The following is a 70,667-nucleotide window of genomic DNA, read 5'->3' as shown; positions in this document are numbered from 1 at the left end:
CTCCCTACATACTGGTTTATGGTACAGAGGCGGTCATCCCCGCCGAGGTAGAAATCCCCTCCTTAAGGATCATATAAGAAGTAGAATTGGATGATGCAGAATGGGTAAAAGGTCGCTACGAGCAGTTATCCCTTATAGATGGGAAAAGGATGAATATGGTTTGCTACGGTCAGTTGTATCAGAACAGAATGTCCAGAGCCTTCAACAAAAGGGTTAAGCCAAGGAAGTTTACACCGGGGCAGCTGGTGTTGAAGAAAATATTCCCACATCAAGATGAAGCCAAGGGGAAGTTCTCTCACAATTGGCAGGGTCCGTACATGGTCCACCGGGTTCTAAATGGAGGAGCCCTTATTCTTGCAGAGATAGACGAGAAGTCTGGCCAAAGCCAATCAATTCAGATGCAGTGAAACAATATTATGTGTAACCACTTATGATTCCCTTAACGATGTAATTTGAACTACGCCTGACCTGATTCCCGTTTAAGAGGGGATACGTAGGCAGCCCTATAGGTTCGATCATAATTTGATAAAAATTCCATTTTCCCCCGCTATTGAAACCGGGGCAGAATTTTGAGGAGGGCCCTCAAAATTCCGAAGTTAATTTTAGTTCATACATCGCCAGAAGCGCCAGCCTAGCAAACTGGGGCAGAATTTTGAGGAGGACCCTCAAAATTCCAAAGATGTTTTTTTAGTCATTTAGCACAGCCGTCAGAAATGTCCGCTCAACAAACTGGGGCAGAATTTTGAGGAGGACCCTCAAAATTCTGGAGAAAAGAGGTTGCAATGTCCTGAACCACGTCGCAGTCGTTGGATCATCTAAAGAAAACTATTTTCGATTATATACTTACGTTATATTTACTAAATCATGCATAACTATTATCCGGATTGCTGTTGTTTAGTGACGCTATCCCAATGACACACAACATCAAGAGCCTAGGGAAGACGAACTAAATTTTCCCCTCACAGAACTCACGATTTTCTTTGGATGCAGACACTCGACTCGCAATATCGTCAGGTATATTTATGTACGCATACTTTACCAAGAATGCAACTTCTCAGAATCATCACTTGCCCGCAATTGCTATCTATACACAATCTCCCCAACAGTTATATTGTCGTAATCGGCTATCAGCTAAGAGATCTTACTACTGATCATCCTTTTACATTCTTGCACTGTATAAGGCTACTTATCTGCCTTCCGAGGTTAAGCTCTACCTCCAACTGCATTTCTCTGTATTGCATAAGGCTACCTTTCTGCCTTCCGAGGTTAAGCTCTACCTCCATCTGCATTTTTTGCATAAGGCTACCTTTCTACCTTCCGAGGTTAAGCTCTACCTCCATCTGCATTTCTCTACATTACATAAGGCTACCTTTCTGCCTTCCGAGGTTAAGCTCTACCTCCATCTGCATTTTTTGCATAAGGCTACCTTTCTGCCTTCCGAGGTAAAGCTCTACCTCCACCTGCATTTTTTGCCTAAGGCTACCTTTCTGCCTTCTGAGGTTAAGCTCTACCTCCATCTACATTTTGCATAAGGCTACCTTTCTGCCTTTCGAGACTAAGCTCTGTCTCCATCTGCATTCCGCATAAGTCTACCTTTCTGCCTTCCGAGACTAAGCTCTGTCTCCATCTGCATTTTGCATAAGGCTACTTTTCTGCCTTCCGAGGTTAAGCTCTACCTCCATCATCATCTGCATAAGGCTGCCTTTCGAGACTAAGCTCTGTCTCCATCTGCATTTCCTGCATTGCATAAGGCTACCTTTCTGCCTTCCGAGACTAAGCTCTGTCTCCGTCTGCATTTCCTGCATTGCATAAGGCTACCTCTCCGCCTTCCGAGACTAAGCTCTGTCTCCATCCTGCATAGCTGAAATATCGCCACTTTATTTTCTTGCATGACTGAAATATCGCCACTTTATTTTCTTGCATCGGCTGAAATATCGCCACCTTATTTTTCTTGCATGGCTGAAATATCGCCACCTTTTACATCTCATATCAGCTGAAAGATCGCCACCTTCTGCATTTTATGGGCTGAAAGATCGCCAAATTGTCCAAAGGCGTCATTGTTCGGAGGTACCATTTGCATAACCCGAGAACGCCATGTCATGGCCTGAAGACCCCTATTTTACCTTTTGCATATCATTATTCAAAGGCATCATGGTTTGGAGGCATCATTCTCATAGCCCGAGAACACCCTTTCATAGCCTGCGAATCCTTTATTATACGCTTCCTGGCCCAGGACGTCATGGTCTGAGGACGTCATCCTAACCGTCCAAAGACAACATTCATGGTCCGATGGGAACTTGCATCACGTTTAAATTTATGCACAATGTATGTTGGTATTATTCATTTGTAGGTACACCGACTATCAACAACCGCCTCAGCAGGAGCGATCCCGCTCCAGTTCCCGCAGCCTATCAGACTTCAACCACCTCTCGCAATCTAAACATCGCGTTCGTCCATCGGCATATTCCGTCAATGGTTCCGAAACTACATATGGCCTAATTCCTGTAAGACCAGGGATATGTAGGCATTTCAAGAGCCAGAGCTCGTTCAGAATTCCTTTCAAATCGCCACTTCCGGTTAAAATTAGCCATCTTATCTTTACCCGACAATTCTTTCATCCTTTCCGAGTAAAGAGGGGCATCTGTTGATACCCAATTTTTTCCTATATATTTTTTATACTCAAAATACTTTCAAAATAGCATGTGTATGCATATATAAGCATGCCCAAGTATTTTTGTATTTTTCCAAATTTTTAAAGATTTTCAAAACCAATTTATTGTCTATTTTAGCAGTACAAAATCCAATAATTATTCCCAAAATCATCAATATTGGTGAATAATTTATTTTATTCCCATATTTATACCAAAATATAGTTAAGATAATTTTTTGTATATTTTTACAAATTTATTGGGTATTTTAAAAGCTAAATTGCATATAATTGCAATTATAGCCTACTTTAAGACTAATAGCATTTTATAATTGTAAAATTGGTTCCAATATTTTTAAATTAATATTTATATATTATTAATTGGTTCAGTACTTTAAATTTACTTTTAAAATTATTTTTTATAAAATAAATAGGGAAAAAATGGCTATTTAATATATAGCCAAATTGGCTTTCAATTGTAGGCTCAATTGGCCCAATTTCCAGCCCCATTTCGATTGGAACCCGACCCGTACCCAATTCAATTACCCGGTCCAGCTCTGATCTAATCTGAGCCATTGATCAAACGAGATCAACGACCCAGATTTTATTTCCTAAAATTAAATCCCAACAACCCCCAGACCCCTCATTTCCAAGACGGTCTCTCTCTCTCTATATATATATACTGACTCTTGCTCTCCCTTCCCTCTAGAACCTTCTGGTTCTCTCCGATGAATCCACCGCGTCCCTGGCCATCTTCGGCCACCTCCCTTCAACCCCAAGGCTCCGATGGACCTCTCATCGTCCTGTTCAACACCTCGAGGACCTTCGAGGCTTATGGACCATGGAGATTTGAGACCTAGGGTTCCTGGTTCTTCTATATGAGAGTTCTCCGGTGTGATTTCAGACGAAATCACACCCTATATGTCACGATCTATGAGGTTACGACAGGTTTTTCCCACTTCTATTAGGTTTCTTTTTTGAAACCCTAACTCTCTCCTGAATCTCTCAAAAACGGTGTCATTTCATGCTATTCTCTTGTTTTCCTCTGTCCTCTGTTTATTCTCGAGTTTATTCTGAGAGATCCTTTGCTTTGAACCATTTTTTTACTTTCTTCGAAATTAGGATTTCTGGGATTTCTTTTTATGCATGCTTCGATTGATTTTCTTTATGATTAAAACATTTTCGTTGTTTATTCTAACCGATTTCTATGCTTTTACTGTTTTTTAGTTTGACTCTGCTAAAAACCCTAATTTCTAGAAAATGTTTCTTCATTCGATTATGCGTGTTAGCATGTTTCTTTGCTTCGATTACCTGTGTTAGCCTAATTTCCTTTGTCTTGTCTCTATGTGTTAGCATGTTTCCTTGTTTGATTGTGTGTATTAGCCTGATCTTCCTTGCTTTGGTTCTGCCTGCTGGCCTATTTTCTTGATTCTTGTTGATATTTCATAGTCACCATGCTTCGAATATGTCTTGCTGAATCTTAACTTGTTTTCACTATCTCTGAGTGGTTATGTTTGTTCATCCCTTGCTCCTTCCTAGTTAACTTTGCTCGCTACTTTTGTTCATTTACCTCTATTTATATGTTAAAAATGCAGAATCATGACTTCACATGATTGATTCTGATTTTCCTTGATTGATTGGTAATTCAAAAACTTTCTTAAAAAAAACCTAACATTCTACCCGCCCGTTTGAATTAATTGGTTTTGTTACCTCATTTGTTATAGTACTCTATTCTTTTAAGCCTTTCCTTAATTGGAATTTTCCTGAATTTGGTCTTACTCGACTACTATATGCAATACTGAACCTTGACTCTTTCCTTATTTAATCCTATGCTGATTTTTCCTATTTGCCTTATATGGTGCTGAATCTTTTCGTTTGATTTTGATTCCCTTAACTAATGGGAGTACTTCCTTGATTCGTTGATTAATTGATTCTGAGTTCTTCAATTAACATATTTCCATGATTTTTACCTTATTTTACCACCTACTTTTGACTATAAATACCCTAAGTCTTTACAAAAAACAGACAACGGTCTTCTGACTTACACACACCACTGAATACTTTCAAAATCTGCATTCTATTTTGCTCCTTTGCTCTACTGTTGTTCTTTGCTCCTTCTTATTAGCTGGCTAAAAGCCAAGGCTAATATACTATTACTGCTTTGTCTTTGCATCCTACTCTTGCTCTTTTACTGGTATGTCTTAACTCAGTTCCCAGCAATCATCCTAATGTGTTTACTTATAGTCTTTATATCTATGCCTATTACCTGCAGAGTTTGACATGTTCATATGCTACTGTACGCTTTACTTTCCTGCAAATGCTTGATCCCTAATCCCTTACCCTCTATGTGTTTATAAATGGAGATTCAGGGCATGGCAACATGAATTTTTGTCCATGAACTAAATTTTGACCCCAAGTAAAGAGTGTGTCAGTATGTTTCATTGCTGATCATGCCCTTTGCCCCCCTCTTCCTTTGTTTACTGTTTCTAGTATGAATTCCCTATCATTACCCCCTATGTATGTTGAGTTAAAGTTTATGGTCTGGTAGCCTTTAAATGGCTATCCAGTCCTGAACCTGGCTTTCAATAAGTCATAACTCCTCAATTTGAAAATGACAAATTGGTCAGGGGTGTGCCAGCACTTCAAATTGCTTGGCATGACCACCAGCTTATCATTTCCCCTCCCCTGCACTTGCACTTACTCTTAGACTTTAAGTTCTGCCCCTCTTATATGAGCCTTGCCTTGGGACCTTGAGTTCCCTCTGAACTTGGACATTTGAGGCCTGGCTTTTCCACACTGCACTTTACTGTAATTCTGGAATGATGTTTGGGGTGTAAACACTGCCTGGAGCTCTTGAAGCTCCTTGGAACTTTGACACATCCCAAATAAGAGAAGGCTTTGGAACCTGGATCCTTGGAAGTTGGTTTACTACATATGTCAGACTGGGAGTCTGAATTAGGCCCTCCTTGGTTGGAATTCTGATTTCGAATGTATTTTATTTATTTTTTGATTAATTCTGGTCTGTAATAATCTTGTAATAAACATTTGGGGTCGGTTAGTGGAAAAGGGCAGGGAACTATGCATGTAAGGGGTAGATATCATGCCTATAGGGGTTATCATTTCTGAAATTCTGTATCCCATCTAGAGATCATGCTTGTAGGAATTACTGTCTCTAAAAGTTCTGCATTTTACAAATCACTGAAACTCTGCATTTTTATATAGATGCCATGTCCATAGAAACTCTGCATTCTCATACTATGCCTATAGGGTTTTCTGCACTTTCATATAGATACCATGTCTATAGGATTTTCTGCAATTTTGCATGTGCATCCATCATTAGGCAAACTTGCTATAGGATTTAAACAACTAACCAATTGCATATAGATGACCTGCCTATAGGATTTTTGTATAATAATAACAGTGTTTAAAAAACAGTGTTTAAAATCAGTGACACTTAGAAAGCATGCCTATAGGAGCTATTAACTAACTTGAATCGCCAATTCATCTAAAATCAGTAGCAATAACGCGTAAGCACCTGCAGAACTTATGTTTTTGTAACTGACAATTCTTTTCTGCAATCAGTCTACTTCTTTGTTTCTGAAACTTATAGATATCATGCCTATAAGTTCTGTTTAACGCCTAGGCAAGCCTTAGGGTAAAAGTTTATAATTGCATCAGTTTTGATAATTACAACCAGCAGGCAGGCCTAATTTGGACCTCTTATCTGAAAATATGTGATAAGTTAACCACCCTTCCTACGTTAAGTTTAATACAGACCAAACCAACATTTGTAAGTCATGCTAAATAATCTGCTGTTTTGAATAAGGAGGCCGATTTGAGCCTTAACTGCTATTTGTATCCCTTTTAACTGCTATCTGTTATTGCTTGTCGCCTAGATTTTTATCCTTTTGAAACTCTGCAAAAGCCCCAACTCCCTCCCCTTTAGGATTAGTAGCCCCATATGCCTCCAGGACTAATAGGATTGGGACGGGTAAAAGCATGCAATAAGTAACGATACCATTTCACGCTTTAACACCTTAACGGGGTGGGAAGGGTAGATATGGATATGATGACCGATGCGCTAATATCACGTGCGACCCCTCTTCCGAGGAGTGATCGCTGGGTATTGCATTAAAGTGATCCATATTAATTATAAACTTAGGACCCCCTCCCTTTATTTGCTTTCATCTCTTCTTGTAAGACTGTTCAAATCTCTTTCATGAATTTCTGCCCTCTCTACTTACCTTCGAAAGTTTTTAACCTAATAGCAATGTTATATGCGAGTCCTTATTTGAGCTTTGATTGTTTACTTGTAAAGTCACAATTGTAACATGGTCGGGAACCACACTAGTGGATTTTGAGGGGTGCCTAACACCTTCCCCTCGGGATAATTTCTAGCCCTTACCCTAATCTCTGGTCTCTTCATCTCAAGCCCTTCTTAAAGTGTCCTAATGCACTATAATCATTAGGTGGCGACTCTTCAACTTTTAAACCCAATTCTCGTAAGGGAATAGAGTTGTCCTCCCAATGTCGTATACCCGATTTCTGACCCTACGGTTAGAGAAAAACGGGGCGTCGACACTACATTACTTCGAGTTCGAGCAAATCCTCACTCGACTACAAAGCTGAAGGGCTACCTTACTTCGAGTTCGAGCAAATCCTCACTCGACTATAAAAGCCGAAGGGCTACCTTATTTTGAGTTCGAGCATATCCTCACTCGACTACAAAGCCTAAGGGCTACCTTACTTCGAGCTTGAGCAAATCCTCATCCGACTACAAAGACCAAGGGCTACCTTACTTCGATTTTGAGTAAATTCTCACTCGACTACAAAAGCCTAAGGGGCACCTTACTTCGAGTTCGAGCAAATCCTCACTCGACTATAAAGCCCAAGGGCTACCTTACTTCAATTTCGAACAAATCCTCGCTCGACTACAAAGCATAAGGGCTACCTTACTTCAAGTTCGAGCAAATCCTCACTCGACTACAAAGCCCAAAGGCTACCTTACTTCGAGTTCGAGCAAATCCTCACTCGACTACAAAGCCCCTTACTTCGAGTTCGAGCAAATCCTCACTCGACTACAAAGCCCAAAGGCTATATTACTTCGAGTTCGAGCAAATCCTCATTCGACTACAAAGCCTAAGGGCTACCTTAATTCGAGTTTGAGATATCATTTCCACTCGACTACAAAGCCCAAGGGATACCTTGATTCAAGTTCAAACTATTACCCTGAATGGGGGACTACGTATAAAGCCCAAGGGCTACCTTAATTCAAGTTCGAATAAATCATCTCACTTGGCGTCTATTTATCGAGCCTAAGAGCCGGCCCCGTTTGAGTTCAAACATTCACCTGGGGACTACCGATTAGCAACGGCCGAGGGCAGTACTTACTATATATCCTTACCATCTCAATCTTGGACCTTCAAATACAACCGCGTTGTTTTATGCTAAGGCGTTTTGACCTTTGTATAAATTAACAAAAAGAAAACAGATTTAGAAGACATAGAAAGGAAAAAGGTTTTATATATACATCAAAATCTTTTACAAGGGCAACACGGCCCGATGGAAGTTCTTTACAAAGGCCGACAGAAATACAAAACCTATTTAAAAGCCTAAGTGGCCTGGTCTTCTTCGGGAACAACATCTTCGCCCTCAGGGCCTTCTCCACTTTTGGATTCACTCAAGCTCTCAGGGTCATCATTATCCTTGAAATAAGCTAACCTCATAGCTTCAGATTCAAGACCCCTAGCGTCCTCGATCTCGATTGTGAGGTCGAAACCCCGAGCATGGATTTCCTCAAGGGTCTCCCTTCGAGATTGACATTTGACATGCTCGGCGATCTCCTTTGATCGAACCTGAGTAGCCTCGGCATCGGCTCGGTAAACAGCCACCACTGCATCAACATTGGCCTTGGTTGCTTTGACCTCCGATTTGGCTGCTTCGAGCTCCGTGACCAGTTTCTCCCTGATCGAAAATTGTTGAACCCAACTGGGACTAGAGCTCTTCAATTTTCTTGGCTTGCACCAAGGTTTTCTCTTTTATACTTCAGAGCTGAATTTTAGCCGAGGCCAGCTCGGCCCGAAAAGTCTCCTTCTCTAAGGCCAGATGATCCATGTTTTTTTTCCATTCCCCGGCCTCAATTTTTAGTGCACCTACTTCGTCACGAAGTCGCCCGATCACGTCGCGTTTTTGTTGGACCTACGGGTTTGGACCATTAGTCACCATGCTCGATTCACCATCACTAACTTCAAAGATTCTTCTTACCTGCTCGGCCAGGTCGACGTACTTTTTTTGAGCCATTTCTAGCTCAGACCGGAGGCCTTTAACTTCCCCTTCTCTTTGCTCACTGAGAGGTTTGTAAGCATCCTTCTTCTAGGTGAGCCCTCGGACCTCGGCCTCATATTGGCTCAGCTCCTCTCGGGATTAGATGAAGGCCTCATGATGAAGCACCAAAGCCTGCAAACACAAAAAGGGAAATTATATAAAAAAGCATAAGTGTAGAACCTGAAATTATCAAAAGAGATCTAAAAGTACCTGATTTAACGTTTGTTAAGCTTCATTGAATAGGCATGGCATTTCCACCTCGTCCATCTTAGCCTGGTCCTCTTCGGTTACCAAACACCGAAGGTAGCTAGGTACCCCTACAGGGGCAGAAAGGACCTTAGCATCCTACAAGGCCGAGATGATAATCGACCGCTTTCGCTCGGGATCGACACTTGGAGCTGGAAACCGACTGGTTAGCTTAAGGCTCGAAGAAGCTTCACACAAGCTCTTCCTTGGTACTTCCAAGTCACCCGGACCAGTGACATCCTCCACTCCGATAAAATAGCCACGAAAAAGGTCCTCCGCCCCATGGTCATCCGTTTCATGGACCCCTTCGGTATGACAAATCTCCACTACCTGAGCCTCTTTAATTGTTGAATCATAGAGCAAACGGGAATCACTGATGTTTATTACACCGAGTGAATCTTTCGTGACGTTGCCCTCATCCCGAGAGGCCTCGAGCCCGGTCTCCACACCAACACCTGACACGACTCCCTCATCAGCCACTCTTTCTCAAGGCAGAGCATCATTAACCCTTTATGGTTCGGGGACTTTGACTAAGGCTCCCCTTCGAGCTCATCGAGTCGAGGCAATGCAGTTTCAGCTCCCATCGACTCGAGGATTCTTTGAATCTCGACACTAGCCCGCATACGGGCCACCATCCCGGGTCTCTCTTATTCTTCTTTTTCTGACTCATCTCTTAGCCGACGGGATGAGTTCGAGGATAGAGCTCCGGTAATTGCCTTAGGTTTGCGGGCTTGCCTCTTTTTAGGCTTTTGCCCCTCTAAATTTGTGGAATTTGAAGCCCCTTTCCTTTTATTCTCTCTCACCTACTTTGGAATAGATGGTTGGGGAAGGATTTCTTCATCACCAGACAGGGGCCTCATTGCCACATCCTTCCCGAGACCTATAAAAAAAAGAGTAAGCTCGTGAGAAGTTTGAACAATGACCAATTAGTACACCGAAAAGGAAAATTTACCATGATTGTGGGTCTCCCATCAACCCTTCGACAAATCGCGCCATACACGCTCAAAATATGTCTTCTGCGAAACTAGGCCCCTGACCCAGTACTCGAGTCAAGGAATCACATCCAGCATCCAGGCAACCGTTGCATCGAAAAACACTGATAATGAGGGGAGGAAAAATGAAGAAACAGTAGGCAAAATTTAATGGCAAAATTATACTTACGCTTTATATTCCATTTCTCAGAATATGCATATTTTCGGCCGGGATCAAGTTCGAGGTCTTCACTTGAACAAATCGACCCATCCAGACCTGATCTCGATCCTCATCTAGGCTCGAAAACGGGGTCCTATGGGCTCGGCGAGCAAGTTTTATTAACCTCTCTAGATAGAATTGGGGACTATACATACGTATAAGATGATCGAGGGTGAAGGGGAACCCATCGATTTTGCTTATGAAGAAGCGAAGTAATATCACTATCCTCTAGAAAGAGAGTGAATTTGACTGAGGGTCACTTTGTACTTCTTGCAGAAATCAATAATAATCGGGTCCAAGGGACCCAACGTGAAGGGTTAAGTGTAAACACTTAAGAAACCCTCCACGTGCGTGGTGATTGCTTCCTCGAGCATAGACACCACCACATATTTACCATCCCATTTGCAATCCTTTTTAACCTGGGAGAGGAGATTATCGAGGATCGAACATATATATCTCGACATCGGCTCGCACCGACCCGCTACTGAGGAATTCTTTTCAACTTTGAAATCGAAATCGATGACACACCCTCTGGAAAAAGGCTCTTTAGAGCGTGGCTCCACCGTTCGTTCCTCGTCGGCTGGCCATGATGAGGAAGCAGTTTCCTTTTGTGGAGCGGTTTTGGAGGTCTTAGCCATTTTTCTTTTATGGGTGAAGAAGAACAGATGGAAACTACTTGGTATTTTGAGATAAAACAAGCGAAGAAGCAGATATATCAGAAAGTACAAGCTCCGAGGAATGCAAAGAATTTGGAAGATGAGAAAAGAGGAGATTTGAAGATAAAGATTGAACAAATGAAGAAGAGTGATATTTATAGTTTTACAAATGACGGTTCGTTGCCGGTAGTGGCCGACCGTCGACTGACGCGCATTTAATTCCTTGAAAACTATACCGACGAGACATTTTGATGACCTTTTATTGATTACGCCGTGACTTATCAAAGTAAAGATCGAGGTCTCATATCGTTTCTTGTTATTTACTCTCCAAAAATGAGGGGACTATCTGTATATGGGTAAAATTGAACCCGATGCTCGATCGGGCACCTGATGCAATAGACTGGAGTCACACATCTGTATCTAGGTAGAAATCGAAGTCATGGGTGATACAGGTTTCGATATTGAAGTTCGGGGTTTGATCTAATGTCCAACATAGTCAGCCGAATCGGGATATGATAAATATCCGGCTCGAAAGCAATATCGAAGCCGGCCATCGAAATCATCAGACTTGCCCTCGAGTTTGTCGAGGACGTAACCGTTCCTATTCTCAACGGCCTCGAAGATAAGACATGCCAGCTCAATCGACAGAGATACGTGATTCTCGCCATTTAACTAATCATTATGGCATAAATCATGGGATTGGTGAAAAAGAGAGCCAACGGTCCACTAAATCAAGATTGTTGTTTCTTATAATATATTACCTAAAAGGGTATATTCTCCCCCAATAAATAAGAGGGGACTAAGTTATTCAGTGACACATTGTAATAGATATAAAAGCAATATACTGTTAGTTTTGGCTCCAACTCATTTTTGCTCTGTCTTTTATAATCTCATTATCATGGGCTAAATGGAAATCAATCTCATAAGTCTAAGGTTTGCTCAATTTGTGAAGGTTGTATCTATCTTTCTACTGTTTATTTCCACGTTAATCTAATTTCTCGCCCTTGTATCAATTCATATCATGTATCCTTAGAACCGTGTATAAATTCAATTATTATCCGATTTTAAGTGTATATAATTCTATAGGCAAATTGAGTCTTATTCAACGCAAGTTACATCAGGGATGTTCAATTAAGGCAGAATACATCGGCAGACCATTAAACTTGTCCTCACTTTTCACTATGACACTTAATCTTGAGTCTGTTCTATTTGAACCCCACAACAAGGTTATTACTATGTCACTTAGACACAAAAAATACATGGGCCACCTTGCGTGGGAATCACAAATGTTTAGCGTGTGAGGGCTATAGAAAAACTGACATGGACTATTCTAATGGTAATAAACCAAGCCACGCTATTTTCCTTAATTTAACCCCTTTCTCCATTGTTATCTTCTCCCAAACCCTAATTTCTCTCCATGTCAACTTAGCTAAATTCTTCATCAAGAAGTGAAGATCAAAGCTTTTTTTCTCAATTTGAAAGAACTCTATCCTCCTTGGTCGAATTTTTGACGTAATCTTTCCTGCTACTTCTCTTAATTTCTGTTAGAATAATGTCCCAAAATACCGAAAGTATTAATTGGTGTCAATGTGGTCATATGTGTGAAATGAAAATTTCATGGAGTGTTGCTAACCCAGGAAGAAGGTACCATCCTATTCATAAATGTCAACCACTAAACACCAACAAGACGTGTTTCAAAATACAGTGCCAACAAATTGAATAAAGAACTTACTGTTGCTCCTTATATGAGAATCTGAAAAATTCAAGAACTAGTTAGAGAGAGGTTGGGATTATATATTGGCAAAACAATAGCTTATAGAGCCAAACAGATTGTTCTGAGAAACTTTATGGGGGATTGGAAGCTGGAGTTTGCCAGATTGTGTGACTATGCTGACAGTATTAAGGAAACCAATCCTGGCAGCTCCTGTTTTGTTAAAATTGACAAAGAATCTATGCCTGGTAAGAACTTATTTCAGTACTTCTATGTCTGTTTTGATGCACCCAAGAAAGGTTGGTTAGAAGGATGTAGGAACATCACTGGGTTAGATGGTTATTTCCTAAAGGGAAGCTGTAAGGGTGAATTAACGGTGGTTGTGGGATGAAACGAGAACCAACATATATTTCCTATTGCTTGGGCTGTTTTACACCATGAAACTAAATATTCATGGAGTTGGTTCCTCAATCACTTGATAGAATATTTACAACTAGGTGAGTCTTCGTGTTCTATTGATCAGAAGCATCCAGCAGCGCCTCGCCGGTTTCGAATTCTAACACAAAATGGCCAAAGAATCAATTAGTAATATGCCTTATATTGCCAAAAGACCTTATCTTCTCCTCTTGATAAAGAGAGCCTCCATTTCGAGTTCGACAAAGTGAAAGAATCGATTCGATCATTCAAGTCGGATAACATTTATCTAGATCATGGTTTAATAGTAATGTCAGATATGCAAAAGGTAAACAATTTATTTCTGTTTGGTAGTTGTTGGTATTCTGTCTTCTAGTTTAATTTCTAATATTGTTTGTATATATTGTTTTGTAGGGGCTTTTGGCATCAATTAAGTAGTTATTACCTATGGCATAACAAAGAATATGTGCAAGACACATATGGTCTAACTGGTCTAAGAAATGGAGGGGAGGAGAAAGGAGGAAACAATTCTAGCGGGTTACAAAGGCCATATATCTGTTTAAGTACAACAAGAAAGTTGCAAACATGAGGAAACTTGGCTCTACTATGTGTGAAGATATGATGAAGTACCCAAGATAGTCATGGTGCAGGGCATTCTTCCAAGAACATTCCAGGTGTGACATAGTAGAGAATAACATATGTGGGACTTTTAACTCATGAATATTGGCTGCTAGGCACAAAAGTATTGTTACCATGTTAGAGGAGATTAGGCATAAGATCATGTCTAGACAGGTTGATATGATGAAGTTTGTTGAAACTTGGATTTCAGATATATCACCTATGGCTAGGCTAACATTAGAAGCAAACAAGGATTTGGCTAGACAGTTCCAAGTTATAGGGAATAAGTAGGATGGATTTGAAATCAAACAAATGAGATTTGGCGTTTATAGTTGACACTATGATGAAGACTTGTAGTTGTAGACTTTGGAGGTTGAGAGGCATCCCATGTGGATATGTTGTGTATGCATACTATCATATACAAGATGGTCCAGATCAATACGTAAAGCATTGGTACACAAAGGAAATACTTCTGAAGGCTTATAAATATTTCATTCAACCAATTCCTAACCTGAATATGTGGCCTGAGAGTAATAATCCTACAATTGAACCACCAACCCCAAAGCCAATGTCAGGCATCCCCCAAAAAAACAGAAGGAAGAACATGAATGAACCTAAGAAGAAATGGGGAAAGCTGTCCAAAAAAGGAGTCAAGATGACATGTTCACAATGTCATCAAGTAGGCCACAACAAAAAAGCATGTAGAGGAAGGGTATGATATGTTTTTATCTAACTTTCTATAAATCATTTAAGCTAAAATTAACGGTATGTATGTATTCATTTTAGAGTGCACCTGGAGGGTCATCAAGTAGACAAGAAGTACAAGGAAGTCAATCAAGTCAACCAACTCAAAGGAGTTCAATCTGTGATGAAGCAACAACAACTGTTAATAGAGGAAGGGGCATTGGAAAAGGAAAGGCACCTAGTGCAGCTATAAGACCTAAAAAGGTGCATTTCCAGATGTACTTCCTCATATTGCTCCTAGGGGAAGAGCCCCAAAACCAAAGGCAACAAGAGGATCTTCATCTGTTAGAAAAAGGGGAAGGGAAAATAGATCTGCAACTGCAGAATCATCTGTTGCTTCTGGGGAAAAAAGGGTAAGAACTGTTGGCTTTGGATGCTACACTAACACAAAGACTAGAAGGACAATACTTAATGTAAGAACTCTTGATTTCTGGGTTTGGCTTTGGATGCTGCACTAACACAACCGCCTGGTTATTTTTACTTACTTAGGTTTATGATTTTATACAATTGTAGTCTGGTTTGTCAAGTGAAAGGGTTGTCAACCATGAGACTATAGTAAGGAGCAACACTAATGTGAATCTGGATGATGGAATTAGGCTCCCAGGACTTAGATGGAATGGAAAAGATACTATTACTACTTTGCAACTGCAGCAAATGAGTGCAAGTAAAAGAAACAAAGTTGGAACAAAAGCACCATCTCAGTCTTCAACTCAAGTAATCATGGATAAACTAGCCAAAAAAATTAGTGACCAGACAAGATTATGTAATATGCAACACTTGTTTTTGTTAAAAACTTGCTTCTTTTGTTGAATGTAGTTTGCTGCACTCACTTGTATATTTCGGAACTGAAATATGTAACATGCCAATAGTTCTTTAATTTTCAATGAACTAAGTTCCATTCATTTTCACTAATGTAATATGCACTTCTGTAATTTGCAGCACTTCTTTTAGTAGCTTTTGCAATGAAGTAACTTCCATTCCATTCATACAATTAACTACGTTAACTAGCATAAAGTCTAAAGAATTGCAGTGAATGTCACACCTCTCATTTACACAACATCCCGGAGGAGGGTTAAGTGTAAAGAGAGTTTTTCCGATTAAAGGACAATCGAAACGGGATTCTTTATTAATTTCAGAGTCGCCACCTGGGAATTTTATGGCGTCCCAAGTCACCGGTTTTAATCCTGAATCGAGGAAAATATGACTCTGTTTACCATTATGCAAACCAGAAATCTGAGTAAGGAATTCTGTTAATCCGGGAGAAGGTGTTAGGCATTCCCGAATTCCGTGGTTCTAGCACGGTCGCTTAACCATTTTATACTTGGCCTAATTATCTTGATTTACTAAATACATTTTTTTAATTTGTTGCATTACCGCTTTTGGTTAGATTGTTTACAATTATAGACCTACCTTGAAACGAATCACGCGTATGTATATTCGTATTTTTTTTATATATATAAATGTAAAGAATCGTGTCACGCATACGTCTATACAATAAGATTGATAGCATATTTTTATTTTTATTTTTTACTATAAAAATGAATTTATGGCCGAAATTGTGCGTGATTAAAATAAAATTATGAACACTCGTCACTCTTGTATGATTAAATGGTGAACTGCTCATCTCGGGTTATATGGAATAAATTAATTTAATAACCTCCGAAAAAGAAAAAAAAAACCTTTTCTATTAAGAAGATTTGCTCGAAGTTACGCGAACGCATAATCTGAATTGTCTTTAGATATGTAATCATGTCACCCGAACGTGTCCACAACTACACAATAATATTCTTAATGGCGCTATAAACTTTTCAACAAATGTTTATTATGTCCGTCTATATTAAATGAAAACCATGGAAATTACTGAGTTGAGTGCCTTGAGATTTTCAAAAAATTAAAATTTATTATGTGTTGGCCACGGGTTATATGATTTAAATATGTGAATTATATGCCTCAAAAAACTATTCAAACTAAAGGAGTTAATGAGATAAAAATAATGTGCAACTAAAATTACAATTTTATCGTGAACGCAACATCCGTAATCTGTTTATATGCCCTAGAGCTTGATAATTATATGCATAAGTTATTTATTATTTTCCTAGGCTTAGGACTAAGTGTATGTGTTTAAAAACTTACCAAGCGAATTACGTGTAAAACTAGGAAAAATTTAATTGATAAGCAAACTAGTAGTTTTCGAAGAATTTCCATTATTCTACTCGGAGCGAACTCTACTTTGTATATCTTTGACTTAAAATGTTGCAATCAGTATTCATAAATCCGACCTTCTTCTACACAACTTGTTATTAGTCCAAAGTTTTAATTATTTGGTTAATTTGCTTACGATGATTGAGTTTGGGATAGATAAAATAAAACCAATTTTTATCTCGGCTTATGCAAGATATTTACAAATACTAAATCTATACTTTGTAAAAATCATTGACATTATTTTTATATACTATTTTTATAAGAAAATGGGTTAATCGCATTCCTAAAATAAATGGGCCATTTGTTGTTAAGAAAGAGAACTAATCTACAAATTGATTTAATAAAATGACATTACATATACCGCAAATACACATCTGAACCTTCCGGACTATTCCAATATCTTAATCGTAACGAATTATATCAATTCACCTCTCACTTATAGTTATCCCCATTATTAGACCATATTTTGTATAAACGAGAATACTTATATCAACTAGAATTAAACTATATCAGGCTTGACGAAGTTTACTAGCGTGGTTCCCCGATATTTCCATGTCACCAAGCGCTTAGTTAACATGGTCTAAATACAACGTTTAAAGAATAGTCAACTTTCTACCAAGTCCCCTGTCTCGACAATTCGAATATAACTATACTTAATGAGATTCCGAAATAAATAGAATTATTGCAAATCTTATACTAACTTCAAAAGAGGTCTGATGGACTAATAGATCCCATGCCGAGCATAAGCTATATTAGTTAACTAAAAAAAATTGAAACTCAACTAATTAATTTAAATGGATAGCGGACATATTTAGAATTCCAGATTTCATTTCTCTGCAACATTGAAACTTTGCAATAACACGAGTCTAAATATATATACCTGGAAATGAGGGTAAAAGAGGTAAAATTCAGCAGTAGCAGCAGCAAAAACCCAACAACAGAGAAATATGAAGGTCAGCGAAATTAACAGCAGCACACACACAGTAGTTCAGTAGATTGAACAGCCCAAAAAAAATCCGCGAAAAACCAAACAGAGCAGTAACCTCAAGAAACTCCAGATTCAAACCAAACAATATCACCAAACAAACCCGGACAGATACGCGGAAACAGTATTTCTGATTTTTAAAACTTAGGAAATGTAACCTGAAACTCTTAATCTTGAAAATCAACCTTAACACTCTAACTTATAATGTAAGGTTCTTTTTCTTTTTTTTTTCTTCTGACTTTTCTCTCTTTCTTTTCTATTTTTCTTTCTGTTCTTCCAAAATCAATCCCAAGTTCTCTCTCTCTCTCTCTAATTGTTCGCCGCCCTGAAATCAGTCCCAACACCCCCTCTTTATACAATTGACTCCCTTTTTCCTCTAGCCTACTGCCCGAACCCCTTTCTGTTATTCAAAATAGATTTTTCCACTAAATCTGCCACTAAGACTGCTTTTCCAATTAATCAGCCACTAAGGAAAACTTTTTCCTTAATTTCAGCCCCTCCATTCCCTTTGGTTCCCCATTAGGATTAATTAATACCCCATTGACAAAGCACTAACAATAAAGTATCATACTAACTGTTTTATTCCCTAAATCACCCCTGAAAATCACTTACTATTACTGCCCTAAACCAAACTGCCTAAACTGAACAATTATCTACTAATCTGTCTAACAGCTAACAACCAGTTCCTAAAGTCTTACAGCATAAAAATACAAAGATCTCCAATTTAGGACACTATTCACAGAATTTCAACTAATCGGGCAATTATCAATCAGAACTAAAACCAAACAGAATGTTGAATGATTCAATCTATACAAACAAACTAATCAATGAAGCTTAATCAAATGATTACGTATTATAACTGACATTGATCAGCAAATAATGAAAACATGCAATTCAAATAATTTCAGTATTATTGCCAGAATCAAGGATTAAATGGAAACTAATTAATCGACGCAACTTATTAATCGATTACACACATAACAATCATAGCATACATAAACATATGACAGAATTGGACAAAATAAAAAGTCCATTGAAGATGAGCAGAATTAATTGCTAGGAAAATGGAAAAAATTAATAAAACTAAATTAATCAGATACATAGATAGAAAATCATGAATACAAAAATGAAGTAAAATACCTCGGAAATATTCTGACCCCAGCTCGAATCCAAATTTGGACACTTTGAGGTCGAACAGACTTTAATCGAAGTATTCTCGATTGAGAATACCTCGATTAAGGTCTATTAGACCCCAATCTTTTATTTAATTTGGACAGATTCCATGGTTTGGATTTTTAGGGTTTTGTTTTTCTTCGGATTTAGGGTTCGAACATTTTTGGGCAGATTCGAAGGGAACCAATGACGACTTATGGGTGAGGGAGGCCTAGGGGTCATTTGGTATGAATTTGGGACGGATCTGAGTGAGTTCATGTTTGGCTCGAATCTTCAAATGAAGATTCGAGAAGCTCTGGGATGATTCGAGCCAAACGGTTTGAAGATCCGTGTTGGGGGTGGCTGGAAGGTTACTGGGTGTTAGTTTGGTGGTCATCAGAGACGGTCGTGTCCTCAGGCCCACCTTCGATTTAAGATTCGAAGAGCTGGGGCCTGATTCGAGGGGAGTTATGGTGATGGTTAGAAAAAGGAGGTCGAGGGGTTCAGGGGTGTTAAGGTGGTGACCGGTGGCGGCGTTGCCGCCGGGTTTCTGGTGAAAGGGAATTAGGGCGGCTAGGGTTTTGGGGGAGGTCATCTCAGAAACGACGATGAACAGGAAGGTGAGAGGGGGTGTTTGGTTAGGGGGCTGGGGTATGAATTTAGCTTATATAGTGGAGGGGTGGTCTGATCTCGTCCGTTCGATCAGGTGAGATCTACGGTCTGGATCAATTCATTTAACTAAACAGTGCCGTTTTGGTTTAGTGGGGATTGGGTCGGTCTCAGATGCAGGTGGGTCGGGTCATGGGGAAAGGCCTGGAACCATCAGATCAAAAATCAATGAACGGTCCCGATTAATTACAATCATGCGACGTCGTTTGTTTTAATGAAAGAACTGAACTAGACCGTCAGATCTATTGGATCAACGGTCCAGATGGAAAATGCCAATGCGACGTCGTTTGGTTGTCTTGAGATTACCCAGACGGCACCATCAAAATGACGTAGCTCCTGCCCTATACTACGTCGTTTGATGGCTTTTGGGTTGACAGATCTGGGCTGGGTAGGAAGTGCAATTCTCGGGCCTAAAACAGGCCCAGTCCGAATCTTTTCTTCATTTTTTGAATTCTTTTCCTTTTTCTTCTTCAATTTTCTGATTTAAATACAATTCCTAATTAATTGTAAAATCTAAATACAACTACAAATATTAATTAATACTTACAATAATTAACACGCAAAAAAAAGGAAAAAGAAATCACACAAGGGCACATTTAAATGACAAAATTATAACAATTACATATTTTTTATGATTTTCCTTTTTTGTAAAACAAACCTGTTAATTCTTAAATTGAAAAACTAAATCCTAAATGCATATGCAACACATATTACATTATATTATTTTTTGTATTTTTAAATGCATTAATAAAATTACACACGCACATATACCTATGCAAACAAACAGGAAAACCGTACAATATTTCCTAAAATAACACATAATTAAAGAAAAGACCTAATTTCGGGAGTTATTTTGGAGTAATTCGTATGAGGCAAAAATCACGTGCTCACAGTGAACACTAAAGAGTTGCAGTAAACACTAAATAATTGTAATTTTTTTTAACAAAAACAAAAATACATTGCATTGATAAGGCAATATCAATTACACAAAATAGGATCCCTACCATCCCAAGTACAACAACAATGAACAAAAGTAGAGCAACAGTTCCCAACGCTAACTATATTAACTAGCCCAAATTACAAACGATTTCCCATAAACTTGGTTCAGTCCATCAACAAGAGCAAGAACCTGAACAAAGCCATATGATTAAGGCCACCCGTACAACAAGAAACATTATTGTGTTCCTCCATTTTTTTTACTCGATCTCTTTCTTGATCAAATGTCTTCACTCTCTTCAACAAACCCTATATAACTCTATTCGCTTGCTCAGGAAACTCGTCCTCAAACCATCTAAAATATTTACATCTCCTATTGTCCTTCAAAAAACAAAAGAAAAATCAACTGATATAAATCAATGACAAATAAAATCGTATAATTTTTTTTTTTTTTGTGGAATACACTTACTTTGCCAATCTTGCATGCAAAGTACCTTCTTCCTGGGTTAACAACACTCCATGAAATTTTCAGTTCACATGGATGACCACATAGACACCATTCAACACTTTCGGTATTTTGGGACATTATTCGAACAGAAATTAAGAGAATTAGCAGGAAAGATTACGTCAAAAATTCGACTAAGGAGGATGAAGTTCTTTCAAATTGGAAAAAAAGCTCTGATTTTCACTTTTTGATGAAGAATTTAGCTCAGTTGAAATGGAGAGAAATTAGGGCTTGGGAAAAGATAACAATAGAGAAAGGGATTAAAATAAGGAAAATAACGTGGGCTTGGTTTATTACCGTTGGAATAGTCCATGTTAGTTCTTTTTATATCCCTCATGCGCTAAACATTTGTGATTCCCACACATGATGACGCATGTATTTTTTGTATCTAACTGACACAGTAATAACCTTACTATGAGGTTCAAATGGAACAGACTCAAGATTAAGTGTCATAGTGAAAAGTGAGGACAAGTTTAATGGCCGGCCGAGTCATTGGAGAGAGTTAATGTTAATAATCAAGTTATATAAAGATTTTACTTAATTATGACTAGTTAAGTAATTCGCATCGCACATAATATGAGTTAAGAAAATTTAGTTAATCTCGAAAATGACAAGATTAAACGATATGTAACGAGGTCGGATCGATTGAGTAAGCATAGGACATAGTCAGGCATGGTCACTTGGGTCTGGGCTAATAATGCCTGTATGTCTTCCCTATTATATTTTATCTTATTAGTAATACAAACAGACCTCTATAAAACAACATTCTTATATAATAGGCATTCACGATAAAAGTCGAGTTATTCTCGGAACCGAATATTATATTATGTTATAATATATGTCCTCTATAACAATACTTCACTATAACAACCAAAAAATTTCGGAATAAACGAGACTGTTATGGAGATGTTTGACTGTATTTTAAAGAATGCTCCCCTTCCCCCGCTCCAACAAACACACAGACACATATTTTTAAGAGAGTGTTTTAGAAGTGCTTTTGAAGTTTTAAATGACTTTAATGATCTTAAATAATCTTGCTGTATTTTTTTGAAGGATGTCTTTCGCAGAGTTTGAAATAGAAATTAATTGGAGTAACTTCCTCTAAAGGAAAAATTAATCAGCAATCTCATTAACTAAACTTATCTCCTTTTCATCTAAAGTACTAATAACGAGTTCAAGAAGAGAAATATTTGTATCTTCGACCAAACCATGAATAATTAGTAAAAAGAAGCATAATTTCGCGCACTATCCACATAAAATTAGGTTCATTACTACCAATAGTGATTGCTTCAGCATATATGTTTTAGGTATATGTACAAATAAAGATGTCCTTTCCATTTCAAGTACTACTTGTGCAAATTAGCTTGATCACTACAAATAGCATAAAAAGCAATAATTCAAACATATTTTTGTGATGTATATGTGTTCATACAAGATTTGGAAAGATTTAAATTATCATCCTGACAAAAGGTACAAGTAGCAGCTATCGAAAATAGAATAAGAAAAATCACTTCAAATAATTTGGTCATGTCCGCGTAAAATCATTGTGGGTAAATGTGTTAGTTTGTTAGAACAGAATAAGATAGATCTACAATTATTGAAAGACATACAATCTCATATTTGATTGTTTTTTCCATGTTAGTATGTTCATATTAGGTTGTATGAGTATTTTTATCTTGCCAAGGATTTACATGTTAGTAGAAAATTTGATAGCTATATCTATATTTTTAATTTTATTTTATATAATATTGATTTAAAATAAATTTAAATTGAGCGACATAATTAATGAAATTTTATATAATTCATCTCGAATTCTCAATTTACGAGCCGTTTAGTTGTTGCTCCTATACTCAGGCCCGCAAAAATTAGAGTGAGAAGGTCCAAAACGTAGAATTAGTCCAATTCCAGAAAATTTGGCACTAAAAAGGTAGGAATGTATTAGATGCAGGGGAGGACACAAGCGCGGAGTTAGGATGCAAAGTTTTAAAGAGGGATTGCAAAGTTAGAACAAATATTTATTCACACTCGAGGTTTATGCAAAATCATTAATTTGATCTTAATAATAAAAAATTATAGTAAGAATATTGTTTAACCAAAAATCTGAGTCCTTGGTCAAAGCTAAAAAAGAAATTCGGGTTACTGATAATCAGGAGACAAAAAATAAAATACTTTTGAGAACAATGGTAGAAGGTAAATAGATAAGTATTTCAATGAATTCTCAATAGTATTCTGTGTCCTTACAAATGATGATACTTCTTCCTTTTATAGATCATTCTAGGTAAAGGAATAAAGCTTCAGCTTTAATGATATAATCATGAGCAATAAATGACATTAAATAAGCCGTTATACAATCATTCCTATTAAATACCAACTTTATAACGTATCAAACGTTTAATAATGAATTTGGACTCCTTTCTGTCATCTGATCCTTGCTTTCAATGCCTTCTAATCCGTTGGCTGTAAATAATTTAAATTGGTACGAGACTCGTATCTATACGTCGTCTCGTGCCTATTTAAATTCTTCTTCCCGTGGCTGTCTTCACCGTGCCTCTTAGTCAATTGCTGTTCTTTGACCATTTAACTAATCCACGTGTCATGCCACATCATTTTTAATATAAATTCAGTTTTTTTCCAATACAAATATAGATCTCTAAACATATATTTTACATTATAGAATTCAATAAGGGCAAGTTACAATTTGCAGGCTGATCAAAAGTAATTACATCAGCTAGCTAATATTCAAAAAATATATACTGATTATGTATAAAATATGTATATTTTTTTGTATATTCTACATTAATATATAATATATATAAATATTATCAATTATTACTTTAAGAGCGAGTATACTGTATAGTGTTTCTTAATTTCCATCGAGTGCGAGTATATTTTTATTGGAGCTTGGTGGTTTTTCTAGGTTAGTTATTAATCCTAAAATAAGTGTTTTTTTTTTTTGTTGAGAAATAAGCATTTTGATCTTTGCCAAACAGGCTATTTCAGGAATTTGGCAGCAAAAAATTAGATATGGATTACATGCAGAGGGGGACAGGTAAGCAATGATGCGAAGTTGTAAAGAGAGGGAAATCATATATTGTGGTCCCACTAGAGGAGTTACCCCTGGGATTTCCTAACAAATCAGCAAATTAATTGCGCAACGGAAATTCAAGGTACAAAATGACGAAAATAGACACATGACACGTTTTATTCCTCCTTTCAACAAAAAATTAGTCGAATCAATCAACCGGACTCCGTTACAGTCCCCCCCCACTCCTCACTCCCCACGCGGCGTTCCCTCCTCTTCTTCAAGCCGTCAACCCAAAACTCTACACTTTTACCAGTACTGTTCCTCTGTTGAACATTTCACCTGTTAGAGCGAGAAAGTTCTCTCTAGAGAGAGAGAGAGAGCGCGCACCACGCTCTCACCAAAAACCGATCAGTCTTCGCTTTGATTTCAATCATTTCTTCTTTTTCTATCACATTGACGATTTTGTTTAGTTGATACCTGAGATTTACGGTGTGATCTTATGCGAATGTGAATGTCCGCTGATTTGTTGCTGTTGATTGATGAGAATTGAGAAATTCAGGACTTTAATTTGCTCGAGTTGTGTTTCTGGTGAATTAGCGTGAAGCATTTGATTTGGTGGAGGTCACGACATGAGCACCCAACGGCAGGCGGTGACGGTTCGGGACCTCATCGAAGAAGCTAAAAAGCGGATTGTAATCTTGCTCCTATGTGTCATTGGACTGTCCTATATGATGTCTCGTGAGTGTCCACTTTTTTTTTTCTTTGTTCAATTTTCTCTGATGATGAATTTAATTTCGCTCCTACTTGTTTGGATTAGCTCTAAATTAAAGGTTTGTGATGTGCTTTTTGCTGCACGGAATGTATTTTTATTGAGACGTTGATTGAATTTAATAGCTAACAACCATCCCTAGTTCACGAATTTAGCATTTTATATATATATATGGTTCAGGAATAAATCCAAGAGGAGCACAAGGCTTCCCCGTGGTTTATCACATTGACTTGTTGTGACCAATGGTAGAGGTAGGAATTTCATCAAGGGGATTCAAAAAGCTACTCTCTATCTTTATAAGGTAGGGGTAACGTATGTGTACACACTAACCTCCCCAGACCCCACTTATGGGATTACACTGTTTTTTTTATTGTTCACCTATATCTACAGTTCTCACGCCTCGAAGGAGATTCAGTTGAATCCCGGTCGATAAACATGGCTCTGCCACTGGTTGTGACATTGGTGAATGTTTGCCGGGATGCTAATAGACGTCGAGCATGTTACTGCTTAATCCCTGTATGTTGAACCATGCCTCATGTGTTGCTCACAAGTTCTTTCCTTTGCATTCAACCAATTCCTCTGATTCAAACCACCAAAGGTGCTGCAGGACTTTGAATTCGCTTCTGCCTGTCAAGGGTGGTAGACTGGTGGTGGTGGTGGGGTTCATATTAGATTCTCAATCTGAGTTCCTTAAGTAGTATCTCTCTACTTTTAAAGAAGCATGTTACGCGTGTGCATAGTTGAAGTCATCTGCCGCTATGAGGTTTCTCAACATACTAGATTCCCAAAATATTTTTTTTTCCATTTGACAGTGTTTAGGAATTTGGTTGTTTGCTAGGTGACTCATTGGAAAATCACTAAATGTATGTAAGTATGTACAAGTTGAACGTGAGTGGGATTTGCTGCCTGCATATCATAGATATTTATTCATCTTTCCATATCTGTTAATACTAGGAAAACGCCAAAATAAATGCAAGAGGTTCCATGTGTTTAACGGAAGAAAGTTAGGGTTCTTCTTTCCATAGAAGTGTTGTTCTGCCAGAGGATTAAAGTACTTGAGCAGAAGGTTAGGTCCCATATGTAATTCCCTTATAAATTAGTTATAATGTCGGAGCTTGAATAGTTATGCGTTTATGATGCAAGGAGGTATCATAGTATCTACATGAATGGCAGCAAGTTTTGACTTCATTTCTCTGCTTCTCTCCCTCTTGTGCTGTGTATCTCTACTGATAATATTTGAGGTCATTTGGGGAATATGTGGATTCATTGAACAAAACATTCACTTAGAATATAGGTTGTTCGTATAGAGCAAATTTGCTTCTCTCTCTCTCATACGTGTTTCTTTCTTGTCTTGTGCTAGAATCACACCGGTGCCGTGGTTATCATTATATCTTCTTTGTCCAGTTCATTATATCTTCTTTGTCCAGTATTCCTACCATGAAATTTATTTCCTCTTTGGTGAGAAAGCAGAGATTGAGGGGGAAAAGGATTCAGTAGGACAGGGGAGTACTTTTGTCGAGACTATGTCAAATGATTATGAATAACATGAACCATATTTCCTTTAAATCTTGGAGATGCTAGATATTGACTTGTCACTTGATAAAGTAGCGAAATAATTGAAGACAGAACAAAGATAATAGGTAACCAGTTTGGTTTTGTCAGTACTTTCTACCTGTATGGCTAGTAACTTTGAGTTCTTAAGTCCATTTAGAAAATTTAGACAGAACACAATTAGATTGCCAAATGTTAGTCTGCAAACCCTTGGAATAACTTAAAGTAATGTTGTCCAGTCATTACTTATCAAAAAAAAGAAAAATAGAGATGAAGCAAAGTTGTCCAGTCAGGATTTGACTTGAGAATTCAGAGTGAAGTGGATAATTATTTTAGAGAATTGCAAAAAAGATTTAGCAAGGAAGACTAACTATGCAAGTTCTGATCGCATTTGAAAGTGTGTTGTAAGCTTCTGTTGCAAACTTTAAAAGCTCATTCAGTTACTGAAACCGCTCTCAAACAAACGCGCAAGAAGCTTTAAACTACAGGAGACCTGTGCAAGAATTTATAAACTTAATGTTGGACTGTTGTTTCCTCTCCTTGTATAACCAAGATTAATTAGTTTGAGGGAAAATGAACTCTCCTTGCATTTTTCACATTATTCAATATGCCACTTTATGATGAAGCTCTCCAGAAGAGATCATCCATCAGCATAAGAGGCTGGAGATAGAGGGGGTGAAAGTTCACGAAGTCGGACCACAATGAAAATAGCTTCCGCAGCTAGACAAAAATCCACATAGGCAAACAAAAGAAGTGGAGACAATTACACTATCAGGAACAAATTCCTAATGACTGGAAGTTAATTGCATGAGTGACTTTATTCGTCCTATGATGCATACATACTTTTTGTTCTTCTTTTTCCTTATAGTTTGCATGGTTGGTTACCAGTTCAAGACCCGGAAGGTTTATCCTATGGATTTGAAATCTTACTATTTAGTTACAAACGGAACCAGTAGAGAAGTCAGACGTTTGCTGAGACTACATAAAAAATTATCTTTGTTGCGTTTTGAGAAACAATTCTTAAAGAGATCCAAGTTGAGAATTATGTGCATGGAGCTAAAAGAGATGAAAAGAAAGTGCAATTTTCTTCATCGATTTGTGAGTTACAATAAATACTTGATTAAGATTGTGAACATCTCTTTCTACGCCATGTGACTTACATATGTGTCACCGATATGGATTTCCTTGTCCTCATGAAATGTGTGCCCCATTTGGAAGCAATCTATTTCAATGGAAATTTAATCAAAGGCTATTATGGGAGGTTTATAAATGGAATGATCCTTTTAAATGCAACCAGAGAAACTATAATCTTTTACTTTTGCCCAAGCATTTCAGTTGACATGTTAGAGGGGATAGGAGGACCTTGGCGATGATCTTCTACTTCTTTGGTGCTGTTGAATGGTTATTAATACAACTTCCATAAGTATATGCTTGAGTTTCACATAAGGTTTTAGCAGTCGATAAAGTTGTAATAAAGATCTTGAGATATCAAGGTTTGAATCCATAACTACTAAAAAGTTACAAAATTGATTTCGCTTTGTTTGGAGTCCCATGGTCTTGGACAATACTCTCCTCATCAGCTAGCTTTGGGTTTGAGTAAGGTCCAAGATCCATTTTTTCACATCATCTGCCCAAGTCTTGCTGGACAACGTTACCAGACCTATAGTGGTGAGAATACCAATACCTAGTAGAATAATTGAAATGCATGCAAGTTGTCCAAGCACCAGTATTTTAAATAGCATGAGCTTGTAATATTGCTAGACCTGATTCTAGTCGGGCTAATGCAAGAACTGTATATAAACGTCCAAGATTCCCTACGAAATATAAAGGTTCATATTATGCATAGCAAAGCCCCATTATTAAATTTAGCAATTCTTATTAGTTATGTCATTGCTTGCTTTCTTAGAAGCTTCCAGCTTTATCTAAGAGTTAAGTCTTACAGCCTTCCTTTTGCATGGCTATCATGACAAAGCTTATTTTATTTTTATTTTTAGAAAGCACAAATTTTTTTGGTTTTGCACAAATCTTTGTTAATGAGTCCCTGATCAAAAGAGAACATCTTATTAATGAGTCTTGCATGTATCTCGATGGAGATTCTCTGTTCAGAATTTATTCTTAAAAGAGTTCTCAGCTTGACCGGGAGCCTGGGTTTTGTAGTTTCTGTTGAGTGTCATTTTCTCATTAATTACATGTTAACTTTATTGTCTGAAACATTTCCGCTTACGACTTACTATATATCTTGGCCGATGTCTATATGCCATTTTCTGTTTCCTTTCTCACCTTTGACATTTTTCAATGTACTTTCCACTTGCAGTAACAAGCTCTTCAGTTTTTGTCAACTTGCCTGCTGCTGCTCTCCTAATTGTTATCCTTCGCTATCTATCTCTGGACTTTGATGCACGAATAAAAGCTGTTACATACAAAAGCAAGTCATCCTCATCAAATGGTAGTATTCAGAAGAAACAATTAGAGGGTCCAAAAGCAGTTAATGAGACTTCTGATTGGAGGAAGAAAGTAGATTCACCTATTGTGGAAGATGCAATAGACCATTTCACTAGACATATAGTCTCTGAGTGGGTGACAGATCTCTGGTACTCCCGGATAACTTCCGATAGACAGGGTCCAGAGGAACTTGTGCAGATCATTAATGACGTCCTAGGGGAAATTTCATATCGGATGAGATCTATTAATCTTATAGATCTTTTAACAAGGTTTCAAAATTGTACTTACAAGATGCTGCTGACATATTTCCTCTTTAGCTTATGTTATTCTATTCCTTCAAGGAAGTCATTCATTTGGATCATGCAGGGATGTTGTCAATCTGATATGCACTCATTTGGAACTGTTCCGTACAAGCAAAATTAGGATTGAGAAAAAACATTCAAGATCATTGACTATAGAAGAGCGAGATCTGGAACTGAAACTGGTGCTGGCTGCAGATGACAAGTTACATCCGGCTTTGTTTTCTCCAGAAGCTGAACACAAGGTAATCTGATTCTTCGTTCTTATAAGGTAATAGTATCATTCTTTTTCCTTTTAAAAACCAATAATCAATTGTTCCATTGGAGAACTATTAATTTAGGATGATTTTATTTCATTTGCACCATTTTCTTCTCTATCTGCAGGTTCTCCAACATCTCATGGATGGTCTCATTTCATTCACGTTTAAGACCGAGGACTTGCAATGCTCTTTATTCCGCTACATTGTGAGGGAGCTTCTTGCTTGTGTTGTGATACGGCCAGTACTGAATTTAGCTAACCCTAGGTAACTATTCCTTGGGTCTTGCTTCCTGTAGCCATATGACTCTTGTTTCTGTTCTTTATTTTATCACCCAAATTTTCTCAGGTTCATTAATGAGAGGATTGAATCTCTAGTTATTTCATCAAAAAAGGCTGATAAAGGACCTACGGCAGCAGAAACAGAACACCAATCAAGTCCGAGTGCATCTGCCAAGGTATCCGCAGATCATTTTTCTCGGGTGTTGGATCCTTCTGCGAAAGGTGTTGAACTTGTTCAGTTAAAAAGGGATCAAACTAACCATACCAAAGATAATCATGCGATGGACACCGGGAATGGAACAGATTTGTCAAAGGATCCTTTGCTCTCGATTGATACACGGTCTACTCGTTCTTGGAGTTCTTTGCCATCACAAACCAATGCAGATGATGGGGGAGGTATCCAGAGACACCGCTCTGGAGGAGAGTGGGGTGAAATGCTAGATTTGGTGTCCCGTCGAAAGACTGAAACCCTGGCCCCAGAAAACTTAGACAACATGTGGACCAAAGGAAGAAACTATAAAAGGAAAGAAGAGGCCAATCTAGCATCAGATTCACTCCAACAGAGTTCCTTTGTAGGGGCACCTAAATCACAGAAAGAGGTTGAGAGAGAAAACAAGGTTAATGTGAGCCTATTTTTGAAGGCTAATACTCAACCTTTTCAATATCAAGAGGAAGATGAGCAAAACTTGGATGAGGTCGAGTCAGAGAGCACTAGTTCTTACACTACTGAAGATGAGGAACCTAGCAGTGTGACAGGTCTTCACTCTCCTGGTATTTTAGTGTGGGATGCAAAAAATAGGAGGAACATCAATCACATTCATCATCCACTTGAAAGTAATGCTGGTCATAAGACAAGAAAGGGAAAATCTAGCAAAGGGCATGTTCGCTCTAAGCACTTAAATAAAGTACCATCTGCGAGGAAAAAATCTAGAGTGAATAGCCAAACAGAGCATGTATGGCAAGAGATACAAAGATCCAGCTTCTTACTAGGGGATGGAAATGATATATTAAACTCTAAAGATAACGAGAAACCAGAAGGTCCGAGTGATGACTCTGATACAGAAATATCTGGTAGAATTTCAAATGGCACGAATGCATCATCATCATCTTTGTCAACCAGCATTCTCGAAAACCACAAAATGGGTGCTAATTCTGTGAAAGGTTCTATAATTGCTGATTCCTTTTTGAAGTTAACATGCGAGGTACAGCTGTGATTGCCATCCTTTTTTACATATAATTTCACTTTATGAATTACTTTCACAGAGTTGGACATCCACATATGTTATCCTTTCTTCTGTTGCAGGTCTTGAGTGCCAATATCGTAAAATGTGGCTCAAAAACTTTTGCTGTTTATTCCTTATCTGTTACAGACGTAAACAATCATAGTTGGTCTATCAAAAGAAGGTCTCTTGATATAACTTTCTGCTTTTATCATTATTGTGAATGTCAAACACCTCTTTATCCAGAATATATCTCAACAGTATCCAGTGTCTTAATTGTTCTGTTTGCTGCTTGTGACAGGTTTCGTCATTTTGAGGAGCTCCACAGACGTCTTAAGGAGTATCATGACTACAATCTTCATTTGCCACCCAAGCATTTCCTCTCCACAGGTCTGGATGTTCCAGTCATTCGAGAACGATGCAAATTTCTTAACACATATCTGAAGGTGGTGCTCTAACAGATAACATCTAGAAGTGTTTTTCAACTAGTACTTTGTGATCTATACCTGAGTAGTTTCATGTTATAAGAATTTGCTTTGATGTCACAAAAATGTGCTTAAGTTCTTACCTTATACTGTTTTCCTTCTCATTATCGTTTATTTTATCTTCTTTAAAAAAAAATCACAGCAGTTTATCTTAGTCTTAATCCTATAATTGTTATTGACTCCGTGATTTGCTGCGAAATTTCTTCTCGCTTTCTGAAGTTGATGAAGTATAACTAGTTCTGGTGATATATGGATTTCATGGGCAGCTTCGAAAAGAAAACATTTCATGAAACTGGATTTTTATATATTCCTCTAAACTATCTTGTTCACTTTTTCTCTGCAGTTCAATTTATTTATTTATATTTTTTCTGTGTCACCTTTAATTTTTATTTGACTCTTTTTCTTGTTTTGTTGCAGAAACTGCTGCAGCTCCCAACTGTCTCCAACTCCATTGAGGTTTGGGATTTCCTCAGTATTGATTCACAGGTTGAAAAATTGCTGATTTTCTATTTTTTGAGCTTAGATGCATCTTTTGAACAAAGAGCGTTGATCTTGTACATTGTTTTTGCAGACATACAGCTTTTCAAACTCCTTGTCCATAATCGAAACATTACCAGGTGAGTAACTTACTAGACATGGCTAAGGGGCAGAAGGTTGGGTTTCGATTTTTATGTTAATCGTAAATGATTCTTGTTACTCTTTCAGTTGACCTGGATGATAGCGTATGCCGCGTAAGTAAAGAACCTCTGCCCAGGATTGGCCAAAGAACTGATATCATATCCTCCACGGGAGAGCATTATGCTGAAAGAAAGGAGCGAATCATGATGCATCAACCTGTGGTGGATAAATCAAGATTTGGGAAAAAATATGTCGCACTGTCCCCTCCAAAAAGACCCATCAAAGAAACTTTTGAGGATTCAAGTAGTGACTCCGACAATGTGGTACAAACAAATAAAGTTTCTATCCCAACCATGGAAACAACGCTAAAATCAGTTGAAACTAATCCACGTGTCTCACATGCATCATCTGAATCCTTTATTGATGCTCCTGCTGATTCCTCCCTCCCCGTAGAGGTAGCTGCTACCAATTTTTTTTTTTTTTTTTTTTTTTTTTTTTAAGGCTAATAGGTTCTTTTGCCGTTGGACACTTGGGAAGAAATAGATTTGCAATGATCAGATTGAGTTAGTGAGGTTGAAAGATATGCAAGTTACCTTTTTTTTCTTATGATGCTTTCATTTGGTTTCCTCTTAACAAATTACATGTAGCTTTACCCTTTCAATGAACTAAGATGGTTATGAACCTTATTTATTTTATTTTATTGGTTTCACTGTAGTGGGTGCCTCCGAATGTAAGTGCACCTGTTCTAGACCTGGTTGACGTCATTTTTCAGCTCCAAGATGGTGGGTGGATCAGGTATCATTATTGTCCAACTGTTTTGCTCTTGGACCTGATTGATTACTCATTTCTGTTATAAACTTCTTTGGGTGCCTTCCAGGAGAAAGGCATTCTGGGTGGCAAAACAAGTTTTGCAACTGGGAATGGGTGATGCATTTGATGACTGGCTAATTGAGAAAATCCAGCGTCTACGCAGGGGTTCAGTAGTTGCTGCAGGCATAAGACGTGTTGAGCAGGCAAGTGTCGCAATTTAGTTGTTTTTTCTTATCACGGTGATGACAACAATTCAATTTGCATTCCTAGTTGTGATTTAATCTGTTAATACGTCCTAAATTATAGTACTGTTTTCCAAGATTTGCTAGTTCAAACAGTGCTCTGTCCTCTTTTTTCTTTTTTTTTTTGGTTCTTATGTATGTTTTCCTTTTTGGGGAGTGGGAATTCGGTAAAAACTACCCTCATTAGCTTGCTTTAAGAGAAAAAGTTATAGTAGTAAGTATTGCTGTGTCTTATATATGTGCATTTAGATGATTGTATGTTTTTTCTTAAAAGGCTGAAATGTAGCTTCAGATGACTGATGGTACCCAAGATTCCGTGATTAACATTTTATTGATATCGGATCAAGTGTTCTCATTCTTTGTGCTCCATGTAGATTCTATGGCCTGACGGAATATTCATAACAAAGCATCCAAGGCGACAACGCCCTACCCCATCTACCAGTCCATCTCTTAATTCTCCTCACAACCAACCCCCCACTCCATCATCATCATCAACGGTAGAGGATATCCAGAAACAGGATGAGATGCAGCAGAAGGAAGCAGAACAACGTGCAAACCTTGTATATGAGCTAATGATTGGTAGGGCACCCGAGAAACATGTGCCACTGGCTATTGACCATTTCAACATTCATGAAAATCCATAATACTTTTTCCTAAATTGACATAATTTACTCTGATAACTTTTTACAAGAAAAAGCACCTGCTGCTGTTGTGGGACTTGTTGGTCACAAGGAATATGAACAATGTGCAAAGGATCTTTATTACTTCATCCAGGTAATATAGTCAGGGTCTTTAGAATCTGCTTTAAATATGAAAATATTTCATATCTTCATCTTGTATTGGTTTGTTCTAGACACCTTTCCTTAAGTATTACTGACTGAGGCGCTGTTCCTTTTACAGTCATCTGTTTGTCTAAAGCAGTTAGTCCTTGATCTTGTTGAGTTGATACTGTTGTCCGCTTTTCCGGAGCTGGATTGCGTGTTCAGCACATTGCATAAGGAGAAGTCGAAGTTTGGAGAGCTCAAAATAGATTAGTGCGTCCGTTTTTCAGACAATTTGTCCATCTTTTAAAGGAAATTATATCAACTTCCGTTTTAGTATTTTCTTTACTTTTGGCCCTCCTGAGAAAATCGATTTTTGCTTACATATCTTGTGGCGCTCACTTGAGTTGTAAACGGTGCGGAAAATTTTGTTTTCAGGATAATTTTTCTTAGACAACAAAACTGTTCAAAGCTAGAAACAACTTCCCGGAGAACTTGTAAATTAGTTTTTTTTTTTTTTTGGAATACTTTTTTTGGGAAGTCTGACCAACATTGGAGATACCCTTGTAAATGTTTGAGATGGGTATAAATATACAAGATTCATATCAGTAAAGTTGTATGAATTCTTCAGCAACATGGTATTTTTCTGATTGTATGTTCTACCTGACAATCAGTATCCAAGTTCACTGCGAAATTCCTCCTAAAGAAGATCAGTTGTTTCAAATATGCAGTATTTGAACGACTGGCCATTAATTCATAATATGCTCATTCCTATTCTCCAAGGTTATCAATCAGAGCAGAAGCACGGTAACCAGCAATTTAACACCACTGTGAGTGGATAAACGACTGTCTTAAATGACAAAGCTCCTACTAGTAAATCGGCAAGCAAGCCCCAAATAAAACTTTCATAAAACCTATAGAAGGCCACATACCAATTCATTGATTTGCCAGAATACAAAAGCATTATGTTGGATACGGTGAAATCTACACCAGTTAGCACAACAATTACAGAATACTTGTTACCTTCGACTAGCATAAATGCAGCCGAACACCAGTAACTTTGTCAATTAAGCAATCAAACAATCACCTACTAATTTTTTTTCTCCGATGTGATTTGAATTCTACCCGCATGACTTCACCAACTTCATTAGTAATCACTTCATTGACCACTATCTGAGGTCAACAAGAAAGCATTTTATCACCTTAGTAGACCATTAAATTCAAGGCTTTGCCAACTTTTACTTTCATTAGAAACGGCATCTACATACTACATGAAAATGCACATCGCATATGCATCCGCCAAACCAAAGGATGGATAATCCATCATAAAACTGTCCTAATAGCAAACCCAGCTCAGTTAGACTACATGCACAAGCCAGAAAGATTATCATCGCATTTGGTTTAAAAGCAACAAGAAATAAAAGATACGAATACAGTAAAATATTGGAAAATTAAGAGCTCAAAAGACCTCAATACTCAAATTCAAGGAACATAAGCAAATGGACAGAATGTTCAGAGCAACCAAAAGTAGAAAACAGCCTACACAAATCCATTAGTTCTCAAAATGCCAATTTCAACAACAAATTTCCAAAATTTAAGCACTTGTAAATTTGAATGGGCAATAAGCTTCCCAAAATTTGCTTGCTCTCTAATACTTGAATACCAAAATGATGCTAACGTTATAAAAAGTACCCTCCTCAATAACCCTCTCAAAGGACCTCAAGTAGAAGCTGCTGCCGCCTTCTTCCTTGGTGCTGCTTCAGTCCCTGGACAAACATTGCATATTATAATTTATTAATACAGGCGATACAGAGTCCTTAACAGCACAAGCTATTAGATACTATATTTTACTTTCAACTAAACAAGTTGAGCGTAGATAGCATAATATTTCTAGCTCAATTAGCAAACTCTAACCTACAACAACAACAACAAACCCAATAAAGGATAGTGTGTACGCAGAAGGGAGATGTTTCCGATAGACCCTCGGCTTAGGAACAAGGGAACTCTAACCTAAAAGCCCTAAAACTAAAACTATATTACCAATAAAAAAAGCCCCAAAACTATAATTGATTCGTCGATCACGGAATAGGCAGAAACTCAGATCAGAAATAATGCCTAGCCATAAAACAACGCGTACCTTCTCTGAAACCGGTCTTGAATCTGCGAGGAACATTGCGGAGGTACCTCATGCGGCCAGTACCAGTTGTCTTTCTGCGGAGTGCCTTCTCGCTCCAGTTGTCTGCAACCATTCATTCACGACAATAGTAAATATATCAAAGCTTAATATCAGGATTTCATGGCGTTTTATGCAATACAAATGATGGGGAAATAGGCGAAGAGAAAGAGCAATTACATTTCCTTAAACGGGCAGCAGGATAAGCACAAGCAGAGCAACGACTCTTCTGGAGATGGAAACTGCGGCGACCGCACCTCACACATAGTGTGTGAGTCTTGTTCCTCCTCTTACCGAAACTACCTGTTCCCTTTCCCTATTATAATACAAAATCCACATTCAATTTCGCATCGTCACCCTTTGCACGCGTAATATGTAATAGAAGTGAAGAAAAGTAATGGCTTTTCACTTACCATTGCAGTGAAGTTGCAGAAACCCTAGCGTCCTCCTCCTGGTCGATTAAGAAAGATGAAGTGCGGCGATAATTGCAGTGTTTATACTTGGTGGTTGAGATAGGGCTTTAGGGTTCTTCAAGTGGGCCGAAAAGTCTTTGGGCTAATAACTAATCTTACGGAGCCCACTAGACAACTTCTATTATTAGCCCGAGAAACATAGAACCACGTTTGAAGAATTAATCTAAATAGTTGTCCACTTAATTTCTTAAACTAAAAATAGCGCGAATGTATAATATATTATAACTGTTTATAATTAATATATAATCTATATATACCGGTTAGAAAAACTAAACATTGAATTTGGCGGCTATTTATGATATCCATTTTTTCCAAAAAAATTTAGGATTAGTGACAATCACGTTTAACTGATGAGATATGTATTCATTAGCTTAAGTTAATTAAATATTTTTCATTTCAACTTTATCCTTGGTATTTTTATCATAATCATTATCATAAATTATATAGTGATTTTTTTACTTTTCCCCCACCCCTTTAGGGGCCGATTAATGCAGATTCTCGCTTGAAAGTCCTATTTGGCGTAAACGCGGCAAGCATTCATCTGCATAGCTCTTTTTTTCTTTTTCTTTTTCTTTTTCTTTTGCTTCTTCTTGTTGATCATATGTTAATTGCCTAAGTGGGCGTTCGGAGATAAGAATTGTAAAATTCCGAAAAAATAGAATAAAAAATTCAAGTGAAAATGGTATTTAAAAATTAAAATTGTATTTGGACATGAATATAATTTTGGATGGTTTTTTAATTTTTGCGAGTGATCTGGTGAAAATTTTAAAAAATAAGTTTTTAGACTTCTTCAAATTTTCAAAAAATTTCAAAATTCATCTTTGGCCAAACGGGCTCTAGCTCGTCTATAATGTGAGTTTTAGGTAGTTTTACTAGTATCTTTGCATTAATATCTCCTGCTGTTTATTGCCTTTTTGTTTCAACTGCACTATAGCGAACAATATTCATGCAGCACTGCCGTAGCTACATTGTTATTAGGGTGGTCCATCGAACACTTGTCATTGAAAAATTATATGATATGTATAGATCATATATACCACTTTATATGACCAAAAATTATATTTGAACGCTCGACACAGCTAAGAGAGGCAGCCAGTGGCTAGGCTTTGGTCTGATCTAAAACTGCGTATTGAGAGTTGACTGTTTGTTGTAAAGTAAGAGCAGATTATAGGAATTTATTATTGAAATCGATAATACTTGTGGTGGCATGTTGAAGTATTAACTGTGGGAAAGAGACTGAACCATTGAGATTGAGCATCATCTCTTCACCCATTTCAGTCATCTCTGCTGTTTGCCCCTTATCCTCTTCAACCAACAGTGTACCAATCTTTTAATGATTGGGGTCCAAAACAGCTCTTCCCTATAAAGAGTGCCAAATCTACTACATTAGAGGTTAATTAAGGCCTCCCTCATTATTACTTGAGGTCCCAGTGGTCGGAAACTTCACAAAAAATTTAGGTGTACAGTTTAGTTATGTATGAATTAATCACATCAAGCACATTCACCCAACTCACTGTTCAACCTTTTATTCATAATGAGTCTTTTCGGAGCAGACAGTCGAATAATGATCATTATTGAAATTTCATTCCTTAATTCCGCCATTTAATTATTCCTAAGAATGCAGCTCGAGCTTTTAATGAAACCGAACCTAACTTCTGTCCCTAGGAATTCAGCCTACGCTTAAATTCCTTCCCTCTTAAGGGTGGATAGAACAAGCAATTCTAATTCCAGAAAACCTTCTCATTCCACCTCCTTGATAATAAGCTTTCAGCTTTTCTCCTCAGTCTATTTCCTCCTTGCAAATTTTCTGTGCATAGGGTAGGGTCAGAATAATCAAGATATTAGAAACAGAAAAACATATCTGGATAAAAAACTAACTCATGGAAGTCAAACGAAAAAAGTGATGAATGTCCCTATTTGTTTCATAGCCATTTAGCCTTTTGTCTTCAGCTAACAAGGAACAAATCAGGTTTGTCTGTCCCCTATATTTTTCATTTATTTGTAAGTGTGACAAAATACAAATTACTTTATAGTTTAACTTCTTCAAAGAAGCCAAACAAGTTGCAGTATCTCTTGCTGCGCAGATAGAAAAATCAGATGGAAGAGTTGTACAATAAGATAGAGCCACAAATGCTGCTTAAGAAAACCATCCAGAAGACCAAGAATTTCCTCCACAAAACTCCCCGTAATCTCAAGTCCTTTCTCTTTGGAGGTTCCCACAAGCTACCTAAAGCTGCTCGTCACTTCAATCCTTTTTTCTCCGGTAGCAAACGAATCTCGAAGTGTAGCATTCCGGAGTTGGATGATTTATACCGGAACTACTATCAACAAAGGCATCAGCTCGATCACAATGACATTCTTGATAGAAAGAATGCTGGCAAAAGTACAAAGAAATCTCAAGGGATTACTGAAGGAGAACGTAGCGAAAGCCAGAGGAAAATTGCAGTGCGGTTTGGTATGAAAGACATTGAAAGAGAAAAGAGAAAGGAAGAGGAGAAGAAAGGGAGAGAGATCTTGACACGAAGCACAAGTAAAGGGAGTCTTAGGATGCTGCAGAAGATGGAGGAATTAGAAATGATGGATAGGGAAGACATGGATCACGAGCTAGATATAGAAGAAGTGCTCCACTACTACTCTCTGCTAAACAGCCCAGTTTACGTTGACATTGTTGACAGATTCTTCATGGACATGTACACCGAGTTCTCGTTTCAAAAACGATCAGGCAGTCTCAACAATTCAATGCGAAGACTTGGTCCTCTCAAGCTCTAAAACAAACAAGTATACCGTTGTGTGTGCCTATGAGATTGTGAGTGGTGATGCAATTTCCCATCTTTTACTTGTCTTTCCTGTTTGCCAATTGTTATTCACTTCATATCAATTAAAAGATCCAGGAATGTGTGTGTTTCTTTACTATTTTGTTGGTGTAATATGATATTCAGAGTATAATTCTGGTCAATGGATACTTTTACTGGAATGTGCTTTCTTAAGAGACAACCTGACCTACTGATTGACCATAATGAGAGCTCGAATATGCCATTAAGAAAAGTGACCGAGCTAATACTGACAGATTAGTGTCTTTTAAGCCTGTCAAATTCGTGCAAACAAAACCAGTACGCTTACAACTACCATGCACTATGATATCACAGAAATTTCAAGAAACGAGTAAGTGGAACTGAGATGAGGCAGCTCAATGATAGAGGGACCAAAAACCAAAACTGCAATAGGCTAAACAAGTGACCAAACCATTGATCTTTTTCAGGAAACTTTCCGGCAATCTTTGCGAACCTGTCCCATTGGTGCAGTGAGAACTCCCAAGTTGGAAAGCTTCATCATTACCAACCCGAAATCTTTGTGAAACAAAGACACATCTGAAGCATAAGCTTGGACCCAAGTTTTAGTTTCTTCCCCTGTAGTCAGCTGCTGATCCACATAGAGTATTCCCCTGCCTTGTAGAAGACTGCGGTAATATAGTGTACCAAAATTTGCTCCTGGTCCTTCATAGTCCATCTTCATTGCTGGCTCCTCAACCAGTGCAGATGCTAATTCATCCATAATAGATGATGGTGAAGGCGATGATGAAACTAGTTGGGATGGCGATTGTGCTTTTGATGCAGGAGACATCAAAGAGGCTTGATTTGTGTTGCATTTGGACCTCAAGAGACTAACAAACTCCGAGTTCATAGTAGGGTCGGAGCTATTAGTCCCGCTGAAGTTGTAGAGCCTGTTGATGAAGAACTTGCAGTGGATCACTCCAGTGCTGTGAGCACCTGTTGCAAATAACTCTAATCAAACACTACCTAAATAAACACCAGATTTCATCTGTGTGTAAGTACACCGAACTTAAGATTCCTACTAGTAGTAAAAAAACAATACCTAAGAGGCTTACTGCCTCCCTTTCATCGAAACCTTTGGAAGAGAATGACACAATCATCTTGGAAAGATCATCCTGAGGACTAGGAAGCTCAAAAGTTGCAACTTCTCCGAAGGAAGCCACACTGTCTCTCCTTCCTGTTTTCAGCGGGTAGAAAGGGCCACCAGTCTGAAATTAATGAAAGTTTCTTCATTTGTGAGTTGTGTGACACACACACACACACAAAAAAAAAATAATAATAATAATAACAGAGAGATAGAGGGCTTACCAAAATAACACTTTCTCTAGCAGCCAAAACAACAGTATCAGCGCAAGAAACAACTCCTGGACAAGCTTCTTCAAGCTCCGATTTAATGATATCTATTACGTCGAAGCCCTTCAATGATTCGTTGGGAGGAGATTCTTTCTCGCTATGAAATCCTTCAGCAGGGTCCAGTAAAACCGAGGCATCACACCCCTGTTATTTCGCATTGATTGATTAGAAAACAATGAGTCATCACAACCGAGTTTGACTTCACAAGCACAATAAGAATTTTTTCCCAAGATAACATGCTCCAAATTCATGCTTCGCCCTTAGACATTCACTATACTATTTGAGTTGGAAAGGAGAAAACAAATTGATTTCTCACGATAAAGAGCTCATTTGTAAGCTCAATCAGTAACAAATGAACATGCGAGAAGAAGAGCTCACGCTAGTTGCGCCAATTAGTAACTCACGTTAACCAAAAACCAAAAAATTGAGTCACATATACAACAACTAGGGGCGTTCATGGTTCGGTTTGGATCGATTTTTCCCTAAAAAGAAACCAAACCAAGTAAGTCGGTTTTTCAAATATTAGAACCAATCCAAGCCAATTAAGTCGGTTTTTCGGTTTTTTCTTAAATATAAGACATACACTACCAAACACATATTTCGTCGATCACATTTTCAACGTAACACTATTAAATCAATTGCCCTTTGAGAAATCTATTATTTACCAAGATATATTGATGATAATTGAATCAAATAGTGATGAATAATTTAAGGACTCAATTAAAAATATATTATTTTTAACATGAAATAGATTCTTACACTTAACAAAAGAAAACTACCAATCAAACTAGAATGTAAAGGTAAAGACATATACTAAAAGTGCAAACGATTAACATTTACTATAAAATTATTGAAACGTTGTATAAAAGTATACATATATATAGGTGTAATAATAAATTAAAATAACTACTCCTATATTCGGTTTGGTTCGGTTTTTTTTTATTAAAACCAAAACCAAACTAAATTTGATCGGTTTTTAAATTTCAAAACCAAAACTAAACCAAACCAAAAGTATCGATTTTTTTGGTCGGCTTGGTTTGGTTTTCGGTTTGGTTCGAATTTTCGGATTTTTATGAACACCCCTAGCAACGACAAAACAAAAAAAAAAAGAAAAAAAGAAAGAAGGATAGAAACCTGTCATAACGCCTCTGTTTTATCATTGATCGGAAAGCATTCCAAATCATGAGAATTACAAAAGCTCAATTTAATAAACTTCCTCGATAAAAATCAAACAATATTACGAGGACTGATTAAAAATACTTCAAACTCACGCTTCGCCATTGACTATTAACCCTAAGTTTAAGTTGAATTAAATTGCACAGCCAAAAATGAAAAAATGCAGTGATGTATTAAAATAAAAGCAGCAACAAGAGATTATAGAAGACAAGTAGTTTAGGAAATCGAAGGAAAATGACCTCAACAATCAAAATACTTCAAACTCCGTTAAGTTGAAACAGCGTAACCAGAAACGAAATAGTGCACTGATATATAAAAGCACAAGCAGAACAAGATACACTATTATACAAGTAGTTTAGGAAATCAAAGGAAAATGACCTCAACTATAAAAATACTTCAAACTCCTAACATTGAAATATCATAATTAATCAAAAACCAAAAAATGCACTGATGTATAAAGCACAAGCAGAACAAGATACTATTATACAAATAGTTTTAGGAAACTGAAGGAAAATGACCTCAACAAAGCAGTCGTGGAAAGCAAGTCTCAACAAAGCAGGAGCAATCTGTGGTCGCTTTTTGAAAAGATCTCGAACACTTGATCGGATGATTCGCTCAGCTTGAGGACAAGTTTGATGGTAGTAATCGTATTTCAGGGATTCCCGAGCCCCTGTTTGTTGCTGGAGCTTCCTCTCCACATGAGAAGTAGTAGCGAACATAGGAAGAGGCGGAAATGAGTCAACATCGAAGATATAGTGAGATTCATCATCAGATAAGGAGCAATATTTGTCGTCATGAGAAGAAAACTTGTTATTGGTATCAATGTCGTCTTGGTTCTGCAAAGAGATGAGAATACACAACAGAAACACTAGAAAACTCAATTTCCGCGTAAAATCCATGGCAAAATGAAACTTGCACAGGATTATTTGATAGCTTTGAGAAGAAGAAGGCGGTTTTGAGCAGGAATTGAATAATTGGTAATGGAAATATAGTTTGTTACTTGTCAGTGAAGCTGGCTAGCTGCGTACCGTAACTAACTCTCACTGCCTTCATAAGAATGCTCTTTATCATTCCTCTATTTACATTTATGCCATCACGCTGCTTCACCGGAGAAGGTGGCTAATAGCCCGTTTGCCCGAGCTGCAAAAATGAGAAGTGTTTTTTTTCAAAAGTATTTTTATTAAAAGTACTTTTGGTGAAAATCAGTTTGTGTGTTTGGCTAATTAGTTTGAAAAGCACTTTTGAGCAGCAATTAGTGTTTGGCCAAGCTTTAAAAAACTGCTTCTAAGTGTATTTTTCTCAAAAGTGTTTCTCAAAAAAGTGCTTTCTGAGACAACCTACTTTTTTCTACTTATCCAAAAATGCTTCTGCTTCTCCTCAAAAGCACTTTTTTCCCTTCCAAAAGCTTGGTCAAACTCTTCAAATTTTGGCCAAAAGTGCTTTTGGCCCAAAAAAACACTTTTGGCCAAAAAGAAGCTTAGCCAAACAGGCCAAAAAGAATGAAATTAGTACCAAGTATGAATGTTATTTAGCGAGCCAATTAATTGTTTTTTACGATTTATAATACATTAACAATGAAATTGTGATTTAAATGGAGTATTAGTTTCTGTACTCTCTAATAGCCTGTTTGGCCAAGTTTCTCAAGACAAAAAAGTGCTTTTTTTCCCAAAAGCACTTTTTTTTTCCTAATTTGAGGTGTTTGGCCAAGCTTATTTGGGAAAAAAAAGTGCTTTTGGGAAGAAACAGAAGCAGTTTCAGAGAAGCAGAAAAAAGTAGTTTCTTTCCAAAAGCAGAAGCAGAAGCAGTTTTGGCTTTTCTTCTTACCTAAAATACCCTTAACAAAATATAGTATATACCAAAATAACCCTTAAACCTAATACTTAGGATATTAATTTATAAATATTTCTTCTTATTTTTAGGAAACTTTCTAATATATAGTGTCTTTAGGGGTGAATGCTTTTATATTTGTTGAAGGAATTTTAATATATTTAACTTATATTAAAAGAATTAAGTACTTTTTAATTTTATTTTCATATTTTACTTAAATAAAATGAATTTTTTTAATTATTGCATGTAATAACAAAATTTTGATATTATTTATATACTTATAATATTAATTATTAAGTAAATCTATTCATGTCCTTATTCGTAATTTGACACTTAAAAGCACTTTCTAGAAAGCTTGGCCAAACACAAATTATTTCTCAAAAGTGCTTTTCAGACTGATTAGCCAAACACAAACTGATTCTCTCCAAAAGTACTTCTTTCAAAAACACTTTTTTCAAAAGCACTTCTCAAAATAAGCTGATTTCTCCGGCTTGGCCAAACAAGCTATAAGTACGTAATATATCAAAAAGTTCCGTAATCGATGTCTAAGGTACACTGAGAAATTCATTTACCATTACACTGTTATTTTTGGGGATTGGAAAGAGTATTTTATACCATCACACTGTTATTTTTGGGGATTGGAAAGAGTATTTTATACCATCACAATGTTATTTTTGGGGATTGGAAAGAGTATTTTAAGTACAAAAATGCAAGAGAGGTGGGAGGGAAGGCGAAACTTTTCCAGCATAGGAGCTTATCTATATTTATATTATATTAAAAGTACGAATGCCCTTAGCAAAATATCGTTTGCCTTTTTTACCCTTTAAGACATAGAGTTCCCATAGGACAATATAGTAATTTAAGTATTTCATAAATATTTAAAAATATCACTTAATTAATTTAGTTTTCGAATTTTTTGGTAAATTTTTCTTCAATTATTTGTTATTAAACTTTGCCTTAATTAATTGGTTAAATTTTGTCACGTTTCTTACCTTAGGAAACTTAACAAAAAAAATTTCCTAAACTTTTACTCTCATTAAATTTTGTCCCGTTTCTAACCCAAGGAAACTTAACAAAAAAAATTTCCTAAACTTTCACTCTCATTAAATAACAGATTCCCTTTACTTTTTGGAGTATTAAATAAGTTATTATATTGCCTTAATTATTTGGTAATAAAAATTTTGTACTGTTGCATAAGGAAAGTTTATTGTGAAATTGCACAAGGAAAGTTTATTGTGAAATTGCACAAGGAAAGTTTATTGCATGGGTAAAATGGAACCATCATTATTGTGGTTCCGTTGCACACAAGGAAAGTGTTTAGAATTTGACTTCGTCCAGGGAAACATTTTAGTAGAAGTTTTTATTATTTGGTAAATTTTTCTTGTCTCTTTGACCTACACACAAATTTACTTTATATAATTCCTTTTATGTGTCAAGTTGTGTACCATAATACTTCTATAAAAGAAGCTACAATGTCACTATTTAATCATCAAAGTTCGCCCTATTCCAACATCGCGATTTCAGGTGTTGTTTGTTTTTACTAATATCAACATCTTTTGCTACTTTGTATTTTCCAAGCACGTTTGCATGCACCAGTTTTTAGTGTTGTATCAATAATTTATTTTTATTGTTGCATCAATAATTTTTTTATTATATAGTTTTTGTTTCATGTTTTAGACTTGGCTAATTTCACATCTCACATAATTTACAAATTTTATTACAGGTTATTGAAGAATTGCAATTCATCACAGAAAATCGGTTAGACATTCGATCTAAGTCTTATCACTTAAATATTAGTATTATTTATTTCCTTTGTTGTATAATTAATAATACTTATAATTGCTATGCCAGCTCAAGTTGCTTGTTTTAAAAAGAATTAAAAATTATACCATCTGCTTTAATTTGTGTTATATTAATACTACATGATTTGTGTTATTACAATTTCCATGCTTGAATCACTCAGATTTCAACAATTACTTCTGTTCAGGTAAACAAACTTCCTTATATCATAAAAATAATCAATTATTGAATTAGTCACTTTGATAACTTATAAAACTCTTATGCATGCTTTATTTTAGGTACACTTGCAGTGAAAAGGAATTGTTAGGCCAATGTGTCCCAATTAATAGTCTAAGAGTATCTGATTCAAGTTGGGTAATACGAGTGTTAGCGTTTGGGAGTGGAATAGTAAAAGAGTTCAACAATAAAACAAATCAAGGAACCCGAAAATTGTGACATTAGTTGACGAAGAGGTAATTGTTATTTTATATCAATATTTTATTTCATGTCTTTTCATATTATATTTTTAACCATCAGATTAACTTACAGTGAAATTTTTTACAGGGAACAAAAATTCACGCTACACTTTTCAATGGTTATATTGAGTTGTGGAAAAATTATTTACAACAAAACAAGATCTGTTATATCATAAACGGACGTATCAATAGTGCAAATCCGAATTTTCAATCAGTGCACAATGAGCTTGAGATTGGATTTAAGGAAAGTACGTTAGTTGAAGAAAGCAATAGTCACTTTTCGACCATTGGTTTTTCAAATAATTTTATTTCATTCGATGAGGCATCAAAGTGCACCAATGGAACAATTTTTGGTAAGTTGTTTAGATTTCATCCCATAATCTTTCACTAAATATACAAACAATATTTTATTTCTATTCTGCTTATTAATTTTTGGGTAATATATATATAATTGTTTTGATATTCTTTTTAGATATAGTTGAAATTTTAGTGGATATTAAACCCTCCATGGGAGAAGGTTCAAAGAAACGAAGGGAGATAGTGCTTATCAACGAGATGTAAGTTGGTAGTTTTAGTTCAATATGTTAAATGTTTCTTCGTAATTAAGATGAATGTTTAATATATTTAATTGTAAATTTCAGGGTTGATAGAAAGACTGTAACCTTATGGAATGATTTCTCAGAGATAAACGGTCAAGTACTACAAAAATTGATTGATGAAAAACCTGTTGTTGCGACATGTGATATTAGGAAAACATCATATAGAGGTAATATATCAAGAACTTTGGTATTTTTTGTAAATTGTAGAATTTTTTATTATATTTAACTTTTTTTTATCTGTGAAGGAAATTTTTCTATATCTACTACGTACGTTAGTATAATGATAAATCCAAAGTTTGAAAAGGCGGTAGCTCTCCAAAAATGGTAATATTTGCTTAGGTTTTTTTTTTTTTTTTACGTTTAAGCAATCTTAGTAAAATATATTTATTATTATTTACTAATTACACAATATGCAGGCATGACTATAAGAAGGCAAAAAACATAGATATTAGTTCATTGCCAAATATACAACTGAAAAATGCTCGAGAAGTAAAGATTGAGGACATGAAAGATGATTCGTTCGACAATAAAGAGGTAAATTCTTCCAACTACTTAATATTTATACTTTTTAAAAATGTCCTATCTAACCTATTTTTTTTAATATTTATTTGCAGGATACATATTTTAAATTTAATGCAAGAATAAAAGATATAATGAACAAAGACGAACCATGGTATTCTTCTTGCAAGAAATGTTACAAGAAAGTGGACGTTATAAATAATATTACAAAATGTCATCGTTGTGGCGTCGAGAATGTTGATTACCAGGAAAGGTAAAACAGATAAAAAATTCAATTTTTTCTCTACATTTTCACATATCAATAAATGAGCTAATTGTTTGATTATTTATGAATTTGTAGGTATATTCTAAAGCTTGAGGTGTTTGATAAGAAAGAACGTTATTATGTTACACTGTTTGAATCCACAAGATACTTGCTTGGTTGTGATGTTACAACGTATATACAATCAATATCTCAAAATGTCAGATTATTTCTTGATTACACCATTACAAAATATACAAATTAGTGACATTTATGTGGTTTGAATACCTTATCCAATCTTAACTAATTTACTCTTTTTTGTACAGAAAGAAGAATCCAAATTTTATCGCAAATTGGTGTTGAGTCTGGAAAAAAAGTTCACCTTTCTTGTCAAAATTGATTCCAAAAATGGCGGCGATCGAGATGGAAGACGATTTATTGTGGAGGAGATCTAGGAAGTTGAAAAAATTGCTGCAATTGAAATAGATGAAGAGATACAAACGGAAACAGGAATTAAGAAGACCAAAAAAGTCGAAGAAGACATCAACAACCCAATAATTTGCAAAAAAGTTAAAATTGAAAAGGATTAGTGTTGTTGCATTCTCTAAGAAATATAAGCTCTTTTTTCCCCGTATTCTAGATAGTTATTGATCGTTGAAGTTTCTATTTTCTTTTAAACAATAAGGAACAACTTTTGCTGGCATAGCATATATAATATTTAAATATCAATTTTACTCGGTGTATTCTTTGTACTGTGTGTGTTTTAGTTGAATTAGAATACAATATTAACTACTAATTGTATTCCACAGGCTATTATTTATTAACCACATATGGCAAAACAAGGTACATATAAACATAATTAACAAATTATGTTCTTTATAATTTTGTTAATTGCGGCATTAATTTTTTTAAAAAAATATTTCTTTCTATATGTATAGATCAAGGCAATGTTTCTTATGCCATTCGGAGATTTAGCAAATATAATGCTTTACATGCGTCAAAGTCAAATTATGAAAACAACAATATATATGAAGAACAAAATTCAGGTAAAATTACTAATAGCCTGTAGCAGTTTCCTTGGCAAAATTCACTTCAAGCTGCATATTTTAACATATTACAACAGATCAATACATAATCACTTTTATTCATGTATGTGTATTAATTATTTTTAAATAATTTTGGCTCCACTAAAATATTATAGGCTAAAAATGTTTATTTACTGCAACTTCTGCAAATGAAATTCTATTTCATTATAGCATAAATCAATTTAATTGTTGGGCCCATTATCCATCTAAAATCCTACTATAAATTCGTTACCCTTTACTTAGTTTTACGTACTCACATTTGATTTCAGTTAACAAGTATGGCTATCATATATGTGAAGGCTCTGGTGCTTATACAACTCTGATTGATCGTCTGTTTAATACTTGTCGGTGATTGATATGTTGTGCATTAAATGTTTTGTTTTACCATCTAAAGTTAAAACTAGCCATTTCTTGTGGATGCTTTTCCATGCTGACATATATAGTATAACCATTGATCATAGAAGAATGTCAAAGATGCTTTAGAATTTTGCCTTTGAAAAACATAGCGTATCAGCATGTGGAGTCCATCTTAATAGTATGGCCATTGACCATCTTAAGTTTTTCATGCTCAAATGGAACAAGTCCTCATGCACCTTGTCTCTTCATATAGCCTATTCCGCATGTGTCCATGTAGGATACCAATTATTCAGACAGATAAGCCATTTAATCTTGGACCGTTGACTACGGTAGCATCGGTCATAGAAGTACGGAGGTTAAAATTACCGGCGTTGAATGCTATAGTTGCGACGCCGGTAGCGGCAACTTTGTCACTCTCATATTTAGATTTCATTGATACCTTCGTCATTTTTGCCATAATTATTTTTTAAGGACCTTGTCTTTTTTTTTCTTCTTCTATTTATGAACCTTCGCATGTCGTCAATTTTTTTAAATATAATTAGTAGAATTTACTTTGGATCTAAAATATGCTTCTTATTTTTGGGAAATCTTGACTCAATCAATGGAATATATTGATATTGAAGAAAGAAGACCAAGGAAGCAACGCAGGATAAATTGGTTTTTGAAGGCTCTATCAAAAGAGTGTGAAATTGAAGGTAATATACAGTACTAAATTATCCAGCAAAATTACTTACATTTATTTGTGTTCGAGTTATTACCTTCTACTACTCATAACATTTGGCTACATATATATAGGTGAAATTGTCTCTAAACCATCTACATCCTGTACTCAGAAGTTGGAAAATGTTCCTGATTGCATTCATTGTCACACTATGAGGTTTCAGCATGAAACTCCAACATTTTGTTGCGGAGAGGGATCAGTAAGATTGGTAAATACTGAAGTTCCAATACAATTATACGAGTTACTTGTTGACGAGTCAGACGAAGCAAAAGAGTTCCGTCGAAACATTAGAGCATATAATAGTATATTTGCATTTACGTCTTTTGGTGTTAGACTTGACAAAGAACTTGCATCTTCAAGGAAAAGAGTTTACACCTTTAAGGCACAAGGTCAAATTTATCACGATCTTCCGTCATTGCTTCCACGTGAGGATAATCTATGTTATTTTCAATTATATTTTTTTGACACGGACAATGAATTATGCAATCGGATTTCAAAATTGCAAGAAGCCAACTTATCTGAGGAAGTTGTGACGAAAATTAGGCAGCTAATGGATGGGAATCCTTATGCACAATTCTTTTGCCAGCTAAAGGATCATTCAAGCTTCCAAGATTTACAAATTCGAATTGCTGCCAATGCTACACTGGATCAACGTGTCTACAACAAACCATCAGTAGATCAAATTGCTGCAATTTGGATAGATGGAAACAATCCAAATGTACCATTCGATAGAGAGATTATTGTTCATGAGCATTCCGGCAACAAACATAGAGTCAAACATTATTATGGTTGCTATGACCCACTCCAATATCCTCTGTTTTTCCAAATGGAGAGGTTGGCTGGCACCAAGGAATACACAAATATAAATCAAAAAGAGGTGCAAGTACATCTGAAGTTGCCAATGTAAACCAGAATGTCCCAACATACACGTCCGCTAATGAGGTGTTTCACAAAGAGGAGCAAGGTAAAGTATTGCAATTAAATTACGTATCACTTTAGTTTTCTTATTTGAATATTAACTACACTAACAGATACTACTTATTTTTGTAGGGGTACGTCGTGAATCTAAATCATGCGTGTCTTGTAGAGAGTATTATTGCTACAAATTTCAAATACGCAAAGGAGAAAAGACAATACTACTATTGTGCGGACGGTTATTGCAACAATTTGTGGTTGACATGTACATCAAGTTAGAAACAACAAGACTTGAATTCTTTAGATTAGAGCAAACACTACTTAGAAGGGAAATATTGCAAGGTATAGTTGATAGTATCATGGCTGGAGAATATAGAGGAGATAAAGTTGGCCAAAGAGTAATATTACCGGCATCATTCATCGGAGGCCTTAGAGATATGCGCCGTAGGTATATGGATGCAATGGCTTTGGTTCAACGTTTTGGAAAACCAGATTTTTTATCACAATGACATGTAATCCCGATTGGGCGGAGATCCAGGAAAATCTATGCGAAGGACAACTTGCACAAGATAGACCAGACTTAGTGACTAGAGTTTTTAGGGCAAAATTACAGGATTTAAAGGATCAGATTTTTAAGAAAAAAATATTTGGTCATGTTGCGGCACATGTCTTCGTGGTTGAATTCCAAAAAATAGGCCTACATACACCTTTTGATAATACTTGAACAAGGGTACAAGATAACATCAGCAGACCAATATGACAAGTTTATTTCTGCGGAACTTCCTGATGAAGAAGAATATCCACTCTTGCATGACTTAGTTGTCAAGCATATGATGCATGGTCCATGTGGAAAACATCGTCCAACAAATTTATGCATGACGGATGGTCAATGCAAGAATCACTATCCTAGGCCATTTAGTAATAAATTAATACAAGGAAAGGATGGATACCCTATTTATAAGAGAAAAAATGATGGAAAGATCGTAAATGTCCGTGGCATGAGAATGAATAATCAGTGGGTTGTGCCATATAATCCTTACTTACTAACTAGATACAATTGTCATATTAATGTGGAGTCTTGCTCTGGAGTGAAAGCAATCAAGTATCTCTATAAGTATATATATAAAGGACATGATAGGTGTACTGTTTATATTGAATCAGATGATGGCAAAAAAGTAGTTGATGAAAAATCCAAAATTTTCAAGACGCACGTTGGGTGTCTCCGCCAGAAGCACTATGGAGAATTTATGAATTCAATCTCAGTGAAATGCAACATCCGGTCATTAACCTTCAACTACATCTCCCGGATAGACAAACAAGTAAATATTTATCTCTAACAAGGTTAATTAAAACTTTTGATGAAATAAATAACTATACAAGTTTCTGTGAAATGTCAATACACAGTGTGCTATTGGAGCAAGCAAAATTTGCAAAATGTGATTGCGTGGGAATATGCAATGCTAACCATGCTCACGGAATATTTTCGGACATGCTCGAGGGATACTGAAGCACGACAATACCTATACAAAGAATTTTCAGAGTATTATGTGTGGAACTCACAGGGAAAGATATGGACAAAAAGAAAAACAAGATCAGTTATTGGTCGAATTGCTACTGGTAAGATGATCTATCTATTCTCTTTAAGATAAATCTTGATGAAATTAATAATTTGAAACAATATTAGTCTTGTAGGATTGGGCACTTTCTGTTTGATAAATTAAAACAATTAAGGCATCAACCAAATAATACGCAGTCTAGGATCTGATATACAGACTATCAAAAAACAGAAGTCAGGGGTAGAAAATTCACAACATAAATGTGAGTTTCAGAATGTAGCCAATCCTAAACCCAAATAAAGGAGGAGGGTAATGACAGGTTGACGCCAGCGGAAAAATAGTCAAAAGTATAACGAAGCTGTGATTTATAGTCCGTAAACAAATGCGAGTCCTTTGGAACTATTTATGCAAAATAGAATATGGCTATTACTTAAAGTTCTAATCTATAATAACAAGAATCAGTAAATCTAGATAGTTTTTTCCGGGGGTCCTATTCCTTTTACTGCAATATGGCTATATAACAGTCTATAAGAGTTCATCATTATTTCTTAGAGTTGAATCCATTAGCTTCGTTACACGATTGATTGAAATAAAATAGGACACAATGACTTCAACTAATGCCTAATCTATTTTTGGCATATGGCCGAGTTGAAGTTAACGTGATGAAGATACTAAATGGAAAATATTTTTTGTGCTGCAAACAAAAATATATACAAATGTGTATAGTGCAAAATTATCAAAAACTATTTGCACTTGTCTACAGCAAAGTTAGAAGTTGGTGTTATACGTTTCTTGATAAACATATTTCAATTCTTATCAGCTAAGAATATTCTAAGGCTTCAACAAGAATTCAGAATCCAACATGTTTAAATAACGACACTTCTTTTAAGTAAAGAAGGAATATATTTTGGCATTAGCCATTGACTAGGCTACATTATACTGACAGTCTGCACCCTGTTGTATTTTATCTGGATAAATGATAATGATTAGTCTTAGCAGTTAATATAGAATTTTACTCAATGTTACAGCTAATCGTAGAGAAGGCGAAAGGTATTATTTGAGATTATTGTTGAATCACGTCAGAGGACCCTTATCGTTTAAAGACTTGCTAACTGTTAATGGAAGAGAGTGTGAAACATTCAAAGAAGCTGCAAAGGAAAGAGGTTTATTAGAATCAGACAACAGTATTTCAGAATGCTTACGTGAAGCGGTCCTCTTCAAAATGCCATCAGCGCTGAGAAATTTATTTGCAACAATTTTGGTTCATTGTAATCCAACGGACATTAGGAAGCTCTGGGAAACCTATTACGAAGATATGCCAGAAGACTTTAGAAAAATACATGACAATTCTCATGTTGCTCAACTCCAATGCACGTTGAAGAGCATCAATTATTTCTTAGAGAGCATGGGCAAGAAAATTGACAAGTATGACTTCCCTAAACTTGATCATGGGAGGGATAATGGTAATGTATCGGAATGCAGAGAAATAATCGAAGAAAGGTCTATAAATGTATCGCCCGAAGATTTTGATGCACAATCAAAACTAAATCCTGAACAAGAACAAGCTTTCAAGACTATATTAGAGAGAGTCGACTCTGGCAGAGCGGGATTGTTCTTTGTGGATGGATCTGGAGGAACTGGAAAAACATTCCTATATCGTGCATTGCTTGCAAATCTTAGATCAAGAGGCATGATAGCTTTAGCAATGGCAACAAGTGGTGTAGCAACTACAATTTTACCCGGAGGTCATACAGCTCACTCTAGATTCGACATCCCTCTTCAGACAACTGATACAACAATCACAAATATGTCAAAACAGAGTGATGGTGCTAAATTGATAAGAAAATCAAAGCTAATAATTTGGGATGAAGCACCTATGGCCAATCATCAGATGATTGAAACCGTTGATAGGAGCTTCAGAGATATAATGGATATTAATGAACCCTTTGGTGGAAAAGTGATGGTCTTCGGAGGTGATTTTCGTCAAGTACTACCAATAGTTCCAAAATCTACCAGAGCTTAAACAATAAATGCAAGCTTGGTAAAATCATATTTGTGGAATAAAATGGAAAAGATTCAATTAATAAGAAATATAAGGGCAAGAGCAGATCCAACATTTAGCGATTTCTTACTACGGATTGGTAATGGAGAGGAACCTACAATAAGAGATGATATGGTCCTTCTTCCAGAAAAATTGATCGTCAAACATGATGGTGATAGTACTGGTGAAGATAATTTAATAAGAGAAATATTTCCATCTCTAGATGAAATGTCAAGTTGTGCAAAATACATGACAGAAAGGGCTATCTTGGCTAGAAGAAATGAGTATGTTGATCAACTAAATGAGATGTTAATTGCTAAATTTCCTGGTGAAAGCAGAACCTTTTTGAGTTTTGACTCCGCAGAGGATGATACCAACAACTACTACCAGGAAGAGTACTTAAATACTTTAACACGAAGTGGCCTTCCACCACACAAGTTTGTGTCAAATTGCTATTCTCTATCTTTTTGTGAATTCACTGTGTACTAGATCTGACAATATAAAAAGAATCTCTCGATATATTTTTAATTGAGATAAATTTATTAAACTTACCGTAATCCTATTATGTATACTCATGCAAATTCATCTTATACAATTTTTCCTTCAGAGTTTTACACAAAAGTTGCATGCGTTCCTTTTAGTTCTAAGAATACTCAATTCTATTATTGAAGTCAATATTCGAAACTTATAGCAAATGTAACATTCAGGAAAGACAAAAAAATAGAAGATCATTCTGAGAATTGGGAATTATATTAATATAGACTATTGTTGGACTTTAAGCCATTGGGCTTTAAAGTAGAAGAAGTGTGAATTGGAAATGGAGGGAAATAAAATGGAGGGAAAATGAAAAATTTGAAGAAGTGAACTTTTGTCTTGCACTTTGTCCCTCATTGGTGAGGGACAACCACATTTGTGTGCTTATATATAGAATCACTTCTTAAAGCTCTTAAAAGGAGTTGAAGAGAATGAACCCTCACGCCGTCGTCGTCGCTCGCTCGGCTTCGGCTTAGGCTTTGTCAAATGATCGATGAGATTATTTTTTAGACAAAATTTATTTAATTATTTAATAATTAATTAAATGCCAAGTCACTGCTGGAAATACGCCAGAATCTTGCTAAAGATTCAGAGAGCCTATCTGACCGCGATTCTGCCGCGGTCGCGGTGGAACCGCGGTAGGTTTATTCAGAGAGCCTCTCTGACCGCGGTTCTGCCGCGGTCGTGGTGGAACCGCGACAGGTTTATTCAGAGAGCCTCTCTGACCGCGGTTCTGCCGCGATCGCGGTAGAACCGCGGCAGGCAGTGTATTCTTCTGAAAAGTCACCTTTTCCAGACGCCTCTTCTGATAATTGCCTATAAATTCTGAGGCAATTCTCCATTTTCTAGACGCAAAAAACACTCCAGAACTTCTTTCTTTCTGAATAAACTGCATCTTAATTCGCAGTCTCTCTCTCTCAAATTCGTAAGTGTGATTTTGCTCCGTTCTTTGAGTTCGTTGGTATCCTGCAGTTTGTATTGCCACTGTTGTAGGAAGGTTTATTCCGCTTTATCCTAGAAGGATTTAATCCATTACCTTGGCAACGTGTGAGGGGGTTAAAATTCCTTAAGGACACACAAGAAAATTATGGACTCGGAATAATTCTGATTCTTTATTGTTTTTTCTAAATTTCTTTATTCTTCTAACAGTTTTGTTTTCTGATTTTTGTTTTAACACAGTAACGCTCACAAGCTTACGGAATTTTATAAATTACTAACGTTTCTGTGTTGATTATTAAACTGTTTTCTATATACTTTGTTGGAGACTAAAGTCTTGTTGCTTTCTACTCCTATAATTGTTTCTGTCCGGTTTAAAGTACATAAAAACTTTGCCGGAATAATAAACGTACGGGTTTGAAGTATATAAAAACTTCACCATTGTTACGTGTTGTATGGTTGGTTTGGTATTCAGTTTGAAGATATCAAAAACTTCACTGATTAACAAGTTCTGTATTGTTTTCAACTTTACAGAAATATGACGAATGAAAGCCAAACTAATGGAAGTGTTGCGGGAACGATTTCTACTGTTATGAGTGTTGCTGCCTCGTCAAGCCATTCTACTCCAGCTCATGCTATGGCACCGGCAGAAAAACCCGGAAAGTTTTCCGGTATTGACTTCAAATGCTGGCAAATGAAGATGCTCTTCTATCTTACTACGTTGAGTTTGCAACGTTTCATCAAGGAGGATCCTCCGGTCATGGATGAAAATACTCCGGATGATGAACGACTTGTTGTAACTGAAGCATGGAAACATTATGATTTCTTGTGCAAAAACTACATATTGAGTTGTTTGGAAGATGGCTTATACAATGTCTATAGTGTCATGGAAACTTCAAAAGCGTTATAGAATGCACTTGAGAAGAAGTACAAGACTGAGGATGCCGGACTTAAGAAGTTTGTGGCTGCAAGGTTTTTGGATTTCAAGATGATTGACACTAGGTCAGTCATAACTCAAGTCCAAGAATTACAAGTCATTGTGCATGACCTCCTTGCTGAAGGTATGACCCGAATCAATAATTTTATTAATAAGATTTATCTTATTATTAATTATGAATTTGTTATTGAAGGTATGGTCATAAATGAGGCCTTTCAAGTCGCTGCTTTCATTGAAAAGTTACCTCCGTTGTGGAAGGATTTTAAGAACTATCTTAAACACAAGCGGAAGGAGATGACACTAGAAGACTTGATTGTTCGTTTGAGGATAGAAGAAGACAACAAAAATGCTGAAAAGAAGTCACGTGGAAACTCGACAATAATGGGGGCAAACGTTGTTGAGGAGGCGCCACAAAATAAGAAAAGGAAGAAGGCTTCCGGACCAAAGAATTACCCAAGCAAGAAAAAGTTCAAGGGTAATTGCCACAACTGTGGAAAATCTGGGCATAAGGCCATGGATTGTCGTGCGCCCAAGAATGATAAGAAGAAAAAGAATCAAGCTAACATGGTTGAAGATGAAATGGAGGACTTATGTGCCATGTTGTCTGAATGCAATTTGGTAGGAAATCCAAAAGAATGGTGGATAGATTCTGGAGCCACCCGCCATGTTTGTGCTAACAAGGAGTTATTTTCTTCTTATGCCCCCGCAGGACCCGACGAGACAATCTTCATGGGAAATTCATCTACGGCCAAAATTGAAGGAGTTGGCAAGATTGCGTTGAAGATGACGTCGGGAAAAATAGTGACTCTAAATCAAGTCCTCCATGTTCCAGAAATTCGCAAGAATCTTGTGTCTACCTCACTTCTTGTCAAGAATGGATTCAAATGTATTTTTGTTTCTAATAGTGTTGTACTTAGTAAGAACGATGTATATGTAGGAAAAGGTTACCTAAATGAGGGCCTTTTTAAGCTAAATGTAATAGCAGTTCCTATCAATAAAGTGAATGTTTCTTCTTACTTACTTGAGTCAAACACTTTATGGCATTCGCGTTTAGGTCACGTAAACTTCAAAACATTGCGGAAGATGATAAATCTAGAAGTATTGCCAAAATTTGATTGCATTAATTCCAAATGTCAAATATGTGTGGAATCAAAGTATGCTAAGCATCCTTATAAGTCCGTTGAAAGGAATTCAAGTCCTTTAGACTTAATTCACACAGATATTTGCAACATGAAGTCAACACCATCTCGTGGTGGGAAAAAATATTTTATTACTTTTATTGACGATAGCACGAGATACTGCTATGTTTATTTACTTAATAGTAAAGATAAGACAATTGATGCTTTCAAGCAATACAAGAGTGAAGTTGAAACGCAACTAAACAAAAAGATCAAAATGATAAGAAGTGATAGGGGTGGCGAATATGAATCTCCTTTTGAAAAAATTTGTTTGGAGAATGGCATTATTCACCAAACAACTGCCCCTTACTCTCCACAGTCTAATGGAATTGCGGAGAGGAAGAATCGAACATTGAAGGAGATGATGAATGCATTGCTAATAAGTTCTGGCTTACCACAGAACTTGTGGGAGGAAGCTATACTTACAGCTAACCGGATAATCAACCGTGTACCTCATAGTAAAACACAGTCCATTCCTTATGAAAAGTGGAAAGGAAGGAAGCCTAGCTTGAAATACTTCAAAGTGTGGGGGTGTTTAGCTAAGGTACAAGTTCCTAAACCTAAAAGGGTTAAGATAGGTCCAAAAACGGTTGATTGTGTGTTTATTCGATATGTAACCAATAGCAAGGCATATCGTTTTCTGGTTCATAAATCAGAAAATCCTAAGATTCACATTAATACGATAATAGAATCAGATAATGTTGAATTCTTTGAAACTATTTATCCGTATAAAAAGGAAAGTGAAGTGACCTGCCAAAAGTCAAAACGACCTCGGGAGGAAATAACAAATGGTATGCCTAATGAAGAAAATCCAAGAAGAAGTAAACATCAAAGGATATCTACTTCATTCGGTCCAGATTTTCAAACTTTTCTGTTAGAAAATGAGCCCCATACCTTCAAGGAAGCAATGTCTTCCTCAGAAGTACAATATTGGAAAGAAGCTGTCAATAGTGAAATAGAATCCATATTGAGCAACCATACCTGAGAATTGGTTGATCTTCCTCCAGGTAACAAAACGTTGGGTTCTAAATGGATTTTCAAGAAGAAAATGAAGGACGATGGTGTCACACCTCCTTTTTGCGCGCCTATCCCGAAGGATAAATGCGCGGGGGAGTTTTTCCAATTTAAGTGACAATATTCGAAATAGGATTATTTATTTAATTCAGAGTCGTCACTTGGGAAAGGTTTGGCTTTTGGTGTCCCAAGTCACCGGTTTATCTTGAATCCCAAATCGAGGAAAATATTCGACTTTCCAAATCAAGTCTGCGAACCAGAAATTCTAAGTAAGGAATTCTGTTGACCCGAGGGAAGGTGTTAGGCACCCCCGAATCCCGTGGTTCTAGCACGGTCGCTTAAATTTCTATAATGGCTTAAATATCTGATTTTAATACATGTTATAACGTATGTGCTTTTTTTATTAAGTTTAAACCGCTTTTATTATTATTATTTTTATAGAATTGCAACGTCGTAAAAATGCATCTCGAACCACGTCACAATCAATGCACCCGTGGTTGTTAACACATTCCGACTCCGTTGAGATTTGAATTTGGGTCACATAAATGCGCACCCGAATTTAAGAATGTAATTTAATTAAGTCGCGCCTAAAGAGTCTAACGCGTTATTATCTTTGGGGAAGGCAGTGAAATTCACTAAACAGTCCATCCCAAATTCTAAGTATTTTATTTTCTTGACCAATTATTGAGGGCCCCGCAATTTACATTTTTATTTGACGAGGCTCGTCTCATTTTCTGAAAGGATAAACCTACAGCGACTACATTTCTATTATGTTTGTCTCTAAAAATGAAGGAAAATACACGCCAATTAAATTAACGTGCTTGGCCAGCTCCGGCCTCTTATTAATTATCAGATTAATTATTTATGAGGCGGGGAATTGTTTCATGCCTTATTCCATGAGCGAACATGCTTTTAACTTAATAAAGGAAATTGCATACAAGATTAATAAAATGCTAAAACTCACGCTAAACATTCTTCCAGTTAAATTTAAACTAACTTATTTAAACTAGATTAATGGAATTAACTATTAGAAGCTGCTACTAATGAGATTCGAACATGGTCCTATAAACTGCCTAACGAAATCCAATTTGATAGAGTCAGTTTAAATGACTTAGAACTATATTGCATCTTTTGCCAAATTAGAAACAACCTGCCTTACATGTTTAAAAAAAGAATAGAGATGAGATTTAACTATCGATATACTAAACACCTATGCACTCAATGTCATACAGACAACTAAATAACTAAGATCAACAGTGTTAAACAAACTAAGTTTCAATTAAGTACAAGCTACCTAATGTATTTTCTATTGAGTTACAAACTAACGAATTACACAAATCTAACAACATTTTATAAAGCTGTAATTACAGCAGCAAATGATTAAACTCCTTCGCATCTTTCATTTCATGCTTTTACGGTTACATCGATGTGAAATTCTAGTGTGTACCTGGATGTTGAAACACAAAAGAAGAAGAAGAAGGTAGACAAATCAGCAGCAGCAAAAGAATGGCAGCAACAACAAACTATAGTCACAGCAGCAGTAGCAGATTCAAACCAACAGCAACACCAATTCCAAACTAGAAACAACACTCCAACAAAGCCCGAAATGTTTTGTAAACCCAACAACAAAAATCAACACCAAAAAAAACTCAATTGAACTTGAAACAACTCTCTCTTTATATAGAAACAAACTCTCTCTATATCCTTTTCTGGTTTTAAACTCTTGGGTCTCTGCCTAGTTTTCTGATTCTTTATGTTGCTGAAAACTAAAGGGAGATAGATTTTTAGAGAGGCTTTTATGGCTGAAACTCTTTAGTTTTTTTCAGGGGTCCTTCTTTTTTTTCCTACTCTTTTCAGGTCTGCACCTTTATATCTATAGAAGGGAAGAAAATTGTCCTTAAAGACAGGCTGCCTAGGGCTTAAAATAAGCCTTAAAGGTTGTCATCTCCACTTTGGATTGTCTAGGCATGGGGTTTTCTTCTACTTTAAACTGCTGAAATTCAGAAAGGCAGTGGATATCCTGCTGTACAGCAGGTTCCACTACCATTCTCATGTGCATCTTCAGCCTTTTATCATTAAACTCAGTTTACACCTGACTTCTCATCTGTAAAGATGTCAGCCAAGGTGTATTTGCACTATAGATTATTCTAATGGTTCAACCATACTCAAACTGGCAGTCCACTTAACTTAAGCTCTGAAATTTCCATTAAGATTGCAACTATAACCAATCCTTAAGTGGTTTCTGACTTAACTTGACATACTATAAACAACTATACTCAATTCGTAGTTGGATTCAAACAATGCCTTAGTGAGAACTAAACAACACAAGTCAGATTAGTTACCATTCCAAACTGAAACCAATTGACGACATATATCGAATCGACTACGCGAATTACAACACATTCAATCAATACCAAATGAATCAGAATCGAACAGTATTAACAGGGGGTGCAAATTGTACTGTCAAAACAAAGATTTGCCCCGGAAACTAATTGATCGACCAAATTTATTTCAATCGATTATATAGTTAACACACATACACTCAATCAGTGAATAGAGAAAAACTCGACCAAATAAAAGGTCCGGGCAAGGTGGATAGAATAGTCGACACAAAAAATAAAAAAACAAATCAACTAACATTTGAACACATGAACAAACATTTAACAAAACAAACAACATGAACAGGCAAGGAAAAGAAGAAGAAAATACCTTAAAGAATTGAAAATCAGACGACCATGTCTCGGATTCTGAATCGAACCTCTTTTGGGGTTGAACGGACTTTAATCGAAGTGTTCTCAACTGAGAACACTTCGATTAAGGTCTGTTAGACCCCAACCTTCTCGTTTAATTGGACAAAAACTTCAGATTCCAGATTTCTAGGGTTCTTGGGCCTGATTTGGGACTTGGGGTTTTCTGGTTAGATTCGGACCAAACCAAGCTTGATTTGGTCACGAGGGAGGTCAGGGGGGTACCTGGTATGGATTTGGGGTTTGGGGGGTTTGGCATAGGTTGGGGTCCGGCTCAAATCTTCAAACAAAGATTCGAGACGGTGGGGGAAGATTCGAGACCTATGGTTTGTAGATCCGTGTTCAGGGGGGTCAAGGTGTACTAGGGGTGTTAGTCTGGTGGTCACCGGCGTTGTTGCCGCCGGGTTTACGGTAAGGGAAAAGGGGGCGGCACTAGGGTTCTAAGGGTTTGGGTTCAGTGAGGGAGACGACGCGAGGGAGGGGGGTCTGGCTTAGGGCGTGGGGTGAGAGGGGAAGGCTTATATACGGGATGGGTGGTTCAATCATGGCCGTTGGATCATCAATGATCAACGGCCTTGATCTTTCCACTTAAGGGAACGACATCGTTTGGTCTCATGTTGGGGATGGGTCAATCCGGGTTTCAGTGGGTCGGGTATCTGGGGAAAGCTTGGGAGTCGTTGGATTGGAAGGGATGAACGGCTCCGATTGGTCATGCCTAAACAGCGTCGTTTGGATTAATGAGGGACCTGAACTGGACCGTTGGATCTGTTTGACCAATGGTTCAGATGAAGGGTGCCAAAACGGCGTCGTTTCTTTTGTATCTGGGGAGGGCCGGATTGGATCAATGAGTTTGGGCCTGATTTTTGGGTCTAAACCAGCCCAATTCTGATTTGTCCACATTTAAACCATTTCTTTTCTTCTTCTAATTCCCTTTCTAAATACTAATCTACCAAAAATCCTAAAATAAGTTGTGAAATTATAATTATACTAAAAAGACATTAATTGACTCACACAAGATCAAACATTAACTAAACAAAATCACACCAAAAAATAAAAATGACAAAATTAACCAAAAATAATATTTTTGTGATTTTCATTCATTTAAAAACCAACTATGATTTAATTAATTCCTAATAGTAGAACCAGATCCCGACTTTATGCGCGACATATATTTTTGTATTTTCAATTGATAAAACTAAACAAATCATAGATAAAAGCTACAAAAATGCTAAGCAAATTCACAAAATTATACACAAAGACAATTTATTATTATTTTTTCGATTTCTTTTGGAGTAATTGTCGTGTAAACATAAATCACGTGCTCACAGCTGCCCCTCTTTTCCCGAAAACATGCGAGGTTTTCGTGCAAAGATAAAGTGAGCGGATATGAGCGATTTTTGCCCATTGGACTACTCCGTGTGAAGCACATTTTTGAAAGATTTGACTGAATCTTTGCTTCAAAGATTTCCTACATATCCTGGGCTAAACAGGAATCAGGTCACTGTAGTTCGGGAAACTTTGGTAGCTGGGACTACCATGGGATTGCAATGCTTGATGTTACTACTGCTGCTATTGACGCTACTGCTTTACCGACCTCCTTATTACAAACAAAGGAAATTGAAACTGAACTAACTGCCAACCACTAGTTATAAGATTCCTATCTATAATTCTTTTGCAACTTGATCTTGGGTCTTAGCTGATTCTGCTTGTAGACTTTGATCCGAATCTTGATGCTCGCAAGTTGTAGGCGCTTGTTTATTTCTGCAGTATTGAGTGAAACGGGATTGGCGGAGCTCGGGAATTTAATCAAATTTTGAGCGACCTGCCCTTTGTTTGTTCCAATATTTGGGAACATCTTCTTTTTCTTCTTTTTTTTTATTCTGGATTGAGACTCAAACCGTAGATCATCTCGATCCATGCGCCTCGAGGTTAGACCTGCTGAGACAACAAAACAAACGAACGAAATTTTCTGCCCCAGTTTTACTAGGAAAATTTCATGAGTTAATTGCCATAAAAATCTACATGATTGATGAGGGGATTGGAAACCTCTAGTCTAAAAGGCGCAACTCAGGGATTGGAGCCCTAATGTCGCAAAAGGTAAAAATGCGCAACTCAGGGATTGGAGCCCTAATGCTGGCTAAAGAAAAATTGCTCAACTCAGGGAATGAAGCCCTAATGTCGGCTAAAGGAAAGTTGCTCAACTCAGGGATTGGAGCCCTAATGCTGGCTTAAAGAAAATTACTCAACTCAGGGATTGGAGCCCTAATGCTGGCTAAAAGGAAAAATGCTCAACTCAGGGATTGGAGCCCTAATGTCGGCTAACAGGAAAAACGCTCAACTCAGGGATTGAAGCCCTAATGTCGGCTAAAGGAAAAACGCTCAACTCAGGGATTGGAGCCCTAATGTCGGCTAAAGGGAAAACGCTCAACTCAGGGATTGGAGCCCTAATGTCGGCTAAAGGAAAAACGCTCAAATCAGGGATTGGAGCCCTAATGCTGGCTAAAGAAAAGTTGCTCAACTCAGGGATTGGAGCCCTAATATTGGCTAAAGGAAAAACGCTCAACTCAGGGATTGGAGCCCTAATGCTGGCTAAAGAAAAAACGCTCAACTCAGGGATTAGAGCCCTAATATTGGCTAAAGAAAATTGCTCAACTCAGGGATTGGAGCCCTAATGTTGGCTAAAGGAAAAACGCTCAACTCAGGGATTGGAGCCCTAATGTCGGCTAAAGGAAAGTTGCTCAACTCAGGGATTAGAGCCCTAATGTCGGCTAACAGAAAAATTGCTCAACTCAGGGTTTGGAGCCCTAATGTCAGCTAAAGGAAGCTCGTTCAACTTAGGGATTGGAGCCCTAAATTGGGAGGATTGCCAGGTTATGCCGGTAAACCGACCGGGTTATGTCGGTAGAAAAGGAAAAAGGGCTCCTGGGTCATGCCAGGGAGGTTCACGGGTTATGCCGTAAAGAAAAAGAAGTCCTCGGGTTATGCCGGGGAGGAAAGAAAAAGGGGCCCTGGGTTATGCCAGGGAGATCCATGGGTTAATGCCGAAAAAAGGGAAAGAGTCCTCGGGTTATGCCGGAAAAGTCATCGGGTTATGCCGAAAAAAGGCAAGAGTCCTCGGGTTATGCCGGGGAAGTTATCGGGTTATGCCGAAAAAGGGAAAGAGTCCTCGGGTTATGCCGGTAAAGTCATCGGGTTATGCCGGAAAAGGTCCACGGGTTATGCCGGGAAGAATCATCGGGTTATGCCGAAAAAGGTCCACGGATTATGCCGGGGAAATCATCGGGTTATGCCGGAAAAGGTCCACGGGTTATCCGGGGAAATCATCGGGTTATGCCGAAGAAGGTCCATGAGTTATGCCGGGGAAATCATCGGGTTATGCCGGGGAGATCATCGGGTTATGCCGGAAAGATCATCGGGTTATGTCGGAAAAGGTCAACGGGTTATGCCGGAAAAAATCACCGGGTTATGCCGAAAAAAGTCCACGGGTTATGCCGGGGAAATCATCGGGTTATGCCGGGGAAGTCCACGGTTTTTGGTCGGGATTTGGATAGAAAAAGCTCCTTGGGTTATGCCAGGGAGATTCACGGTTTATACCGGGATAATTGAGGAATGAGGTCCTATGCTACCATGATTTGTTTTTCTTTTGGGGTTTTCATTTTTATTTCTTGTCTTCTTTCTTTTCTTTGGTTTTCCTTTTATATTTCCTTTTATTTCTCAAATTGCATGAAAGAATTCTGGGGAAACTTCCTTTTTGGTTGTTTTCCTGCTGCAAAGCTGTTTCAACGCTCGAGCATTTCATTTCTTTTGGGCTATACCTGCTTCTTGCACGGTTGCTTTGAGTAAGACCTGTTTTCAACAAAGAACAAATTATTAGTTGAAACGGTGGTTGGTTTTGTGGCCTTGATCGTCTCCATCGCTTGATCCCGTCCCCATTTCCATTGAGAACTGTGCTGCTTGTTGGCCTTGAGGGTGAATCTCTTTCACACTGACCAGGTTCAGCCTTAGGATTACATGATGACTCACCCGTGTGGGCTCTGTCCTTTGCTTTATTCTGCCCTTAGGAACTTTGCCTTTGACTTTCTTTCCTTTCGAACGTCTTTACTTTGGAAGCAATCAACCACCATGGTCAGTCGGGATTGGACTGACACACCACTGAGGCTATGTATTTTCTTTGACTCTTGCCAGGCGGGGCCTTGTGAAACCGGTCCTGCCACCTTTTCTTTGTAATTGTTATGGAATCAGAATTAAACCGAAAGGGATTCAAAGAGAACTATGCAAAAGGCAAGCATATGAGTTTAAAGAGAAGCGTCCCTTTCGGGGGAAAAAAGGACTTATCTGGGGTGCATGCTGGCTTCAAACTAACATGACATGCTTCTTGGACTGGATGCCCGATCCGCACCAAACTCTAGCTTCTTATGAACCTATTGATCTGTGTTTCCAAACCAGAGAACCTTGCCAGTACTTTTAGTGATGAAGTATCCTCTTTTCGGCCGACAACGCCCTTTGCGGGTTTTCGCTAATCGACCTCTCTCATTTTTGATTTCTCTACTCTCGTCACCTCATGGTGCCCGAAGGTTTTCACCGATAAGACTCTCTCATTTTATTTCTCTCAATTTGACTTCTATCAGATTCCAACAATGACGTTTTCCACTTTTCTGTCTTTGCCAATTGATCAGAAGGACTTGGACAAGGTCTTTGGGGTAAAATGATTTTGGGTGGAACTACAACTTTGGAACCTTTTCGGCAGTCTCATGGCCGAACCATTATAACTTCTGCCCTAGTTTTACTTTTGGGGAGCTTCTTGGATTTTATTTTTGGTGTGACTGAACCCCAGAGAGAGGCTGCCTACATATCCTTTCGGAATCAAGTCAGACGTAATTCAGGAAATAATTTTTGTTTTGTTTTTGTTCCCGTTTTGTTTTTCTTTTCTTTTATTTTCTTTGCTTTTCTTTTTTTTCTTTTTCTTTTCCTCTTTTTTTTTCTTTTTTTTTTCTTTCTTTTCTTTCTTTTCTTTCTTTTCTTTTCTTTTTGTACTTCCGGGTTCCAAAGAGGGTAATCAAAGAAAGGTAATCGGCTCAAAGGGTTTGCGAAGGATTGATGGTGTTTGGATAGCGGGAATGAAAGCCTTCGTCATCTCAACTGTGCAAAGACATCGCCGGAGCGATTTAGACATAGTACTACATCTGCATTCATAGCTGTGTTGGGGTCATTTCTTTCGATGTCACCCAGATACAATGCTCCTTTTGGCAATATTTTCCAATGATGTATGGACCCTTCCGATTATGAGCAAACTTTCCTTTTGCTTCCTAGTGATGAGGGAGAATACGCCTTAACACCAGTTGCCCTACTTCAAAATTTATAGGTGCGGGTCATTCTTTGTTGGTACAATTGCTCGTGACAAACTGCAGTCATTAAGGTCAACGTTCCATATGAGTCTAGACCCACTCACTATCCTCAAACTCTGCTTCAGTGACGGACATTTCCCAAACCATGAACCAATTTTCTTTAGTTGTTCCTATTCTTTTATTTTAATTTTCTCAACTTCTCTATATTTCAATTATTTCGAAGTCTGACAGAGTTCTTGGGATCTGGGCATGAAGTCCGCAAGCATGTCATGTTATTTAAAGCTACATCATTAGAATTGAAGAGAACTAAAAGAAAATATAGCAAAACTCTGAAAAAATAAAGAAAGTGAACGATGAAATATGATTTCATTTCTTGGAATTGGGAAGATAACAGGGTCGACATTCAGGTAATTAAAAACAGGAAACTAAAGAAAGCATCTGAGGTACACCCTGGGATAGCTCGCGATGCAGAAAAAGTGGCAAGACAGGTCTACTAGGACTCCCGCTTGATCAGGAATGGCGTAGCCTTCCAGTTTTGAAGCTTGGCGCTTGGTCCCATGTATGATACCTCAGCGGTGCTAGTGCCCTCTCCTGGCTGGACCATGTGTGTTTCGCATAGCATTTTCCTCATTGCCTCACATATTCCCTCACTCTCTTCAACCGTGAACACCTCATCATCTTCCTCTTTACTGTACTTTGGCTTCTGTGGTATGCGTCCAATAACCACTGGCTCATTCAACCGAGGTGGTTTGATCGTCCCCCATACCACATAGGCTTGCTTGGATACATCAATTTTCTTTTCTGGTTCAGTCTAGGTGATTTTACTCTTCTTTTTCTCTTTCTCTTGCTTCGGGGTTGCCTTGGGCTTCCTTTCTGCATTAGCAATAGCAATTATGGCCTTAAGCGCCAGATCAAATTCTTTGTCTTCACAAATCATCCCGATTATCGGCCCGTTGTTGTGAGCGGGCAGCGGATTATTGGTCACATTTGGGACATCCTCGTCTTTCAACACAATTTTCCCTTGCTCTAACAAATTCTCTACCGCTTGTTTCAATGTCCAACAGTTGTTTGTATCGTGCCCTTCTACCTCTGAATGGTATGCACACCTGACACCCCGCTGATATGATGGTGATTCTGGGTTTTGCCCGTTTGGGGGTATGGGCTGCAACAAATTCATCTGGACAAGCTTGGGGAACAGGGTGGAGTAGGGTTCACCGATTGGTGTATAGTTGGGTCTCCTGGGTGTTTCCCGCGGACGGAAGTTATTCTGGGAAGGTCGAGGATTATAGTGGTTTCGGTAAGGAGACTGATTTCTGGGAGGTGGAGCTTGGCCCCGATTGGCTTGCTGCGACGGCTGGACATAAGGCTGGGTATTCATGACCATGTAGGGTTGAGGAGCATAGGTCACATTTTGGTGGGGGTAATAATGTTGTGGGGTTCTTTATGAAAAACAGGGTCTGGGGTTACGATATTCTCCTGCTTTTGATGCCGCCATGGACGTCTCTTCCTTTTTCTTCCCTCTTTCCATTCCTCCGGACCCGCTTTGGACGGCTTGGGAGGTTGCCCTTATGGCTGCCTGACTCAAAATTCTACCCGTTTTCAAACCATTCTCCACCATCTCCCCAATCTTAATCGCTTCCGCGAAAGGCTTTCCCATGGCTGATATCATGTTTTGGAAATAGTCTGATTCTTGAGCCTGGAGGAAAGTAGTGACCATTTATATCTCGTCCATAGGAGGTTTTACCCTTGATGCTTGCTCGCGCCATTTAATAGCATATTCTCTGAAACTTTCCGAGGGTTTCTTCTTCAAGTTTGACAAAGAATTTCTGTCCGGTGCGATGTCAATATTATACTGAAATTGTCTTACAAAATCTCTGGCGAGATCATCCTATATATGCCATCGAGAAATGTCTTGGGCCATATACCATTCTGAGGCTATTCCTACCAAGCTTTCTCCGAAGTATGCCATCAACAATTCTTCTTTGCTGTCGGCTCCACGCAATTGGTTGCAATACTTCTTGAGGTGAGCAATGGGATCGCCATGCCCATCATATTTCTCAAAATTTGGTGTTTTGAAACCCACGGGTAGGTGCACGTGAGGGAACATGCACAGATCAGTATAGGAAACACTCTTCTGCCCGCTTAAACCTTGCATGTTTTTCAAACTCTGCTCGAGGCTCCTCATTCTTTTTGCCATCTCATCTTGTTCAAAAGCTTTGAGATTTTGGTCTTGCCCCAGCGTAAACTCGTGTTGAGGCTGTTGAGGGTGAATGCTGGTGGTAAACCGAGTTGGTTCCAGTGAGAAGGATGGTTCTTGGAATGTGAATGAGGAAGAGTCAAAATTGGGCCTGTGTGTAGTGGGTTGTGCCACGATTGGACAAGGCGGTGTGGTGAATATGTTTGTAGCTACATCCGTCGTTGACATCAGGGGATAAGACTCAAAGGGTGATACAGCAGAGTGGGCTGAAATGGCCGGGTACCCGAATGGGGTAGTTGGATAGCTTATGGGGACGTTGGAAGTCCCACTTGTCCTGGAGAACAACTCGAGGAATCCAGGGATTACACTCGGTGGCTCTTTTCCGTTATTCCAGTCATCCAACATTTCCAACATGCGGAGCCGCAAGATTCTGTTTTCCTCAGCAGTTGCTGACTTGGGAGTTGGGATAGCCGAGATTGAACTCTCCTCGGAGACAGGAATTGTCGGCAAAGGAATTTCGTAAGACATCTCTATACTTCCCTTTGATCTCGTGAAGTAAGTGTGAATACTCCCTCTCGACTTAGTGACGGGCAACTGAACACTTCCTTTCGACCTCGTAAAGTATGAATGTGAGGCCAGACCTCCACCAAACCAAACCACCCTTTCTAAAAACATGAGCTTAGCAGCAAGCAAACGGTTAGTTTGAAACAAATAACAGACAGGTAATCTCACGTTGGGGCGTGATGCACCTATACAGTTAAGTGAATTTCTACATGTTTGCAACGATGACATGCGTCATTCCGGCTTCTCTTTAGGCTTCCCTTTATTTATCATATACTTTATTTTATTTTTATTATTATTATTATTTTTATATTATTATTTTCATTATTTACAGTTAAAATGTGACCGGATCCGATAAGGATTGCCTACGTATCACGATGCCGCGTGAATCAGATCATTACGTAGTTCGGACACATAAAAGGTAAACAACAATAAAACATTTTTTTGGAATTATTTAAAGACGAACAATAGGCTCGAAAGTCAAAAGGCTCACATTCTCTAATCAAAAGAAATACAAACTCAAGCAAAATAAAATGACAGATTCCTTCCCCTATATGCCGATTTTGACCAAACGGCTGTTTTTGCAAACGTGGCCCCTTCCTAATTTCACATGAATTTTGAGGTCGGGGAGATTATTTTATGACATTTCTCAAACTTGTCCATTCTTTTACGAAAATAGCCTTTTGAAAACTAAAAGATACTTCTAAGGCTATCTCGGCAAGAACGGTTTAAGACACTGCCAAAGCTGGCTCGGCTTATTTTGACCAAAAGCCCAAACGGTATTCACCTGACCGCTGACTCTTTGTTTTTTTTTTCAAATTACAATAAAACCTAGTGTTGCAAACACGGCCCTTCAGCGCCTCGGGGACGAAGATTTTTAAGGTTGTGTGGGTCAACTGGACCAAATCTAAAACAATGACCCAAAAGTGGCTGTTTATGCAAAGTCAGCCCTCCGACGTCCCTTTCGGAAACATTCGGCTATTTTTTACAAAAACAATCACTTGATTTATTTATGACTCTTTTTTTTTCAAAATAGTGACCCGATATTGGGAACACGGCCTCACAGAGCCTCGGGGACGAGGATTCTAAGGTTGTTGGGCAAATTGGTCAAAATTCAAAAAAAAAAAAGACCAAAAATGGTTGTTTATGCAAAGTCAGCCTTCCAGCGTCCCTTTCGGGAATATTCGGCTATTCTTGACAAAACGGCATCACCCGACTCATTTATGACGAAATTAAAATTCTAACATTTTGGCTATTTTGAAAAGGGGGAGGTTGGACCCGATGAGGGTTGTCTACGTATCTTGCACCCTGTGAGAATCAAACCGGCGTAGTTCGG

The 70,667-nt window shown here is 37.4% G+C and overlaps 7 protein-coding genes across 9 annotated transcripts; 5 read left to right on the top strand and 2 right to left on the bottom strand.

Annotated features, from left to right (window-relative positions):
* Window positions 1–24,239: 24,239 nt before the first annotated feature.
* LOC104233471 (uncharacterized) lies at window positions 24,240–34,373 on the top strand. 2 transcript variants are annotated; one of them, XM_070171322.1, is made up of 15 exons: window positions 24,240–24,763; window positions 28,660–29,056; window positions 29,154–29,331; window positions 29,471–29,610; window positions 29,692–30,826; window positions 30,928–31,028; window positions 31,146–31,290; window positions 31,747–31,815; window positions 31,901–31,946; window positions 32,035–32,402; window positions 32,663–32,742; window positions 32,825–32,960; window positions 33,374–33,578; window positions 33,697–33,773; window positions 33,900–34,373. In XM_070171322.1, exons 1-15 carry the CDS (start codon window positions 24,655–24,657, stop codon window positions 34,032–34,034), a joined length of 3,321 nt encoding a protein of 1,106 aa, XP_070027423.1. In that variant the 5' UTR covers window positions 24,240–24,654; the 3' UTR covers window positions 34,035–34,373. The 2 variants fall into 2 exon arrangements, with proteins under 2 accessions (XP_070027423.1, XP_009785167.1); XM_009786865.2 differs by having other exon boundaries at window positions 24,241–24,763; window positions 33,691–33,773.
* Window positions 34,374–35,203: 830 nt separating this feature from the next.
* On the bottom strand, window positions 35,204–36,503 carry LOC104233470 (large ribosomal subunit protein eL37x-like). The gene is made up of 4 exons (XM_009786864.2): window positions 36,347–36,503; window positions 36,114–36,249; window positions 35,898–35,999; window positions 35,204–35,526 (listed from the first exon to the last, which is right to left on the bottom strand). The coding sequence occupies exons 1-4, from the start codon at window positions 36,347–36,349 to the stop codon at window positions 35,480–35,482; spliced, it is 288 nt and encodes a 95-aa protein (XP_009785166.1). The 5' UTR covers window positions 36,350–36,503; the 3' UTR covers window positions 35,204–35,479.
* Window positions 36,504–38,051: 1,548 nt separating this feature from the next.
* On the top strand, window positions 38,052–39,380 carry LOC104233468 (uncharacterized). 2 transcript variants are annotated; one of them, XM_009786862.2, is made up of 2 exons: window positions 38,052–38,375; window positions 38,474–39,380. In XM_009786862.2, the coding sequence occupies exon 2, from the start codon at window positions 38,504–38,506 to the stop codon at window positions 39,173–39,175; it is 672 nt and encodes a 223-aa protein (XP_009785164.1). In that variant the 5' UTR covers window positions 38,052–38,375; window positions 38,474–38,503; the 3' UTR covers window positions 39,176–39,380. The 2 variants fall into 2 exon arrangements, with proteins under 2 accessions (XP_009785164.1, XP_009785163.1); XM_009786861.2 differs by having other exon boundaries at window positions 38,054–38,375; window positions 38,491–39,380.
* Window positions 38,120–42,767, bottom strand: LOC104233469 (putative Peroxidase 48). The gene is made up of 4 exons (XM_009786863.2): window positions 42,285–42,767; window positions 40,546–40,734; window positions 40,280–40,445; window positions 38,120–40,173 (listed from the first exon to the last, which is right to left on the bottom strand). The coding sequence occupies exons 1-4, from the start codon at window positions 42,663–42,665 to the stop codon at window positions 39,662–39,664; spliced, it is 1,248 nt and encodes a 415-aa protein (XP_009785165.1). The 5' UTR covers window positions 42,666–42,767; the 3' UTR covers window positions 38,120–39,661.
* Window positions 42,768–45,515: 2,748 nt separating this feature from the next.
* On the top strand, window positions 45,516–47,662 carry LOC138888542 (replication protein A 70 kDa DNA-binding subunit B-like). The gene is made up of 10 exons (XM_070170421.1): window positions 45,516–45,580; window positions 45,672–45,747; window positions 45,937–46,201; window positions 46,321–46,405; window positions 46,490–46,614; window positions 46,693–46,771; window positions 46,864–46,981; window positions 47,062–47,219; window positions 47,307–47,427; window positions 47,534–47,662. Exons 1-10 carry the CDS (start codon window positions 45,516–45,518, stop codon window positions 47,660–47,662), a joined length of 1,221 nt encoding a protein of 406 aa, XP_070026522.1.
* A 2,982-nt stretch (window positions 47,663–50,644) lies between these two features.
* Window positions 50,645–53,864, top strand: LOC138888541 (uncharacterized). The gene is made up of 4 exons (XM_070170420.1): window positions 50,645–50,762; window positions 51,015–51,604; window positions 51,848–51,902; window positions 52,870–53,864. The coding sequence occupies exons 1-4, from the start codon at window positions 50,645–50,647 to the stop codon at window positions 53,862–53,864; spliced, it is 1,758 nt and encodes a 585-aa protein (XP_070026521.1).
* Window positions 53,865–53,906: 42 nt separating this feature from the next.
* Window positions 53,907–54,371, top strand: LOC138888540 (uncharacterized). Its single transcript, XM_070170419.1, has one exon. The coding sequence runs from the start codon at window positions 53,907–53,909 to the stop codon at window positions 54,369–54,371; it is 465 nt and encodes a 154-aa protein (XP_070026520.1).
* The last annotated feature ends 16,296 nt before the right edge of the window (window positions 54,372–70,667 follow it).

The sequence above is a fragment of the Nicotiana sylvestris genome, chromosome 3 (assembly GCF_000393655.2).
Source record: "Nicotiana sylvestris chromosome 3, ASM39365v2, whole genome shotgun sequence".
Taxonomy (NCBI): domain Eukaryota; kingdom Viridiplantae; phylum Streptophyta; class Magnoliopsida; order Solanales; family Solanaceae; genus Nicotiana; species Nicotiana sylvestris.
This window is presented reverse-complemented; position numbering and strand designations above follow the sequence as displayed.

What these genes read in the sequence shown, in the direction of transcription:
- LOC104233471 (XM_009786865.2), top strand. Translation starts at nt 24,655, where the DNA reads ATGAGCACCCAACGGCAGGCGGTGACGGTTCGGGACCTCATCGAAGAA. An exon ending in ACTGTCCTATATGATGTCTC is followed by an intron (nt 24,764 to 28,659) that starts GTGAGTGTCCAC and finishes TTCCACTTGCAG; the next exon opens with TAACAAGCTCTTCAGTTTTT. An exon ending in TCCTCAGTATTGATTCACAG is followed by an intron (nt 31,816 to 31,900) that starts GTTGAAAAATTG and finishes TTGTTTTTGCAG; the next exon opens with ACATACAGCTTTTCAAACTC.
- LOC138888541 (XM_070170420.1), top strand. Translation starts at nt 50,645, where the DNA reads ATGGCTGGAGAATATAGAGGAGATAAAGTTGGCCAAAGAGTAATATTA. An exon ending in TGCAATGGCTTTGGTTCAAC is followed by an intron (nt 50,763 to 51,014) that starts GTTTTGGAAAAC and finishes TACTTGAACAAG; the next exon opens with GGTACAAGATAACATCAGCA. An exon ending in TATTGGTCGAATTGCTACTG is followed by an intron (nt 51,903 to 52,869) that starts GTAAGATGATCT and finishes TCAATGTTACAG; the next exon opens with CTAATCGTAGAGAAGGCGAA.
- LOC138888540 (XM_070170419.1), top strand. Translation starts at nt 53,907, where the DNA reads ATGGAAAAGATTCAATTAATAAGAAATATAAGGGCAAGAGCAGATCCA.
- LOC104233470 (XM_009786864.2), bottom strand. An exon ending in TGCTGCCCGTTTAAGGAAAT is followed by an intron (nt 36,000 to 36,113) that starts GTAATTGCTCTT and finishes GAATGGTTGCAG; the next exon opens with ACAACTGGAGCGAGAAGGCA. An exon ending in CAAGACCGGTTTCAGAGAAG is followed by an intron (nt 35,527 to 35,897) that starts GTACGCGTTGTT and finishes ATGTTTGTCCAG; the next exon opens with GGACTGAAGCAGCACCAAGG.
- LOC104233469 (XM_009786863.2), bottom strand. Translation starts at nt 42,665, where the DNA reads ATGGATTTTACGCGGAAATTGAGTTTTCTAGTGTTTCTGTTGTGTATT. An exon ending in TCCACGACTGCTTTGTTGAG is followed by an intron (nt 40,735 to 42,284) that starts GTCATTTTCCTT and finishes GCGAAATAACAG; the next exon opens with GGGTGTGATGCCTCGGTTTT. An exon ending in CTAGAGAAAGTGTTATTTTG is followed by an intron (nt 40,446 to 40,545) that starts GTAAGCCCTCTA and finishes CATTAATTTCAG; the next exon opens with ACTGGTGGCCCTTTCTACCC.
- LOC138888542 (XM_070170421.1), top strand. Translation starts at nt 45,516, where the DNA reads ATGATTTGTGTTATTACAATTTCCATGCTTGAATCACTCAGATTTCAA. An exon ending in TAGGAAAACATCATATAGAG is followed by an intron (nt 46,615 to 46,692) that starts GTAATATATCAA and finishes TTATCTGTGAAG; the next exon opens with GAAATTTTTCTATATCTACT. An exon ending in GCGGTAGCTCTCCAAAAATG is followed by an intron (nt 46,772 to 46,863) that starts GTAATATTTGCT and finishes CACAATATGCAG; the next exon opens with GCATGACTATAAGAAGGCAA.
- LOC104233468 (XM_009786862.2), top strand. Translation starts at nt 38,504, where the DNA reads ATGGAAGAGTTGTACAATAAGATAGAGCCACAAATGCTGCTTAAGAAA.